The sequence below is a fragment of the Capricornis sumatraensis genome, chromosome 8, assembly GCF_032405125.1.
Source record: "Capricornis sumatraensis isolate serow.1 chromosome 8, serow.2, whole genome shotgun sequence".
Classification (NCBI taxonomy): domain Eukaryota; kingdom Metazoa; phylum Chordata; class Mammalia; order Artiodactyla; family Bovidae; genus Capricornis; species Capricornis sumatraensis.
The window spans coordinates 14843302-14915390 of NC_091076.1; positions in this window are offsets into that span (position 1 = coordinate 14843302).

Sequence of the window (72089 nt, forward strand, 5' to 3'; positions counted from 1 at the left end):
CTGAGATCAGGCTTTTACTTCAGTAATGGTTTCTTTTCCTCTAAGGCTATGTTGATAAAACAAATATTTAATGTCTTAGCTGTAGTCCCAGTGGGGGTAGAGATGCTTCTTAACATTGAAAACCTGGAACTAAGAAAATGACCTCTGCCTCAAATGATAATATCCAAGTGCCAGGACAAACTAGTTTTTACAAAACAAGTTTGGCTGATTTTAACTTGATCTGTGGAAACAGTATAAATCAAATAGCTTAAACAGTTAACAGAAGATAAATTACTAATATATCAACAACTATAAATTAATATAATAAGAGCAGCTAACAATTATTATAAAACTCTTTTAATATAAAAATGGAACATTCCCCTTAGCACTGCTTTTATAGTGTCCCACAGGTTTTGGGTTGTTGTGTTTTCATTTTCATTTGTTTCTATCCATAATTTGATTTCTTTTTTGATTTCTTCTGTGATTTGTTGGCTACTCAGAAGCGTGTTGTTCAGCCTCCATATGTTGGAATTTTTAATAGTTTTCTCTTGTAATTGAGATCTAATCTTACTGCATTATGGTCAGAAAAGATGGTTGGAATGATTTCAATTTTTTTGAATTTATCAAGGCTAGATTTATGGCCCAGGATGTGATCTATCCTGGAGAAGGTTCTGTGAGCACTTGAGAAAAAGGTGAAATTCATTGTTTTGGGGTGAAATATCCTGTAGATATCAATTAGGTCTAACTGGTCTATTGTATCATTTAAAGTTTGTGTTTCTTTGTTAATTTTGTTTAGTTGATCTATCCATAAGTCAAATAAATAACCTAACTCTACACCTAAAGCAACTAGAAAAGGAAGAAATGGAGAACACCAGGGTTACTAGAAGGAAAGAAATCTTAAAAATTAGGGCAGAAGTAAATGCAAAAGAAACAAAAGAGACCATAGCAAATATTAACAAAGCCAAAAGCTGGTTCTTTGAAAGGATAAATAAAATTGACAAACCATTAGCCAGACTCATCAAGAAACAAAGGGAGAAAAATCAAATCAATAAATTAGAAATGAAAATGGAGAGATCACAACAGACAACACAGAAATACAAAGGATAAGAGACTACTATCAGCAATTATATGCCAATAAAATGGACAACGTGGAAGAAATGGACAAATTCTTAGAAAAGTACAACTTTCCAAAACTGAACCAGGAAGAAATAAGAAAATCTTAACAGACCCATCACAAGCATGGAAATTGAAACTGTAATCAGAAATCTTCCAGCAAACAAAAGCCCAGGTCCAGACGGCTTCACAGCTGAATTCTACCAAAAATTTCAAGAAGAGCTAACACCTATCCTACTCAAACTCTTCCAGAAAATTGCAGAGGAAGGTAAACTTTCAAACTCATTCTATGAGGCCACCGTCACCCTAATACCAAAACCTGACAAATATCCCACAAAAAAAGAAAACTACAGGCCAATATCACTGATGAACATAGACGCAAAAATCCTTAACAAAATTCTAGCAATCAGAATCCAACAACACATTAAAAAGATCATACACCATGACCAAGTGGGCTTTATCCCAGGGATGCGAGGATTCTTCAATATCCACAAATCAATCAATGTAATTCACCACATTAACAAATTGAAAAATAAAAGCCATATGATTATCTCAATAGATGCAGAGAAGGCCTTTGACAAAATTCAACATCAATTTATGATAAAAAAAACTCTCCAGAAAGCAGGAATAGAAGGAACATACCTCAACATAATAAAAGCTATATATGACAAACCCACTGCAAACATTATGCTCAATGGTGAAAAATTGAAAGCATTTCCCCTAAAGTCAGGAACAAGACAAGGGTGCCCACTTTCACCGCTACTATTCAACATAGTTCTGGAAGTCTTGGCCACAGCAATCAGAGCATAAAAAGAAATAAAAGGAATCCAAATTGGAAAAGAAGAAGTAAAACTCTCACTGTTTGCAGATGACATGATCCTCTACATGGAAAACCCTAAAGACTCCACCAGAAAATTACTAGAGCTAATCAATGAATATAGTAAAGTTGCAGGATATAAAATCAACACACAGAAATCCCTTGCATTCCTATACACTAACAATGAGAAAGTAGAAAAAGAAATTAAGGAAACAATTCCATTCACCATTGCAATGAAAAGAATAAAATACTTAGGAATATATCTACCTAAAGAAACTAAAGATGTATATATACAAAACTATAAAACACTGGTGAAAGAAATTAAAGAGGACACTAATAGATGGAGAAATATACCATGTTCATGGATTGGAAGAATCAATATAGTGAAAATGAGTATTCTAGCCAAAGCAATCTACACATTCAATGCAATCCCTATCAAGCTACCAGCAGTATTTTTCACAGAGCTAGAACAAATAATTTTACAATTTGTTTGGAAACACAAAAAACCTCGAATAGCCAAAGCAGTCTTGAGAAAGAAGAATGGAACTGGAGGAATCAACCTGCCTGACTTCAGGCTCTACTACAAAGCCACAGTCATCAAGACAGTATGGTACTGGCACAATGACAGAAATATAGATCAATGGAACAAAATAGAGAGCCCAGAGATAAATCCACACACATATGGACACCTTATCTTTGACAAAGGAGGCAAGAATATACAATGGATTACAGACAGTCTCTTTAACAAGTGGTGCTGGGAAAACTGGTCAACCACTTGTAAAAGAATGAAACTAGATTACTTTCTAACACCATACACAAAAATAAGCTCAAAATGGATTAAAGATCTAAACGTAATACCAGAAACTATAAAACTCCTAGAGGAGAACATAGGCAAAACACTCTCCAACATAAATCACAGCAGGATCCTCTGTGACCCACCTCCCAGAATACTGGAAATAAAAGCAAAAATAAACAAATGAAACCTAATTAAACTTAAAAGCTTCTGCACAACAAAGGAAACTATAAGCAAGGTGAAAAGACAGCCTTTGGAATGGGATAAAATAATAGCAAATGAAGCAACTGACAAACAACTAATCTCAAAAATATACAAGCAACTCATGCAGCTCAATTCCAGAAAAATAAACGACCCAATCAAAAAATGGGCCAAAGAACTAAATAGACATTTCTCCAAAGAAGACATACAGATGGCTAACAAACACATGAAAAGATGCTCAACATTACTCATTATCAGAGAAATGAAAATCAAAACTACAATAAGGTACCATTTTACACCAGTCAGAATGGCTGCAATCCAAAAGTCTACAAGCAATAAATGCTGGAGAGGGTGTGGAGAAAAGGGAACCCTCTTACACTGTTGGTGGGAATGCAAACTAGTACAGCCACTATGGAGAACAGTGTGGAGATTCCTTAAAAAACTGGAAATAGAACTGCCTTATGACCCAGCAATTCCACTACTGGGCATACACACCGAGGAAACCAGAATTGAAAGAGACACGTGTACCCCAATGTTCATCGCAGCACTGTTTATAATAGCCAGGACATGGAAGCAACCTAGATGTCCATCAGCAGATGAATGGATAAGAAAGCTGTGGTACATATACACAATGGAGTATTACTCAGCCATCAAAAACAATACATTTGAGTCAGTTCTAATGAGGTGGATGAAACTGGAGCCGATTATACAGAGTGAAGTAAGCCAGAAAGAAAAACACCAATACAGTATACTAACACATATATATGGAATTTAGAAAGATGGCAATGATAACCCTGTATGTGAGACAGCAAAAGAGACACAGATGTACAGAACAGACTTTTTGACTCTGTGGGAGAGGGAGAGGGCGGGATGATTTGGGAGAATGGCATTGAAACATGTATAATATCATATAAGAAACTAATCGCCAGTCTAGGTTTGATGCAGGATACAGGATGCTTGGGGCTGGTGCACTGGGATAACCCAGAGGCATGGTATGGGGAGGGAGGTGGGAGGAGTGTTCAGGAGTGGGAACTTATGTACACCCGAGGCGGATTCATGTTGATGTATGGCAAAACCAATACAGTATTGTAAAGTTAAAAAAAAAAAAATTAAAAGAAAAAAAAAAAAAAAGGAATGGTTTAGGGACTTCCCTGGCAGTCCAGTGGTTAAGACTTTACCTTCAACGTAGTAGGTGAGGGTTCAACCCCTGATCAGGGAGTTAAAACCTCACATGCCTTGAGGTCAAAAAACCGAAACAGAAAACAGAAGCAATAGCTCTGTAATAATCTAGAGAGGTGGGAGGGGGATGGAAGTGGGAAGGAGGTTTAAGAGGTTGGAGACATATGTATGCCTATGGCAGATTTATGTTGATGTATGGCAGACCATTACCATATTGTAATTATCCTCCAATTAAAAATAAAATTTAAGAAAAGGAAAAAAAACCTAACTGCAATATAGAAAACAAGCAATATTTCATCAATTCAATAAAGACTTTAAAAATGGTCTACATCAAAAATGGAGCAAATTAGCATTTAGAAACAGATCAGTTGTAGGTTTGCCTAAATAAACATAAGGAGGGCATTTTAATTCAGTGGGAAATGGTTTATTTTATAAATATTGCAGACATAATTGACTGTTATATAAGTAATAGCTTTTGGAAGTTTTTGTTACCTGCAGCCAAATCTATAACCTAACTAATGTAGAACACATTCTTTCTTGCTTGATACCCTGAACAAGCAAAAAATTTAAATGTATTAAATAGGGACTTTCCTGGTGGTCCAGTGGTTAAGAATTTTCCTTCCAATGCTGGGGACTTGGGTTCCACCTCTGGTTGGGGAACTAAGATTCCACATGCCGTGGGGCAACTAAGCCTGAGTGCCACAACAAAAGATCCTCTGCATTGCAACTAAGACAACACACAGCCTAAAATAAATATTTTTTAAATGAATTAAATAAAGATCTAAATATACCATTTACCAATAATCACAGTTTGGAGGCTCTGCATAGAATTAATACATCATAAGAACCTTAACGGCTCCCAGGTGGCACAGTGGCAAAGAATCTACCTGTCAATGCAGGAGATACAAGAAACACAGGTTCAGTCCTTGGGTTGGGAGGATCCCCTGGAATAGGAAATGGCAACCCACTCCAGTATTCTTGCCTGGAAAATTCCAAGGACAGGGAAGCCTGGTGGGCTACAGTCCATGTGGTCACAAAGTCAGACATGATTGAGTGACTGACCACAAACACACACACACATACACGTGTATAGCATTAAAAAAAAAAAAAACCTTAAAGATTCTTACTGCAGAATTATTTATTATAGCAAATGTTTCTAAATATGGGAGTAGTTAAATATGGTGTAACATGCCCTTTCTATGATATGTTGTTGCTGTTAAGTCGCTCAGGTATGTCAAACTCTGTGTGACCCCATGGACTGCAGCACACCAGGCTTCCCTGTTTACCATTTCCCAGAGTTTGCTCAAACTCATGTGTATTGAGTCAGTGATACCATCCAACAATCTTGTCCTCTGTCTTCCCTTCTCTTCCGCCTTCCATCTTTCCCACTATCAGAGTCTTTTCCAATGAATTGGCTCTTCATATCAGGTGGCCAAAGTATTGGAGCTTCAGCTTCAACATATGTCCCTCCAATGAATATTCAGGAGTGATTTTCTTTAGGATTGACTGGTTTGATCTCCTTGCAGTCCAAGGGACTGTTAAGAATCTTCTCCAGGACCACAGTTCGAAAGCATCAATTTTTCGGCACTCAGTGTTGTTTATGGTCCAACTCTCACATCTGTTTCTGTACATGACTACCAGAAAAACCAGTAGCTTTGACTACATGGACCTTTGTCAGTAAAGTAATGTCTCTGCTTTTTAATACGCTTTCGAGGTTCATTATAGCTTTTTTCCCTAGGAGCAAGTGTCTTTTAACTTCATGGCTACAGTCACTGTTCGCAGTGGTTTTGGAGTGCAAGAAAATAAAGTCTATCACTGTTTTCCATTTGCTATGGAGTGATAGGACCTGATTCCATGATCTTAGTTTTCTGAATGTTGAGTTTTAAGCCATCCTTTTCACCTTCATCATGAGGGCCTTTAGTTCTTCTTCACTTTTGGCAGTTGGGGTGGTATCATCTGCATATCTGAGGTTATTGATATTTCTCCAGTCTTGACTCCAGCTTGTGCATCATCCAGCCTGGCATTTTGCATGATGTACTCTGCATATAAGTTAAAAAAGCAGGGTAACAATATACAGCCTTGATGCCCTCCTTTCCCAATTTTGAACCAGTCTGTTGTTCCATGTCTGATTCTAACTGTTGCTTCTTGACCTGCATACAAGTTTCTCTGGAGGCAGGTCAGGTGGTCTGGTATTCCCGTCTCTTGAAGGATTTTCCACAGTTTGTTGTGATCCACACAGTCAAAGGCTTTAGTGTAATTAATGAAGCAGAAGTAGATATTTTTCTGGAATTATCTTGCTTTTTCTATGGGCCAGTGGATGTTGGTAATTTGATCTCTGGTTCCTCTGCCTTTTCTAAATCAAGCTTGAAGAAGTTTTCTGTTCATGTACTGTTGCCGACTAGCTTGAAGAATTTTGAGCATTACTTTGCTAGCATGTGAAATGAGTGCAATTGTATGGTAGCTTGAACATTCTTTGGCATTGCCCTTCTTTTTTGGCATTACCCTTCTTTGGGATCAGAATGAAAACTGACCTTTTCCAGTTCTATGGCTACTGCTAAGTTTTCCAGTTTTGCAGGCATATTGATTGTAGCACTTTAACAGCGTCATCCTTTAGGATTTGAAATAGCTCAGGTGGAATTCCATCACCTCCACTAACTTGTTCGCAGTGACTTCACACTCCAGAATGTCTGGCTCTAGGTGAGTGATCACACCATTGTCAAGGTCAATAAGACCTTTTTTGTATAGTTTTCTGTGTATTCTTGCCACCTCTTCTTAATATCTTCTGCTTCTGTTAGGTCCATACTATTTCTGTCCTTTATCGTGCCCATATTTGCATGAAATGTTTCCTTGGTATCTCTAATTTTCTTGAAGAGATCGGTAGTCTTTCCCATTCTATTGTTTTCCTCTATTTCTTTGCGATTGCTGAGGAAGGCTTTCTTATCTCTCCTTGCTATTCTTTGGAACTCTGCATTCAGATGGATATATCTTTCCTTTTCTCCTTTGCCTTTCACTTCTCTTCTCAACTATTTATAGGGCCTCCTCAACCATTTTGTCTTTTTGCACTTTTTTTCCTTGGGGATGGTTTTGATCACTGCCTCCTGCACGGTGTTATGAACCTCTGTCCATAGTTCTTCAGGCATTCTGTCTATCAGATCTAATCCCTTGAATTTATTTGGCACTTCCACTGTATAATTGTAAGGGATTTGACTTAGGTCATACCTGAATGGTCTAGTGGTTTTCCCTACTTTCTTCAATTTAAGTCTGAATTTGGCAATAAGGAGTTCATGACCTGAGGCACAGTCAACTTCTGGTCTTGCTTTTGCTCACTGTAGAGAACTTCTCAATCTTTGGCTGCAAAGAATATAATCAGTCTGATTTCGGTATTGACTGTCTGGTGATGTCCATGTGTAGGAGTCTTCTCTTGTGTTGTTGGAAGAGGGTGTTTTCTATGACCTGTGCTTTCTTTTGGCAAAAGTCTTTTAGTCTTTGCCCTGCTTCATTTTGTACTCCAAGGCCAAACTTGCTTGTTATTCCAGGTATCTCTTGACTTTCTACTTTTGCATTCCAGGCCCCAATGATGAAAAGGACATCTTTTTAGAGTGTTAGTTCTAGAAGATCTTGTAGGTCTTCATAGAACCATTCAACTTCAACTTCAGCATTACTGGTCGGGGCAAAAAAAGCATCTTTTTTTGGTGTTATTTCTAGAAGGTCTTTATTTCTAGAATGATCAAACCAGTCAATCCTAAAGGAAATCAGCCCTGAATATTCATTGGAAGGACTGATGCTGACCCTGAAACTCCAATACTTTGGCCGCCTGATGTGAAGAACTGACTCACTGGAAAAGACCCTGATGCTTCACAAGCTTGAAAGCAGGAGGAGAAGGGGACAGAGGATGAGATAATTGGATGGCATCACTAACTCAATGGACATGAGTTTGAGCAAGCTCCAGGAGTCGGTGATGGACAGGGGAGCCTGCCGTGCTGCAGTTCATGGGGTGGCAAAGAGTCGGATGTGACTGAGCAACTGAACAACTGAACTGACTGAACTGACTAGAAGGTCTTGAAGGTCTTCGTAGAACCGTTCAACTTCAGCGTCTTCGGCATTAGTGGTTGGGGCATAGACTTGGATTACTGTTATTGAATGGTTTGCCTTGGGAATGAACAGAAATTAGAAAAGAAAAAAAAATCAGGAAGGCTACTTTTTCAGGTTTCTTCAGGGAGAAAAATGAAACGGTTAGAAGATGAAATACATGCAGTTTATGGGCTGAGTCACTAATTGTTTGCTGGAATTTTCTTATATATATTTTTTCAAGTGTGACCTTTCATTAATATGCTAAGAAATACAGAATTAGAAGAAACTAGTTTGAAATGATGGCTCGCTTCTACCTAGAAAATTGAATACAAAGGAACCAATGGGAACCACAAAGATCAGGGTGCCAAGGTTTTAAGAATATTTTAGGTTTGGAAATAATAGCTAGTATGCTTGTAATCTCAACAATACATTTTTCTCTGATAAAGAATATCCTTTTCCAGAAGGTTTGCAGTGTGGCCACCTCCTGCTGGAAGCCTGTGATGCTGGAATCAGGCCACTTTCTGTCTGTCTTTACAGGACACTGGGCTGTACTCTAAGAAATTCCTGGCTGTCCCCTGGATCCTGACCATCATGTGGGCAGAGAAATTGGTGACATTTTTCTTTTGCCTGTTGAAATGACACAGATTCTGTTTCCTGATGTGGGTAAAGTGTGGAACCCAGTGATGATTTCTTCTTGAAGAAATGTACATCCTAGTCGAAACGAGGGTGAGCCTCCTCCAACAGAGAGATTCTGCATGTGTGTGACCTGTGCCTCCTAGGAGAGCAGCTTTAAGCTAATTCAAACCTGACCAAGTTTAAATTAAATCTACAATTTATGTGGTAGATTTAGACTTCTCTACACAGATGATGTTTAGACATGACTGTGGACTTTCCACAATGAGAACATTTAGACCTGCCCCTGTTTGTGCGCTAGGACTGGAGACCTGGGTAGGACCTGGCCTGCCTCTGTCCTGGAAAACTCCACGCCTGCGTCTGAATGTCAGCGCTCAGATGTCTGGGGTCTGGAGCAGAGGTGGCTGCTCTGGGCAGCGTGCTCTTCTCTGAGGGGGCTCCGTGGCCCTCTCGGGGTTGGGGCTGTGGTGGGCTCTGAGTGTCTCCCCCTGCCAGGTTTCCCCTCCCTGGGGCATGGAGGCGCCTCAGGTGGGCTACCTGGTAATTATTCCAATTCACCAGAATGAACATGGCGAGAAGGGAGGCAGGCACCTGGTGGATTGACTGCAGGGCACATGGATCAGGCAAAAAGCCAATGGGCAGCAGGTGAGGTTGCTGCCGTGACCTCCTTCAGGTCGACCGTCCTACTCAGCAGAGACCAGACCTGCCCCTCATCTTCCAGGCCTGCGTCTGGTGTGTTTTCTCAGCTCCTCAGCAGGACAAGAAAGGACCGAGCCTGCCAGAACCAAGGTGGTGCGCGCAACATTATCATGACAGAAACCGTTAATATCACAGAACCAAAGGGAAAGGGGAGGACTTCTCTGGGGCAAATGTGGGGAGAGGAGACCAACCCTACCCTTCTTTCTACTGTCCCAGGAGGTTACAGGAACCCACTTATTTCCACCTTAGAGGTCCAACCAGCAGAAACTGGTGTCCTAAGCAAGGGTTGTGTGACCCCAAATGCAGTGTCTGGGAGGTGGAATCACCTTGGAGATTGTGGAAATGTGCTGGGTCTGGGGATTGTGTGGGTTTCATCCCATCCGCATGAGTCAGGAACCTGTACGTGGAGACCCTATGTCTGCTCTTTACCTGCTTCGTGTCTTGTCCCCTCTGAGATTCCCATCTCTGAACTGAGGGTGTTGCCCTGATTAACCTGTGGGTCCTTTTTCCTCTGTTCATCTAGTTGCATTCATATAAGGTCGGGCACCTTTGGGTGGGTTGCTGCTGTGTGTTCTGCTGGGTGAAAACCTTTGGTGGTGTCATATTAATGTCATAACATAGCTCATCTAATTCATAGGGTCACCGTGGTCTGGTTTCTTCTAGAATGAGTTCGTGTTATTTAATGTGTAATTTACTGTTATTTTATATTGGAATAGCATTGATTTCCAACATTGTGTTTGTTTTTGATGTACATGAACTTGACTCAGTTATACATGGATGTCTACCCTTCTGCTATTTTTTTCCTCATATAGGATATTACAGATTTTTTTTTCAGTAGAGTTCCCTATTTTATTCAGTAGGTCCTTTTTCATTATCAACTTGATATACATTAGTGTGTATATTTTTACCCCAAATGCTTAATTTGTTCTTCTCTTGTAACTTTCTTTTGATAGTCATAATTTGGTTTTCTCAGGCTGTGAGTCTGGTTTTGTTTTGTACATTAGTTCATTGGTATGAATTTATAGATTCCACCTGTATGTGATATCTTAGGGTATTTGTCTTTTGCTCTCTGACTTACCTCACTTAGTATGAAAGTCCATCAATGGCGCTGCCAGTATGGTTGTTTTGTTTCGTTCTATGGCTCAGTAATGTTCCAGTGTGGGGCTTTCCCGGTAGGTTAGTGGTGAAGAATCCCCCTGCAGTGCAGGGACGTGGGTTTGATCCCTGAGTTGGGAAGATCTCCTTGAGGAGGGCTTGGCAACCCACTCCAGTACTCTTGCCTGGGAAATCCCATGGACAGAGGAGCCTGGTGAGCTACAATCCATGGGGTGGCAGAGAGTCAGACATGACTGAGCAACTGGACAACAACAGCACTTGTTTTAAGGTGTATATTTTGACTGGAACAGAGCTAGTTACTCCTTGCCCTTTTCTTATTTGGGTAACCATAATTTTCTTTTCCAAGTCTGTGGATCTGTTTCTCTTTCTAATGAAGCTCCTTCACATCCATTTTTAGATTCCGCCAGAAGTGGCATTATATGATACTTGTCTTTGCCCATCTCACTTCACTTAGTATGATCGCCTATAGTTTCTTCCCTATAACTGGATGTGGCATTATTTCATCCTTCTCTATGTCTGAGTAATGCACCCCATCCTCTGTATCCATTCATCCATTCATGAACACTTCAGTTGCCTCTGCACCTTGGCTATTGTACCCAGTGGCACCATGATGTTTGGGTGCAGGTGTTTATAAATTTTGGTTTTCTCTGGATCTATGCGTTGGTATGAAATTGCTGCATCACTTGAGTTTTTTTAAGAACCTCCATAATGTTCTCCCTAGTGGATATACTGATTTACATTCCTACCAACAGTGCAGGAGGGCTCCCTTCTCTCCACACCCTCTTAAGAATTTATTCTTGTAGATTTTTTGAGATGGTCATTCTGATCGATCAATGTGAGGTGATACCTTATAGCATATTTGATTTGCCTTTCTCTAAGAACTAGTGATGCTGAGCATCTTTTCATGTGCTTTATGGCCATCTCTGACTTCTTTGGGGAAATGTGCGTTTAGATCTTTGGACGATTTTTTGTTAGAGTTGTTGTTGTTGACCTGTACGAGTTGCTTGTATGTGTTGGAGATAAATTCCCTGTGGGTATTTTCGGCTGCAAGAATTATTTCCATTCTGAGGCTTGTCTTTTTCTTTAACTGATGGTCTCCTTTGCTATGCAAATGCTTTTAATGTTTATTAGGTCCCATTTGTTTATTTTTCATGATCACAAATGCTGAATTTTATGTCAAAGTGTGTTCTGCTTTTTTCCTCAAGAGTTTCATAGTATCTCTCCTTTTATTTAGATCTTTGTCTGGAGTTTCTTTTTATGTATGGTGTTAGGGAGTATTCTAATTCCATTTTCATTTTCATTGCTAAGAAACCTGTCTGGTGTCCTCCACTGTGGCTGTTTTCTATTTCCATTTCCAGCATCTGGTGTAGGAGAGTTCCCTTGTCTCCATACCCTCTCCAGCATTTACTGCTTGTAGAGTTTCTGTCTGTGGCCATTCTGTCCTGGTGTGAGGTATTTGAAGTTTTGATTTGCATTTCTCTCATCTTTAGTGATATTAACATCATTTCATGTCATTTTTTTTTAAACAATGTGAGTTAACTTACTTATTCAAACCGGCTTTTTGAACACCTGTCCTGTTTTGAATATTTTTCCGATGACCTTCCCTAGGACATTTCTTGAGGGCAGGTGTTTTTTACTTACAGCCCCACAGGCCTTGTGAATATCAAGTGCCCATCAGCATTAGTTTCAGAGGTTTGTTGTGAGAAATGACCACAAGGTGGCAGCATGCCTTTATGCCCAACTCTGGCTATTGGCGAACCAGAGCCTTAGGGAAAGGCCTGTTCCTGGATTGTCAATTAGAATGGAATGTGCCAGAAGAAACACCCAAGGCTTGTGTCCCATTCCTTCTTCTTTCCTTACCCCTACCCCTGGACAAATCCTAATTCCGGCGATCCCACTCTGTGGAGGATGCTTTCATCCATAGATGGGGTGACCGTAAAGAAGGAGCCTGGAGGTGGGAACCCCAACACCAGGAGACATGGAGCCCACGAGGCTTTTCAAAGCTCTTCCAGCCCAGAGGCTCCACATCCTTTGGGTGCAGTAGGTGTAGTTTCATTGCAGGAGGACCCCCTGGATCTGGAGGTTGTGGGCCCATGCAGAGGGGAGCAGGCATGCCAGGTCCATGGGGGCAGGGCTCATTGGCTGGTATATCCTCCCCAGGTCCGTCAGCCCCATGATAGTCCATCCTTGGGAACCAAGCCTGCCCAGGCTTCAGGGATGTACCAGCAGCCCAGGGCACCAAGGCCTGAGGGGAATAGAGTCAGCATTCTCTTTTTATAATTTGTATTTTGTATTCGTGTAGAGGTGCCTTACGATGCGGTAGGGTGTGTTTGTTTTAGGTGTACACCAAACATGATTCCCTTTGCATAGATGTGGACGTGTCCTTTTTTTGGGTTTCCTTCCCATATAGTTTATTATGCAGTGTTGATTAAGGGTCCTTGTTGATTATTTTTTAAAAAGTGTGTGTATGTCCATCTCTGCCTGCTCATTTCTCACCACCCATCTCCTTTCCCTCTGAGGCCATTTCTCTTTGGTAAAGAAGTTGATGTGTATCCATTTTTAGACTCCACCACTAAGTGTTATCGTATGATCCTTGTCTTTCTTTGTCTCACTTGGTATGATCGTCTCTACGTCCTTCCTTGTTGCTGGGCATGGCATGATGTCACCCTTTTATGGCTGAGTGATATTGCTCTGCGTGCGTGTACCCCATCTGGTTTACCCAGTCATCTGTCCTTATCCACTTAGGCTTCATCCATGTCTTGGCTCTTGTAAATAGGGCTGCCATGAATGTTAAGGTGCACCTGTCTTTTAAAATTACGGTTTTCTCTGGATCTGTGCCCAGGAATGGGATTGCTAGGTCCTGTGGTACTTCTCAGTTTAGTTTTCGATGAAACTTCGTCCTGCTCTCCTTTGTGGATTTCCTGACTTTCATTCCCACCAAGAGGGAGGAGGGTTCTTTTCCTCCATCCCCTCTCCAGCACTTACTGTTGTAGATTTTCTATGCAGACCTTTCTGACGTGTGTGAGGTGATGCCATACCGTACTTCTGATTCGCAGTTCTCTAATCCTTATAGATCCTGAGCATCTTTTCATGTGCTTCAAGCCCATCTCTCTGTCTTCTGTGGAGAAAGGTCCATTTAAATCTTGTGCCCCTATTTGACTGGGTTGTTTCTTTGATATCAAGGTGCACAAGCTGTTTGTATGTTTTAGAGAGAAATTCCTCATGGGTGTTTTTGTTTGCAAATATAGTTCCATTTGGAGGGTTGTCACTTGTTATGTTTACGGTTTCCTCTGCTGTGCCAGGGCTTTTAAGAGGAATTAGGTCCCATTTATTTATTTTTGTTTTATTTTTCACGATTCTAAGAGGTGGGTCAAAAAAGAACTTGCTTCATTTTATGTCACAGAGTGTTCTGCTGTTTCCCTCAAGAGTTTTGTTATATATATATCCTTTTATTTAGATCTTTAATCTATTTGGAGTTTATTTTTGTATATGCTGTTAGGGAGTATTCTAATTGCATTTCATTATCATTTCTTAAAAAACCTGTACATTGCTCTCCATAGTGGCTGTTACTAATTTACCTTTTCACTGACAGTGTAGGAGCGTTCTCTTTTTTTCACTTTTTCCAGCATTTATGTTTGTTCACAATTGGACAGTAGTGGTTGTGAAATGGATGAGGAAATTATTGTTGTTCAGTCACTCAGCTGCGTCTAACTCTTTGTGACCCCATGGACTGCATCATACGTTGCTTCTCTGTCCTTCTCTTTGAATCAGGTGGCCAAAGTATTGGAGCTTCAGCATCAGTCCTTCCAGTGAAAATTCAGGGTTGATTTCCTTTAGGATTCACTGGTTTGATCTCCTTGCTGTCCAAGGGACTCTTAACAGTCTTCTCCAGCACCACAGTTTAAAAGCATCGATTCTTCATCACTCAGCCTTCTTTATCATCCAACTCTCACATCTGTACATGACTACTGGAAAACGATTTTGACTATACAGACTTTTGTTGCCAAATTAATGTCTCTGCTTTTTAATATGCTGTCTAGTTTTGTCATAGCTTTTGTTCCAAAGGGCAAGCATCTTTTAATTTCATGGCTGCAGTCACTGTCCTCAGTGATTTTGGAACCCCAGAAAATAAAGTCTGTCATTGTTTCCATTGTTTCCCCATCTATTTGCCATGAAGTAATGAGACTGGGTGCCATGATCTTAGTTTTTTGAATGTTGAGTTTTAAACCAGCTTTTTCACTCTCCTCTTTCACTTTCATCAAGAGGCTCTTTAGTTCCTTTTCATTTTCTGCCATTAGGGTGGTGTCATCTGCATATCTAAGTTTATTGCTATTTCTCCTAGGAATCTTGAATTCAGCTTGTCCTTCATCCAGCCCAGCATTTCACATGATGTACTCTGCATGTAAGTTAAATAAGCAGGGTGATAATATAAGTCCTGAAATACTCCTTTCCCAATTTGCAGCCAGTCCCAATTTCCATGTCTGGTTCTAACTGTTGCTTCTTGACTTGCATACAGATTTCTCAGGAGGCAGGTAAGGTGGTCTGGTATTCCTGTCTCCAGAATTTTCTGGTGTTTGTTGTGGTCCACACAGTCAAAGTCTTTAACATAGTCAATGAAGCAGAAGTAGATGTTTTTCTGGAGTTATCTTGCTTTTTCTATGATTCAACAAGGATGTTGGCAATTCCTTTGCCTTTTCTAATCCAGCTTGTACATCTGTAAGTTCTTCATTCATGTACTATTGATGCCTGGCTTGAAGAAGTTTGAGCATTACCTTGCTATCTTGTGAAATGAGTGCAATTCTGTGGTAGTTTGAACCTTCTTTGGCATTGACCTTCTTTGGGATTGAACTGAAAACAGTCATTTTCCAGTCCTGTGGTCACTGCTGAGTTTTCCAAATTTGCTGGCATATTGAATGCAGCACTTTCACAGCATCATCTTTTGGTGGATTTGAAATAGCTCAACTGGAATTCCTTCACTAGCTTTGTTCGCAGTGATACTTCCTGAGCCCCACTTGACTTCACATTCCAGGATGTCTGTCTTTAGGTGAGTGATCACACCATCATGATTATCTGGGTTATTAAGACCTTTTTTGTACAGTTTTCCATGTATTCCTGCCACCTCTTCTTAGTATCTTATGCTTTTGTTAGGTCCTTTCTATCCTTTATTGTGCCCATCTTTGCATGAAATGTTTCCTTGGTATCTCTAATTTTCTTGAAGAGATCGCTAGTCTTTCCCATTCTAGTGTTTCCCTCTATTTCTTTGCATTGATCACTGAGGAAGGCTTTCTTATCTCTCCTTGCTATTCTTTGGAACTCTGCATTCAGATGGATATAGCTTTCCTTTTCTCCTTTGCCTTTCACTTCTCTTCTTTTCTCAGCTATTTGTAAGGGCTCCTCAGATAATCATTTTGCCTTTTTGCATTTCTTTTTCTTGGGAATGGTTTTGATCACTGCCTCTTGTACAATGTTGTGAACCTCTGTCCATAGTTCTTCAGGCATTCTATCAGATCTAATCCCTTGAATTTATTTGCCACTTCCACTGTATAATTGTAAGGGATTTGATTTAGGTCATACCTGAATGGCCTAGTGGTTTTCCCTTCTGTTTTCAATTCAAGTCTGAATTTTGCAATAAGGAGTTCATAATCTGAGTTACAGTCAGCTCCAGCTCTTCTCTATCTTTGGTGGCAAAGAATATAATCAGTCTGATTTTGATATTGACCATCTGGTGATGTCCATGTGTAGAGTCTTCTCTTGTGTTGTTGGAAGAGGGTGTTTGCTATGACCAGTGCATTCTCTTGGCAAAAGTCCTATTTAGCCTTTGCCCTGCTTCATTTTGTTCTCCAAGGCCAAACTTGTCCATTACTCCAAGTATCTCTTGACTTCCTAGTTTTGCATTTACACATAGTGGTAAATGTGTACCTTGCTCACCTTGCCCCCTCTCACCACTGGTAACCATCAGTACTCTATATCAGTGGGTCTGCTTCAGAGATAAATTCATTTCATGTGAATTCATTCATATATTAAATGCCACACAAAATGATATCATGGCATTTTTCATTGTCTTCCTGACCTACTTCACTTGGTAGGATAATCTCTAGGTTCATGTTACTGAAAATGACATTGTTTTAATATTTTCTCTATTTCACATATGAAAATGGAGATGCATATTTCATATGTGAAAAGTGGTAACTTTTTCTATATTTTCTGTTTGAAAGGAGAGGTGCATATTTCATATATGAAAGTGGTAGAATTTCCTTTATTTAGATAGGAATGTAGAGCGAGTGAACAAAGTCCTGTCTACCTGATGACGTGTAGACATGACCGGGTGCCTCTACAATAAGAACATTTAGACCTGACCTGACCCTCTGTCTACACCAGGACTGGGGACCTGGGTGGGACCTGGCCTGCCTCTGTCCTGGTAAACTCCACGCCTCTGTCTGAATGTCAGCGCTCAGATGTCTGGGGTCTAGAGCTGAGGTGGCTGCTCTGGGCAGCGTGCTCTTCTCTGACGGGGCTCCGTGGCCCTCCTGGGGTCAGGGCTGCGATGGGCTCTGAGTGTCTTCCCCTGCCAGGTTCCCCCTCCCTGGGGCATGGAGGTGCCTCAGGTGGCTACCTGGTAATTATTCCAATTTTCCAGCACATTCAGGTTGAGTAGGGAGGCAGGTTCACCTGCTGAACTGATTCCAGGGATCGGGCAAGAAGTCAGTGGGCAGCAGGTGAGGTTGCCGCTGTGATCTCCTTCCGGTCGACTCTCCTCAGAAGAGAACAGGGCTGCCCCCCGGCCTTCAGCCCAGCTCTCCTGTTTTCTCACCACCTCAGCAGGACAGGAACGACAGAGGCTGCCAGAACCAAGGTCAGTGTTCAACGTGATCATGACAGCTGTAGAAACCGTTAATATCACACAGAACCAAAGAGAAAAGAGGAGGACTTCTCCGGGACAAGTGTGGGGAGGGGAGACCGACCCTGCACTTCTTTCTACTGTCCCAGGAGGTTACAGGAATGTAACGTTACGGGTCCAACCAGCGGAGACCTGGTGTCCCAAGCAAGGGTCATGTGACCCCAGGTGCTGGGTCTGGGGATGGTGTGGGCCTCACCCCATCTGCATGGGTCAGGAACCTGGAGACCCCACATCTGCTCTTTACTTGCAGCGTGTCTTGTCTCCTCTGAGATTCCCAACCTCTGAACTGAGGCTGTTGCCCTGGTTAATGCATGGTCCTTTTTCTTCTCTCTTCTTGTCACTTTCATTTGAGGTCAGGACCTTTGAGTGAGTTGCTGCTCTGTTCTCCTGAGTGAAAACCTTTGCTGGTGTCTTATTCATATCATGACATATCATATATCTAATTCATACGGTGACCTCATGTAATTTAATTTTTATTTTGTATTGTAGTAGAGTTGATTTTCAATGTTTTGTTTTAGGTGTACATGAAATTGATTCAGTTAGACATGTGTGAACATCACTCAGTCGTGTCCAACTCTTTGTGACCCCATGGACTATACAGTGCATGGAATTCTCCAGGCCAGAATATTGGAGTGGATAGCCTTTCCCTTCTCCCAGGGATCTTCCCAATCTAGGGATCGAACACAGGTCTCCCGCATTGCAGGCAGATTCTTTACCAGCTGAGCCACAAGGGACGCCCTCAGTTATACATAGACACCTATCTATTCCTTTTCTGTTTTTTTCTCATATAGGTTATTACAGTTTATTCAGTAAAGTTCCTGGTTCTATTCAGTTGCTCCTTTTTCATTATCAAATTAATATATATTAGTGTATATATTTTCTTCTCAAACTCTTAATTTATCCTTCTCTTCTACTTCTCTTTTAGTAAACATAATTTGGTTTTCTCAAGCTGTGAATCTATTTCTTTTTTGTACATGAGCTCATTGGTATGGTTTTATAGATCCCACCTGTATGTGACATCTTAGGATATTGTCTTTTTCTGATTTACATCACTTAGATGAAACTGATCAGTTCATCCATGCTGCTGCCAGTCTAATTATTTTGTTCTAAGGCTGAATAGTATTCCTGGGAAAAAATGGAGGCAATGTAGTCTTCGTTTCTCTGTCAATGGTTGTTTTGGTGGATTCTATGTCTTGGCTATGATAATAGTGCTGCGGTGAACATCGAGGTGCACGTATCATTATCTTCTCTGGATTTGAGCCCAGGAATAGGATCATAGGATCATATGTCGCTGCTATGTTTAGCATTTCAAGGGATCTCCATGCTGTCTACATCGTGGCTTCATCACTTATATTCCCTCCAGAAGGTAGGAGGATTCCATTTTCTGTACATGCTCTGAAGTATTTATTCTCTGGAGATCCCTTCGATGATGGCGATGGGTACCAACGTAAGGTGAAACCTTACTGTAGTTCTGATGCACAAAATTTATCCCTGACCCTTTGCGTTTGTTTTTAAAGAAATGCTTGGTTGCGTTTGAATTCTAATGGGTTTAGTTTGTGTTTAAATTACTTCCCCTGTAAAGTCTTAAGGTTTTCCTATAAGGGATATCACTTCCTTTTGTCTTCCTCCCTCTGGCCGTCATCACTTAGTGGGTGATCCTCCAAGGACCACCTTTGTGTCGACCAATGGTAAGACTGTATCACCTCAGTGGTGGCTTGTCCTGGCTGAGTAATTGCCATTGTATATTGTAGCATATTTTCCTGAAGCTTAAATTTGTCAGTTGCAATGTTCTTGGGACTCTGGCTCTGGTACTGAGGTGGTGCTGCAGTGAATGTGGGGGTCACATGTCTTTTTGAATGATGGCTTTCTCGGGATATGAGCCCAGGTGTGGGTATGCCAGATCCTAGGCTTAGGTCTCTTGAAAGGGTTTTTTTTCCCCCTGGTATGCAGAGGCTATGTTTTCTAGGGGGTTTTTGGTTTTGTCCGTTTCCAACCACCCTGTGGTGGGGTTCCATCATCTTCTGCCTCTCTCCTGCATTTACCGTTTGTAGACCTGTGAGGATGTCCATTCTCCATGGTGGGATTTGATGTCTTGGTGTTGTTTTGACAGTCTTCGTTTCATAATTAGAGATGCTGAACATCTTTCCTGTGGCCGTTTGTTTTTGTTTTCCTCTTATTTTTTTTCCGTTAGGGGTTTGAGGAATATAACTGTTGCAGTTGGCTTGTGTACACTTGGTTGTGTTTGGAATAGATCTCCACAATACCAGCCCCTGGACATTTCCTGAGGGCAGCTGTCATAAACAGGCCCACAAGCCTTGTGAATTGAAAGGTGTCAGTCAGCCCAGGTGATCAAGTTGTAGTTACAGGAAATGTCCATTAGGCGGCAGCACTTCTTTATTCTCAACTCTGGGCCTCCTGCAAACGAGAGCCTTAAGGAGCGTCAGCTTCCTGGGCTGGCAATTCAAGTGGAATGGGCCTGAGCAAAAACATTCAAGGGGTTTTATCTCACTACTACTTCTCCCTAAAGCTACTCCCCTCCCGCCCCTCCAGACTCATCCCAGCCTGGGCCACAACCCCTGCTGAGGTGCCTGGGAGACTGGACTCTCAGGATGGAGACTTGAATTGGGGACCCCATCACCAGGACCCCTGATGACTAGGTGAGCTCTCCACGGTCCTCGAAGGCAGAGGGTGTGCCCCATCCTTCGGGTGCACGAGGGAGTGTGGCCCCAGACAGAGCAAACCAGACCGTGCAGGTGTACTCGGGCTCTAAATTAAGGGCCCCTCTCCTGTGCCACGCCCCCACCCCAGTCACGGGAACCAAGCCTCTCAGGTTCCAGGGAAGGGGTAGCAGCCCATCAGGGAGGCTGGAAGGAATGAAACAGATATTGCTGTTATTTCTGCTTTCTTTAGTCTCATGCCAGTGCTACATTTGAATAGAGCTGATTTGTGGTTTTGAGCTTGTCTTGAGTGTACAGATGCTTGATTCATCTTCTCTGGGTTCTTTTTCCATAGAGGTGATTGCAGAAGGTAGAGAAAAATTCCCTGGGCTGATCATCAGATCCTTGTGCAGGATCTATCAGAGATACTGATTTTATGTGAATGTCAAAGGCAGGAGGAATGAATTCTTGCGGATTATCTATACATATACAGATTTTGGTGTATATGTTGGAGTGATGGATTTCTTTGTGTATGTTAATCCCAATCTCCTGCATATCATACTGACCTTTTAAAAAAATAATTCTTTGTGTTTGGTTTTTCAAAGGCTCCTTTTGTGTTGTAAATTAGTTCCTTTTTTTATCTCGTTTTAATTTTGCCTGGAATGTTATCTGCTAGTTTCTTTCTTTGTCTAGCGGATTTCACTTAGCATGTGATCCTTCAAGGTCCAACCTTGTAGAGAAGAGTGGAAAGTACCATACTTTCAGTAACGCTTTCTATGGCTGAGTACTAGTCCACTGTATATATGTACCACATCTTGTTTAAGCTTTAGCTGTGGGCGGAAATTTTGTGGTTCCTGCCTTGCTTATTGAAGTTGTGCTACAGTGAACAGTGCGGTGCATGTCTCTCTATGAATGGTGGTTTTCTTGGGGTTTAGAACTGCTTATGTTGCACCTTGAAGCTTCCAGGCATATGCTCACTTCGTGTACAAATATGAGGCCTCTAGTTAGAGGTTCAGCTCATTTATAGCTACGAGGCCTGTAGGTAGACTCTCAGCTCATGTATAACAATGATGCTCTATTCAGACTGTCAGGTCATGTATGAGTTTGAGGCCTCTAGGCACACCCTCAGAGCATCTGTCCAATGAGGCTTCTAGGCAGAATTTCAGCTCGGGTATTACTATGAGGCCACTAAGCATATCCTCAGTTCAGTTCAGTTCAGTCGCTCAGTCGTGTCTGACTCTTTGTGACCCCATGAACTACAGCACGCCAGGCCTCCCTGTCCATCACCAACTCCCGGAGTTCACTCAAAACTCACGTCCATCAAGTTGGTGATGCCATCCAGCCATCTCATCCTCTGTCATCCCCTTCTCCTCCTGCCCCCAATCCTTCCCAACATCAGAGTCTTTTCCAATGAGTCAACTCTTTGCATGAGGTGGCCAAAGCACTGGCGTTTCAGCTTTAGCATCAGTCCTTCCAAAGAACACCCATTCTCCTTTAGAATGGACTGGTTGGATCTCCTTGCAGTCCAAGGGACTCTCAAGAGTCTTCTCCAACACCACAGTTCAAAAGCATCAGTTCTTCAGTGCTCAGCTTTCTTCAGCTCATGTATAAATATGAGGCCACAAAGAAGATGCTAAGATGGTGTATAACTAGGAGACCTCAAGCCAGATGCTCAGCTTGTATGTAACTATGAGGACTCAGGCTGGTGCTCAGATCCTGTGTAACTATGGGGACTCTATGAAGATGCTCAGCTCTTGTATAACTATGAGGCCTCTGGGGAGACACTCAGCCAATGTATAACTCAGAGGCCTCAAAAAGGTGCTCAGCTTGAGTATAACTATGAGTTCTCTAGGCAGAAGCTTAGCTCCTGTGAGGCCTCTAGGCAGACTCTCAGATCCTGTGGGCCAATGAGGCTTCTAGGCAGATGTTTAGCATGTGTATACCCATCAGGCCTCTAGTAGGTGCTCAGCTTGTGTATAACTGTGAGGCCTCTAGACAGGTGCTCAGATCCTGTGGGCCTATGAGGCCTTTAGGCAGATGCTCAGTTCATGTGTGTCTGTCTGCTCAGCTTGTGTATATGAGGACTCGGGTCAGACACTCAGCTCCTGTGTTTCTGTGAGGCAGATGCTCAGCTCATGTCTGTCTAGAGGCCTCAGACAGACTCTCACTTGTGAATAAAATGGGGTGTCTAGGCAGACGCTCATCTCTTGTGGGCTTATGAGGCCTCCAGAAGCTCTCATGTGCCTGTTTGGAGCTTCAAGCAAGATGCTCAGCTCCCGTATCGCTATGAGGCCTGAGGGCAGACTCTCAGCTGGTGTGTAACTTTGAGGCCTCTAGGGAGACGCTCATCCGTGTTCCTATGAGGCCTCTAGACTGGTGTGCACCTCATGACTGTCAGGAGGCCTCAAGGCAGACTCCCAGGTTGTGTCTGTCTAGAGGCCTCAAGGCAGATCTCCACACAATAGTGCTTATGAGGACTCGAGGCAGACGCTCAACTCCTGTGGGCTTATGAGGCTTCTAGGCAGATCTCAGCTCCTGTGGGCCTATAAGGCCTCTAGGCAGAAACTCAGCTCCTCTTTCCTGTGAGGCCTCTAGACAGATACTCAGCTCCTGTGTTCCTATGAGGCCTCTAGCCAGATGCTTAGCTCTTGTAGGCCAAGAGACCTCTAGGCAGACGCTCACTCAGCTTGTGTATAACTATGAGGCCTCTAGACAGCTGCTCAGCTCCTGTGGGGCTGTGAGTCCTCTAGGAAGATACTCAGCTCCTGTCGGCCTAGAGGCGTCTAGGCAGATGCTCAACTCCTGTTTTCCTATGAGGCCTCTAGACAGAGGCTCAGCTTGTGTCTGTCTAGAGACCTCAGGCAGATGCTCAGCTTGTGTATAATATGAGTCCTTTAGGCTGATGGTCAGATCCTGTGGGCCTCTGAGGCCTCTAGGCAGACACTCTGCTCCTGTGGTCCCCCGCAGCCTGTAGGCAGATCTCAGCTTTAGTATGTCTAAAGACCTCAAGGCAGACGCTCAGCTTGTGTATAACTCTGAGGCCTCTAGGCAGACCCTCAGCTTGTGTCTGTCTAGAGACTTCAAAGGCAGACACACAGCTTGAGTATAATATGAGGCCTCTAAACTGACACTCAGCTCCTGTTTTCCTGTGAGGCCTTTAGGCAGACGCTCAGCTTGTGTATAACTCTGAGGCCTCTAGAGAGACGTTCAGTTTGTGTCTGTCTAGAGACCTCAGTCAGATACTCAGCTTGTGTATAATATGAGTCCTCTCGGCAGATGCTCAGATCCTGGGAGCCTCAGAGGCCTCTAGAGGGACTCTCAGCTCCTGTTCCCTGTGAAGACTCTAGGCTGACGCTCCTGTGGGCCTACGAGGCCTCTAGCCAGATGTTCAGCTTGTGCTTGTCTAGAGACCTCAAGGCAGATGCCCAGCTCCTGTTGTCCTGTAAGGCCTCCAGGCAGATGCTCAGCTCCTGTGGAACCATGAGGGCTCTAGGCAGAAGCGCAGCTCTGTCTTACTAGGAGGCCTTTAGGCAGAAGCTGAGCTTGTTTATAGCTATACAGCTAAGACTAGTAAGACTCTTGTGTGTGCCTATGGGGCCTCTAGGCTTTCACTCACTGGTGTTCCAAGGAAGCCCTAGGCAGACGCTCACCTTGTGTATAGCTATGAGGCCCTGTGCAGACACTCAGCTCCTGTGGTCTGTGAGCCTCTTGGTGACTCTCCAGTTGTGTATGTTATGAAGCCTCTCATAGTCTCTCAGCTCCTTTATGTCCAGTGTCCTATTAAATTGATTATCAGTTAACATCTAGGTATACTATGTATGGTCTATCTATATTCTGTAGTAATAAATTACTCAAAATACCTGATTGTGAATCTGTATGTGTATATTTAAAATTAAATAACCAGTTATACACTATAACCCATATCAACTTGTCTGTCAGTGTTACTTCAATTATAGCTAAAGGCATATTTAATAATAAAAAGTGAGACACAAGCTTTCAGCAATTGCTCTGGTATGCTCCACTCTGAATTATAACCCCAAATCAGGACCTTCCCTTAGGCTCTCAGAGCCTGTGTGGCCACAGTTAACACGAGGAACTTCTGCCATCTTGTGGCACTTCCCGCTGTTGCAACCTGACAATTATGGGTCATGAGCAATTAATATTCACAAGATTTTTCATGCCCTAATGACCCCACCCTTAAAAAATTATATAAGGGCTAATGAATTAAAAAAGTAAAATAGGGAATCTATCAGAGAAAATTTCAAAAAGTAAATACAACTGCAATGTTTAAAAAAATAACACGTATAAAAGTTTCCCGCATTGGAGGCAGACGCTTTACCCTCTGAGCCACTAGGGAAGCCCATAAAAGTTCACCATAATGCAACTCATTCAGTTCAGTTCAGCCGCTCAGTTGTGTCCGACTCTTTGCGACCCCATGAATCACAGCACACCAGGCCTCCCTGTCCATCACCAACTCCCGGAGTTCATCCAAACTCACGTCCATCGAGTCAGTGATGCCATCCAGCCATCTCATCCTCTGTCGTCCCCTTCTCCTCCTTCCCCCAATCCCTCTCAGCATCAGGGTCTTTTCGAATGAGTCAGCTGTTTGCATGAGGTGGCCAAAGTATTGGAGTTTCAGCTTTAGCATCAGTCCTTCCAATGAACACCCAGGACTGGTCTCCTTTAGAATGGACTGGTTGGATCTCCTTGCAGTCCAAGGGACTCTCAAGAGTCTTCTCTAACACCACAGTTCAAAAGCATCAGTTCTTCGGTGCTCAGCTTTCTTCACAGTCCAACTCTCACATCCATACATGACCACTGGAAAAACCATAGCCTTGACTAGATGGACATTTGTTGGTAAAGTAATGTCTCTGCTTTTGAATATGCTATCTAGGTTGGTCATAACTTTCCTTCCAAGGAGTAAGCGTCTTTTAATTTCATGGCTGCAATCACCATCTGCAGTGATTTTGGAGTCCAAAAAAATAAAGTTTGACATGGTTTCCCCATCTATTTCCCATGAAGTGATGGGACCAGATGCCATGCAACTCATTAGGGACAGTAAAATCAAAAAACAACAAGATCGAGACAGAGAAATCAGAAGGCCAGTATCTATAAATCTACACCGAGGAAATGATACAGTGGGGATAGTTAAAGTGGTCCCTTTAGGATGCTTGTGGGATATAACTGGCAAATCCATTATAAAGACCAATGTGGAAGTGTGTAGTAACTATAAAAACACAGGGCACTATGATCTGACAGTCTAACTCATACAGATAGGTGTAGAGGAAAACAGATTTTGATAAATAAATGTACCCAAAAGTGCGCTGCCACAGGATGTACACTTACATCAGACATGAAAGAAAATACACGTGCAGAGATGAGAAGCAAGGTAGACATCTACACGATGGAATGTGACTCTGCTGTGAAAAATGAGGAACACAGATCCAGAGATACATAGTAAAAGAAGTCAGTCAGAGAGAAAATAGAAATGTCATATTCTATCACTCACAGGTGGGATTGAGAAATTGTTCCCAAGAAGCATATTTACTTTTGAAATAACCATACATCATAGGAAATGAATTGGTAATTACAAAAAGAAATGGTGGGTTTAAATTTATATTAGGAGATTGGGATTAATGTACACAACGAAGGATATAAAATATATAACATGGACCTTCATTACCAAGGGAGGAATATTAAACACTCTGAAATAATCTATATGTGAAAAAATACCAACAATGAATACATACTCGTGTGGTAAGATGTGAACAAAGTTTGGGAACTTTGGAGGAAAAAACAACATTGTAATCAAATTTACTCTAATAAAAAGATAGAGATTAAAAGGTTGATAAGGAGTCCAGGGCCCTTGAGAAGGAGAAAGGGGTCTGGGGCTCTCAAGGAGAAGCAAAGGACAAATGTTTTTTTCTACATTGCTCATTAAAACAATGCATATTAAAAAGCACATACATTACTTTGCCGACAGAGGTCCATCTGGTCAAATCTATGGTTTTTCCAGTAGTCATGTATGGATGTGAGAGCTGGACCATAAAGAAAGCTGAGCACTGAAAAATCGATGCTTTTGAACTGTGGTATTGGAGAAGACTCTTGAGAGTCTCTTGGACTGCAAGGAGATCCAACCAGTCCATCCTAAACGAGATCAGTCTTGAATATTCATTGGAAGGACTGATGCTGAAGCGGAAACTCCGATATTTTGGCCACCTGGTGTGAAGAACTGACTCATTGGAAAAGACCCTGAATGCTGGGAAAGACTGAAGGCAGGAGGAGAGGGGACACACGCTTTTGGTGGCTTCCACTCTCACATTTCAAACTCATCTGCAGCAGGAGCCAGTACTAAGTCTAAGACTCCCATTAACACAGTACCAAGTAGGGCAGGAAGAAATTCTGCCACCTTGTGGACATTCCCCCAAAAGCGCCATTTAATCTATTGCTCATGGTCAGCTCATATTCACAAAAACTGCTGGGCTCTTAATGATGCCTGCACTTGAAAAAAAGTAAAGGAAACAAATGGAAAATAATAAAAAAGGACAATCAAGGGCTTCCTTGATGGCTCAGTGGGTAAAGAATCCTCCTGCAACGCAGGAGACACAGGAGACGCAGATTTGATCCCTGAGTCAGGAAGATCCCCTGGAAGACGAAATGGCAACCCACTCCAGTATTCTTGCCTGAAAAATCTCTTGCACAGAGGAGCCTGGCAGGCTACAGTCCACAGGGTCACAAAGAGTAGGACAGGCCTGAGCACTAAGCATGCACGACACTCAAGATGAAAATACATGAAGTACATCAACTCACACTGTTTCATGAAAAGCTGTTGAACGTCACGAGTTATGACAGACATGCAAATCGTAACTCCAGTGAGGCATCACCCAGTGCCACTGTGAAAGGCCATCACGAAAAATCTGCAAAGAATAAGTAACACAGAAATGGTAAAGGTCACTACAGAGAGAAGCAAGGAACTGCCTTCAAGAGATAAAAATAGACCTACTATAAAATCCTGCAGAAATACACCCAAGAGTGCTTGAGGAGAAAATAAGATTTTGAGAAGTGTACACTGTGTACATTTTTGAAAAGAGCACCCAAGTGTACACGGGCCTAAATTTACAACCGACAATGAATGAAGGCAAAAAAAAATTTTTTGGAAAGGTGAACGGATAAAGAAGACGGAACACATGTACACAATGCAAAATGACTCAGTAGGAAAAAGAAATAATGAAATTTTCAGTAACACAGACAAAACTGGGGACAATCAAACTAAGAGACGAAGTCAGAATCAGACAAAGACAAACAGGTTACTTACAGTTAGACTCTAAAAATACATTCCAATGAATTAATTGAGAAAACACAAGCAGACTCAAAGACTTAAAAAAAACAAACTCATGCTTACTAAAGGGGTGAGGAATGGAGCCAGGAATAAATTTAAAACTTTAGATGTAGTAATAATCATTCCATATAAAATAATTAACAAGGACCTAGGTATACCAAGGGAGTTCTATCAACAATCTCTAATAACCAATATGGGGAAAAGTGTGAATGTGAATAGATATGGGTATATTTAAAATTAAAGACCATATTTTGAACAACTATAATTCAAAGAAACTTGCACTGGAGAATGAGAAATTAGAGTATATTTAATGATAATTACAGAGAAGGCAATGACATCCCACTCCAGTACTCTTGCCTAGAAAATACCACTGATGGAGGAGCCTGGTAGGCTGCAGTCCATGGGGTTGCTGAGAGTCGGACACGACTGAGCGACTTCACTTTCACTTTTCACTTTCATGCATGGGAGAAGAAAATGGCAACCTACTCCAGTGTTCTTGCCTTGAGAATCCCAGGGACAGGGGAGCCTGATGGGCTGCTGTCTATGGGGTCGCACAGGGTTGGACACAACTGAAGTGACTTAGTAGCAGTAGCAGTAGCAGCAGCAATGATAATTACAATAAGGACTTAAGGTATATTTATTAAAAAGCTGAAAGAAACACACAACTTTGAGTTTGTTATGATTGGCTCCCCTCTAATGTAAAACCCCAATTCAGTACTTAGATAAGGCTCTCATTGCCTCAGTAACCACACTTGGACAAGAGGAACCTCTGTTGCCTTTTGACCATGCTCTGCAACAGCCACCTAAAAACTTTTCCCTATAGGCAGCTGCTGCTGCTGCTAAGTCGCTTCAGTCGTGTCCAACTCTGTGCGACCCCATAGACGGCAGCCCACCAGGCTCCTCTGTCTCTGGGATTCTCCAGGCAAGAACACTGGAGTGGGGTGCCATTTCCTTCTCCAATGCATGAAAGTGAAAAGTGAAAGTGAAGTCGCTCAGTCGTGTCTGACTCTTAGCGACCCCATGGACTGCAGCCTACTAGGCTCCTCCGTCCATGGGATTTTCCAGGCAAGAGTACTGGAGGGGGGTGCCATTGCCTTCTCCAAAATTCGCAAAATTTGATGGACTCTAAATGTTAACTACCATCAAAAAAAAAAAAAAAATCAAGGGAAACTAATAAAAAATGTAAAACAAGGCAAATTATCAGAACAAAATATCAAAAAGTAAATAAATTGACAATGCTTAAAGAAAGAGTACATTAAAATTACGCAATGTAGCAAATCAGAGAGGATGAAAATTAAAATGACAACAAAGAATCACCTCAGAGAAGTCAAAAAGACCCCTATCAAGAAATCTACGTTCAAGAAATGCTGGTGTCAGGTTTAAAAAGGGGACTTTTTTTTTTTTTTTTCCATTGGTGGGAGGTAACTGGTCACTGTCATTATACAAACTAATAGGGAAGTGGCTCTTAAAGTCAAAAATAGAGCTGCCACATGATCTGGCAGTCCATTCCTGAGAATAAATGCAGAGACATCAGAATTTACAGAACTAAAGCACCCAAAAGCACACTGGAGCAGGATGTCTATTAGCCAAGAGAAGGAAGGAAACAGGATGTACGCGGACACATGAACAGATAAACAAGTCATAACGTACACCACAGAATACGGCTCTGCCATGACAGAAATGAACCAGTGCCATTTGCAGTAAGATAGAGCAGTCTAGACGTAATCACAGCAGCTCAGTAAATCAGAGCAAGCAAAGTAATATCCTACGATATCTATTGTGTGCGGAAAGGAGCAATTGTTCTCAATGAACCCATGTACATATGAAATGACCATATTGTCTGAGTAAATAAAGTTATAATTGCCAAAAGGAAATGGTAGGTTGAAGGACTAAATTGAGAGATTGTGATAAAATTATACCAAATACTAACGTAAAATATATTATCGACATAGTCTGACAGTACTGTCTGTTGTACTGAACACTCTGCACCTAGTTGTGAAAAAGAAAGCAAACAAACATGGAAAGACACACACCTCGCTATAAGTAAACAAGATTCTGCACCACTAGAGCAAACACAACGCTGTAAGTCAACTTTACTCCGATAAAAAAACACATTATTTAAGAAAACAAAGAAGAAATAATCAGACCCGAGCTTTGGTGGCTAATAATCTCACATTCCACTCTAATCTATGATCAGGAAGCAGGACTACCCCTAAAACTCTGATTACCGTAGTACCCACACAACGTCATGAAGTAATTTCGGTGCCCTGTGCCATTTCCTACACAAAAGACAAAAAACTATTGTTCATGGGCACTTCATATTCGTATAGAGCCCAGGAATAGCTGGGCTCTAAAAGATTTCTGCACTTAAAACATGTTCATGGGAAACAAATCAAAAATAGTAAAAAAAAAAAAAAAAGAAAAAAAAGACTGTCACGAACAAAATTTCTTCAGCAAATTATACACACAGTATTTAAAGAGCTTAGGTAAACCTGCTGAATTATAACAGACGTAAAATCAAAACAACAAAAGGAGGTCTCTCTGGACATGTGTGAAGAGGCATCAGAAAAATTCAAAAAGGGTAACGGTAGAAAAGACATGGAGAAAAGGGAACTCTGTTATGCCCTAGTGGCATGTGCATGTTAAGAGTCACTATAGAGAGGGGTATGGAACTGCTTTATGAGAAGAAAACAGATCCTGCAGAAACCTGTCATAGAGTATTTTAAGGAAAATCAAGATTTGGAAAAGGTTCATGCGGCCAGTGTGCCCTGGCCTACAACTTGCAGTATGTAACAAATGGAAGCATTCAAAACATTTATGGAGCGACGAACGTGTAAAGAAGAAAGGACACATGGGCACAGTGTGATGTGATGCAGCCAGGAAAAGAAAAGGAGACGATGCAATTTTCAGGGACATATACAAACTTGGGATAATCAAACTATGTAGAGATCAGAAGGAGAAAAATACAATTATCACAGGATAAATGATCTCACTTATAGGTGGAATGTAAAATGATATACCAATGAATTAACTGAGTAAAAGACTCAGAGGTTTAAAAACCAAACTTAGGCTTACTGAAGGAAAATGAAGGGGCAAGATATATATATTTAAAAGGTTAGACATAACTAATATAACCATTCCTTATGAAACAGATAATACACAAGGACCTAGGTATACCAAGGGAGTTTTATCAACATTTGGTAATAAATTAGATAGGAAAGAAATCCAATGTGAATATATATATATATATATTTAAAATTTAAAAGCAGATTTTGCACACCTGCAACCTATATCAACACACACACACATATATATGTGGTGGCTCAGATGGTAAAGAATCTGCATGCAATGCAGGAAACCCGGGTTCAATCCCTGAGTTGGGAAGATCCCTGGAGAAGGAAATGACAACCCAGTCCAGTATTCTTGCTTGGAAAATTCCGTGGACAGAGAAGCCTGGCAGGCTACAGTCCATGGGGTCGCAAAGGGTCTGACATGACTGAACAGCTAACACTTACTTACTTACAACAAGAAATAAAATTGTATTTAATGAAAAAAATAGGAAGGAGACACAAGACTTTGGGTGTCTGTTCTGGTACACTCCATTCTAATTTACAATCCCAAAGCAGATATTTCACTTAGGTTCTCATATCATGAGTAACATCAGTTGGACATGAGGGAATCTTGCCCCCACAGAGCAACCTATAAATAATTGCTTTGCTGTTCAGTTGCTAAACTGTTTTTTTTTGTTTAAAATATAGCACATGAAAAGTTACACAATAAGGCAAATCATGAGACACTGAAAATCTGAATGACAATGACGTGCCGCCTTATTGAAGGCAAAAAGGCCACTATCAAAACGTCTACATTAGCGAAATGCTGCAGTGGGCTTAAGAAAAGAGGGGCCCCTTTCTCATGCTGCTGGGATGTCATTGGTAACAGCCTTAGAAAAACCAACATGGAAGTGCACTTTTAAGGTAAAAATGAAAGGGCATTAAGACGCCACAGTCCCACTCCTATGAACATACACCGAGAAAGCCTGATCTGAAAAACCCGGGCACCAAGGAGTGCACTGCACGAGGACACACAATCAGAAAGACCGGGAACGAGAGAAACCGCACAGGCACCGACGGGTGGATACAGGAGAACCAGGCACCTCCACAGTGGAGTGTGACTCAGCATGAAAAAACGGAAATAATGTCATTTGCAGACATATGTCATTTGCAGAGACATAATCTTAGTAAGAGAAGTCATTCACTAGGAAAATAGAAATATCATATGATATCACTCGCAGGTAGGATTGGGAAATTGTTCCCAATAAGCTCATTTATATTCCAAATAACCACACATCTTAGGAAATCATAATTATCCACCAGAAAACAAAAATGGTGGTAGAAGGGTTAAATTAGGAGGTTGGGATCAACTTACACCAAAGAAGCATGTAAAATATATAAATATATAAATATATATAAATATATAACCCACATGGACCTACATTACCAAGAGCAGTGTATTAAATACTTTGAAATAACTTATATGTGGAAAAAAAAGAAAATAAACACGAATAGATACATGCACCAGTGTAAAAGAACAAAGTTTCCAACCTCTAGAGGAAAAACAACAATGTAAGTCGAATTTAATAAAAATACACATTATCTCTACTGAAAAAAAAAGGTGAAGTAATGACAACAAGCTGTCACATTCCAAACTGATTTTTAACCAGGAACCAGGACTAAACTTAAGTCTCCAGTTACCATAGTAACACGTGTAGGGCAAGAAGAAATTCTGCCACGAGTGGTCCTTTCCGCAAAATCAACATTCTAACTTGTTGTTCATGGTTACTTCATATTCACAAGGACTGCTGGGCATTAACTGATACTTGCACTTGAAACATTTTTAAGGGGAACCAACTGAAAATAATAAAAACTGGGCAAGCAATCAAGAAGAAAATTTCTAAAGTAAATTCAATTCATAGGCTGTTTAAAAAAATAATCCATGAAAAGCTGCTGAACCTGGTGACTTAGGACAGACATGCAAATCCTAACTACAAGGAGGGATCTCTCCAAGTCAACCTGAAAGGCCGTCGTGAAAAATCCACAAAGAATCAATGGTGGAAAAGGCATGGAGAAAATGGTATCCTGTAAAGCAATGCAGACCTGTATGCAGGTTGGGAAGCAATAGTTAGAACTGGACATGAAACAACAGACTGGTTATGTCAAGGCTGTACATTGTCACCCTGCTAATTTAACTTATATGCAGAGTACATCATGAGAAACGCTGGGCTGGAAGAAGCACAAACTGGAATCAAGATTGCCGGGAGAAATATCAATAACCTCAGATATGCAGATGACACCACCCTTATGCCAGAAAGTGAAGAGGAACTAAAAAGCCTCTTGAAGAAAGTAAAAGAGGAGAGTGAAAAAGTTGGTTTAAAGCTCAACATTCAGAAAACGAAGATCATGGCATCTGGTCCCATCACTTCATGGGAAACAGATGGGAAAACAGCGGAAACAGTGTCAGACTTTATTTTGGAGCTCCAAAATCACTGCAGATGATGATTACAGCCATGAAATTAAAAGACGCTTACTCCTTGGAAGGAAAGTTATGACCAACCTAGATAGCATATTCAAAAGCAGAGACATTACTTTGCCAACAAAGGTCCATGTAGTCAAGGCTATGGTTTTTCCTGTGGTCATGTATGGATGTGAGAGTTGGACTGTGAACAAAGCTGAGCACCAAAGAATTGATGCTTTTGAACTGTGGTGTTGGAGAAGACTCTTGAGAGTCCCTTGGACTGCAAGGAGATCCAGCTAGTCCATCCTAAAGGATATCAGTCCTGGGTGTTCATTGGAAGGACTGATGCTGAGGCTGAAACTCCAATACTTTGGCCACCTCATGCGAAGAGTTGACTCATTGGAAAAGACCCTGATGCTAGGAGGGATTGGGAGCAGGAGGAGAAGGGGACGACCGAGGATGAGATGGCTGGATGGCATCACTGACTCGATGGACATGAGTTTGGGTAAACTCTGGGAGTTGGTGATGGACAGGGAGGCCTGGCATGCTGCGATTCATGGGGTCACAAAGAGTTGGACACGACTAAGCAACTGAACTGAACTGAAAGCAATGCAGGAGACCCAGGGCTCGATCCCTGGATTGGTAATAGCTACCCACTCCAGTGTTCTTGCCTGGAGGATCCCACGGACAGAGGAGCCTGGCGGGCTCCGCCCATGGAGTTGCAAAGAGTCAGACACAACAGAGCAATTAACACAAAGGTCCTCGTTGCATGTAATCGGTAAAGGTCACTGTAGAGAGAAGCATAGACCTGCCTGCAGGAGATAAAAGAGGCCCACCAGAAAATCCCGCAGAACCACGACAGAGAGTGCTTGAGGAGAAAGCAAAATTTTCAAAAAATTCATGCCACTAAGTTTCATGGGACTAGATTTATAATATCCAACAAATGGAGGCAAACACAGTATTTTGGGAGAAGTGAATAGATAATGAGTATGTGACACCAGTACACAATGCAATGTGCTCAGTCAAGAAAGAATGAAACAGTGAGATCTGAAGACACAGACAAAACTAGGGGTAACTAGTGAAGAAGTCAGCCACAGAAAGAAAAAGCTCATATCACTTACGTTAGAATCTAAATATACACACCAATGAACTAACATAGAATCGATTCAGAGACTTAAAAAGCAAACTTCCTCTTAGTAAAGGAGATAGAGTGGTGCACGAATAAATTCAAAGCCTTAGATGCAACAAATATATTCATTCCATATAAAGAGGAAAATCAATAAGGACCTAGATATACCAAAAGATTTCTATTGACAATATCACAGATAATATGGGGAAAGTCCAAATGTGAATACATATATGTGTCTTTAAAACTGAAGAGCACATTTTGGACACTTAGAACTACACAGCCTTTGACTGTGTGGATCACAACAAACTGTGGAAAATTCTTCAAGAGATGGGAATACCAGACCACCTGACCTGCCTCCTGAGAAACCTGTATGCAGCTCAAGAAGCAACAGTTAGAACTGGACATGAAACAGCAGACTGGTTCCAAACTGGGAAAGCAATACATCAAGACTGTATATTGTCAAGGCTTATTTAACTTATATGCAGGGTACGGGCTGGATGAAGCACAAGCTGGAATCAAGATTACTGGGAGAAATATCAATAACCTCAGATATGCAGATAACACCACCCAAGTGAAGAGGAACTGAAGAGCCTCTTGATGAAAGTGAAAGAGGAGAGTGAAAAAGCTGGTTTTAAACTCAACATTCAAAAAACTAAGATCATGGGATCCGGTCTTATCACTTCATGGCAAATAGATGGGGAAAAAATGGAACCAGTGTCATAGTTTATATTTTGGGGCTCTAAAATCACTGCAGGTGGTGACTGCAACCATGAAATTGAAAGATGCTTGCTCCTTGGAGGAAAAGCTATGACAAACCTAGACAGTGTATTAAAAAGCAGAAACATCACTTTTCCAACAAAGGTCTGTATAGTCAAAACTATGGTTTTTCCAGTAGTCATATGTGGGTGTGAGAGTTGGACTGTAAACAAAGCTGAGCCCTGAAGAATTGATGCTTTTGAACTGTGGTGTTGGAGAAGACTCTTGATGCTGAAGCTGAAACTCCAATACTTTGGCCACCTGGTGCAAAGAACTGATTCCTTGGAGAAGACCCTGATGCTGGGAAAGATTGAAGGCAGGAGGAGAAGGGGACGACAGAGGATGAGATGGTTGGATGGCACCACCGACTCAATGGACATGAGTTTGAGCAAGCTGTGGGAGTTGGTAATGGACAGAGAGGCCTGGCATGCTGCAGCCCATGGGGTCACAAAGAGTCGGAAACAACTGAGTGACTGAACTGACTCACAGCACCTTGCATTGTAGAATGAGACGTTAAAGTATATTTAATGCAAATTACAATGAGGATTTAAGTATATTTATTAAAAAAATGAAAAAAACACACAACTTTGATTGATTGTTCTAACAGACTGCACTCTAATATACAACCCCAAACCAGTACTTTCTGTGGCTCTCACTGCCCCAGTAAACACACTTGGGCACGAGGAACCTCTGCTGCCTTCTGGCCATTCTGTGCAATAGCAACCTCAACATTCTTTCTTAAGGGCACTTAAGACACAAAATTTGCTGGGCTTTAAATGATAACTGCCTTCAGGAAAAACAGGAATACATAATAAAAATATGAATAGGGCAAACTCTCAGAACAAAATATGAAAAAGGTCAATAAATTTATAATGTTTTTAAAAAGAGTATCTGAAAAGGTACTCAATGAGGCAGATCAATCGAGATCATGGCAATCAAGATGACAATAAGGTATCGTCAGATACTCCACCTCAGAGGAGTCAAGCGACCACTATCAAAAAATCTACGTTCAAAAAAAAAGTCTGCATTCAAGAAACACTGGAGTCAGCTTAAAAGAAGAGGATCCTATTTTGATGTTGGTGGGATGTAATTGGTAACAGCCATTTAAAAAAGCAATAGGCAAGTGCCTTTTAAAGGGAAAAATGGAACTGTCATAAGATCCAGTAATCCCACTCCTGTGAAGAGAGAGAGAAAACCTGAATTTGAAAAACACATGCGCTTCAGCAGAATGTAGTCTAGGCAAGACTTGGGAGGAAACCAAATGTACGTGTTCAGGAGAAAGGAACAGGCCGAGCTGACTCCATCTTGCTCTTTCAGTGAACTTTGGACCATGTGCCTGGTAGCCATGGGGATAACATACATACGGCCGAACTGGCCTCCCAGACTGATAAACACCAGACTCCATACCAAGATTTCCTGTCGCCAAAAAGAATGTAATAATCCTTTATGAAGTCAATCACCTTTGTAATCTTTATGGCAGCCATTGGTGTAGGCTACAGTGTATAACCAGCTGACCCTTCTGGTTATGAATCATGGCTGTAACCCGGCTGTATCTCCCTTTAACACTTTCCAGGCTAGGTTTAAGGAATGTGGGGATGTGGGCTTGAGAAGTACACTTAAGGTATAAAAGTTTTCACAAAAGTCGGTTGGGGTCCCTGGCTAAAGAGGAAACTGCCTCGGACCCGCCAGTGTAATAAATTGCACTCCACGATCCATGCTGTCCTCCGGAGTGAGTTTGTTTCCTGGAGCATTTATAATACATGCACAGATGAATGAAGAACAAATCACATATCTACACAATGGAAGATGACTCTGCCATGATAAAAATGAAATAATGCCATTTGCAGCAACATAGAGCAATTGAGAGCTAATCATAGTAATTGTCACCCTGCTTATTTAACTTCTATGCAGAGTACATCATGAGAAACGCTGGGCTGGAAGAAGCACAAGCTGGAATCAAGATTGCCAGGAGAAATATCAATAACCTCAGATATGCAGATGACACCACCCTTATGCCAGAAAGTGAAGAGGAACTAAAAAGCCTCTTGATGAAAGTGAAAGTGGAGAGTGAAAAAGTTGGCTTAAAGTTCAACATTCAGAAAACGAAGATCATGGCATCCGGTCCCATCACTTCATGGGAAATAGATGGGGAAACAATGGAAACAGTGACAGACTTTATTTTGGGGGGGCTCCAAAATCACTGCAGATGGTGACTGCAGCCATGAAATTAAAAGACGCTTACTCCTTGGAAGAAAAGTTATGACCAACCTAGATAGCATATTCAAAAGCAGGGACATTACTTTGCCAACTAAGGTCCATGTAGTCAAGGCTATGGTTTTTCCTGTGGTCATGTATGGATGTGAGAGTTGGACTGTGAAGAAAGCTGAGTGACGAAGAATTGATGCTTTTGAACTGTGGTGTTGGAGAAGACTCTTGAGAGTCCCTTGGACTGCAAGGAAAATCCAACCAGTCCATTCTGAAGGAGATCAGCCCTGGGATTTCTTTGGAAGGAATGATGCTAAAGCTGAAACTCCAGTACTCTGGCTACCTCATGCGAAGAGTTGACTCATTGGAAAAGATTCTGATGCTGGGAGGGATTGGAGGCAGGAGGAGAAGGGGACGACAGAGGATGAGATGGCTGGATGGCATCACTGACTCGATGGACGTGAGTCTGAGTGAACTCGGAGTTGGTGTTGGACAGGGAGGCCTGGTGTGTTGCAGCTCATGGGGTCACAAAGAGTCAGACATGACTGAGCGACTGAACTGAACTGATAGTGCTTCTTCATCTTTGCCTGCAAAGAATATAATCAGTCTGATTTTGGTGTTGACCATCTGGTGATATCTGTGTGTAGTCTTCTCTTGTGTTGTTGGAAAAGGGTATTTGCGATGACCAGTGCATTCTCTTGCAAAACTCTTTTAACATTTGCCCTCCTTCATTTTGTACTCCAAGGCCAATTTTGCCTGTTACTCCAGGTATCTCTTGACTTCCTACTTTTGCATCCCAGTCCCCTGTGTTGAAAAGGACATCTTTTTTTGGTGTTAGTTCTAGAAGGTCTTGTACATCTTCATAGAACCATTCAACTTCAGCTTCTTCAGCGTTACTGGTTGGAGCATAGACTTGGATTACTGTGATATTGAGTGGTTTGCCTTGGAAATGAACAGAGATCATTCTGTCATTTTTGAGATTGCACCCAAGTATTCCATTTCAGACTCTTTTGTTGACTATGAGGGCTACTCCATTTCTTCTAAGGAATTCTTGCCCATAGTAGTACATATAATGGTCATCTGAATTAAATTTGCCCACTCCAGTCCATTTTAGTTCACTAATTCCTGGAATGTCAATGTTCACTCTTGCTGTCTCCTGTTTGACCACTAATTTACCTTGTTTCATGGGCCTAACATTCCAGGTTCCTATGCAATATTGTTCTTTACAGCATTGGACTTTACTTTCATCATGAGTCATGTTCACAACTGGGCATCGTTTCACTTTGGGTCCGTCTCTTCATTCTTTCTGGAGTTATTTCTCCATTCTTCTCCGGTAGATTATTGGGCACCTACTGACCTGGGGAGTTCATCTTTCAGTGTCATATCTTTTTGCCTTTTCATACTACTCATTGAGTTCTCAAGACACGAATACTGAAGTGGCTTGCCATTCCCTTCTGCACTGGATCAGGTTTTGTCAGACCTCTCCACCATGACCCATCTGTCTTGGGTGGCCCTACATGGCACGGCTCATAGTTTCTTTGAGTTAGACAAGGCTGTGGTCCCAGTGATCAATTTGATTAGTTTTTCTTTGATTGTGGTTTTCACTCTGTCTGTTCTCTGATGGATAAGGATAAGAGCCTTAAGGAAGCTTCCTGATGGGAGAGACTGACTGGGTCTTGTTCTGATGGGTGGGGCCATGCTCAGCAAATCTTTAATCCAATTTTCTGTTGATGGGCGGGGCTGTGTCCCCTTCCTGTTGTTTGGCCTGAGACAAACTATGGTGGAGGTAATGAAGATAATGGCGACCTCCTTCAGAAGGTCCCATGCAAGCACTGCTGCGCTCAGTGCCCCCAATCCTGCAGCAGGCCACCGCTGACCCACGCCTCCGCCGGAGACTCCTGGACACTCACGGGCAAGTCTGGGTCAGTGTCTGTGGGGTCCCTGCCCCTTTCTCCTGGGTCCTAGTTGCACAAGGTTTTGTTTGTTCCCTCCAAGAGCCTGTTTCCCCAGGCCTGTGTAAGTTCTGTAATCAAATCCCACTGGCCTCCAAAATCAAATTCCCTGGGGGTTCTCAGTCTCTTTGCCAGATCCCCAGGTTGGGAAATCTGTTGTGGGTCCTAGAACTTTCTTAACAGTGCAGGAATTTCTTTGGTATAATTGTTCTGTGATTTTCGGGTCATCTGCTCATTGGCTTTATGGTTGGATCAATGGCGACCTCCTCCAAGAGGGCTTATGCCACAGGCTGTGTGACCCAGGTGATTAAGACCCAGGTGTGTGGCCCAGCATGAGATTAAAGAAAAACAAAAGGAAGGAAAGTATTGCCTAGTTTATTCCCTCAGATGTCCCTGGAACCAGAGTAGGTTTCAGTCCCAAGGCTGGACTGGGTTGGGGTTGACACACCTAGTAGGGTGCCCAGCTTTGAGACCCCTCTTAAACCTGAACTGTCTCGTTTGCCCTGTGCACTCTGATGGTGACACGACCGTCTGGTCTCAAGAACCAGGGTCAATTCACCAAATATCCGGATCCGCGGGGCCGGGGTCCCCAGCTGAAGCCTCCTTCCTGAGAGTGCAGCCTCCTAGGCACCTCAGCAGGGAGGGGTGTCCCAGCTATGCATGATTCTGGAGGGGAGAGGTGAAGCTTGGGGGAAGAAAGAGTGAGACACAAGCCCTTGGGTGTTTGCTCAGCACATTCCACACTCATTCATATCCTAGGAAGCTGCCTTTCCCTGAGGCTGCAGTTATAGGTGACTACTGGAAAAACCATAGCCTTGACTAGCTGGACCTTTGTTGGCAAAGTAATGTCTCCGCTTTTTAATATGCTATCTCGGTTGGTCATAGCTTTTCTTCCAAGGAGCAGGCATCTTTTAATTTCATGGTTTCAGTCACCATCTGTAGTGATTTTGGAGCCCCCAAAATAAAGTCTCTCATTGTTTCCATTGTTTCCCCATCTATTTGGCATGAAGTGATGGGACCCTGTGCCATGATCTTCGTTTTCTGAATTTTGAGCTTTAAGCCAACTTTTCCACTCTCCTCTTTCACTTTCATCAAGAGGCTCTTCAGTTCCTCTGCACTTTCTGCCATAAGGGTGGTGTCATCTGCATATCTGAGGTTATTGATATTTCTCCCGGCAATCTTGATTCCAGCTTGTGCTTCATCCAGCTTGGTATTTTGCATGATGTACTCTGAATATAAGTTAAATAAGCAGTGTTTTCAGTAGTCATGTATGGATTTGAGAGTTGGATCATAAAGAAAGCTGAGTGCTGAAGAACTGATGCTTTTGAACTGTGGTGTTGGAGAACACTCTTGAGAGTCCCTTGGACTGCAAGGAGATCCAACCACTCCATCCTAAAGGAAATCAGTCTTGAATATTCATTGGAAGGACTGATGCTGAAGGTGAAGCTCCAATACTTTGGCCACCTGATGCGAAGAAGTGACTCATTGGAAAAGACCTTGATGCTAGGAAAGATTGAAGGCGGGAGAAGGGGATGACAGGATGCGATGGTTGGATGGCATCACCGACTCGATGGACATGGATTTGAGTAAACTTCGGGAGTTGGTGATGGACAGGGAAGCCTGGCGTGCTGCAGTCCATGGGGTCGCCAAAAGAGTTGGACACGACTGAGCTACTGAACAGAACTGAACTGTTTATAGGTGGAAGCAGAGATGAGCATGGAGACGTGCTGCCACCTTGTGGACATTTCCTATAATGACAAGTTGAGCACCTGTGCTTACTGACACCTCCAAGTCCCAAAGCCTGCGGAGCTGTTAATGACAGCTGCCCTCAGGAAAGGACCTGGGGTGAGTACTGCAGAAATCAGTTCCAAACACAACCAACTTCCAAGAAGTCAATAGCAAACATAAAATTTCCCCACACCCTGTCAGGAAAAAAACCCCTAAGCAGTCTCAGGACAAGATGTTCAGTATTGCTAATTATTATAGGAGGAATACTAATTAAATTGACAACAAGAAACCACATTCCATCTGATAGAATGGCCATCCTGACTTCTGCAAACCCTACATTGTGGAGAGCGCCAGGAGATGATTCAAGCTTCCTGCAAGTTCCATGGGAATGGAAATTGGCAACAACCCCTGAAAGAATAGCCTCTACTGGCCAGAGCAAAAAAATTCAAGGGAGCAAAGCCTAGGATTTTAATACTCACTCCTGGGCCAATGCAATGAAAAACCATCATTCAAAATGACACATACACCCCAACACTCACTGCACTGCTACTTCCAAAAACCAGAACACAGACCCAAGAGAAGGTTCATCAAGAGAGCAAATGGCCAATAAATGTGGTACTTATATACAATAGGCTATTACTCAGACATGAAAAATGGCCACTGAAATTACAAAATTATGATACTTCTCCCCACAAGAATGAACCCTGGAGGATTATACAAAAGTGAACTCAGCAGCAGAGGAAGAAAAAGCATATGATGTCTCTTCCAGGCATTATTTTAAAAAAAGATGCATGGGAGGTAATTAAAAACACACAATGAGGCTCTTAGATTAAAACACAAATCAAGAATTTAAAAAAAATATGGCAGGGGAATGGCCACAAATGGTTTAGAAGTTGGTCCAATGTATACACAGAACTCTGTATCTATGTCCAACTCGATGGACATGAGTTTGAGCGAGCTCCAGCAGTTGGTGAAGGACAGGGAAGCCTGGCATGCTGCAGTCCATGGGGTCACAGAGTTGGACATGACTGAGCGACTGAACTGAATCCATAAGGATTACCTCCTTCCTTCCTTCCTCCTTCCATGCAAATAGACACAGAAATATTTATCACTAACAAACACATAGAACTCTGTTTCTGGAATCCGTAATCCACAAAGACCAGCCTTTGTTCCTTCCACGATTCAAACAAGCTATACCTCTAACAGTTACTCCACAGGAACCTGATGTTCAGCACAGAGAACTTTACTCCACTTTGTTCAATCACTTCTATGGCAAAAGAATCAAAGGTACAAATATGCTTTATTTATATATAATAACTGAATCCGTCTGTTGTACTCTGAGGACATGCAAAATTTGCAAATTTACTATCCTTCAGTGTGGCATCAGCGTGAGATAAAAGAACAGAGCGGGAAGAAAAGTAATGCCTGTGTATTCTCTCCACCCTCCCTGACTTGCGATACCACCTGATCACTGGAACTGGAGTAGGCCTGATTCCCAGGGGTGGACAGGGATGGGTTCGACACAGCCTGGCAAGGTGCCCTTCACTGAAACCTTCCCTTCATCGACGTCCCTTTCAGGCAATATTAAGAAACAAAGAGATACAGGGGTAGTAATTTAAAACACAAAGACACTGAGGTGTTGTTTTTTAACTGCATGCATGCTCAGTTGTATCCAACTCTTTGTGACCTCATGGACTACACAGCCTGCCAGGCTCCTCTGTCTATGGGTTCTCCAGGCACGGATACTGGAGTGGGTTGCCATTTCCTCCTCCAGAGGATTGTCCTGACCTAGGGATCAAACCCACGTCTCCTGCACTGGTAGGCGGAACCATTACCACTGAGCCACCTGGGAATCTCTAGAGACTCTATATTCAAACACAGATCAAACTTAAGAAAAAAAGGAACAACCAGGCATGAATTTAAGTCAGAACGAATCTGTGTACATAAATCTGTATGAGTAACAAGAGGAACCACAGCAGCTATTTCCTTCCTTCCTCTACAGATGCACTGAAGTCTGTATCTCTATTAGATCATCCGCAAGGATTTTCTCCTTCCTTCCTTTCTTTCGTGCACACTTACACAGGATTATTTATCTCTAACTTGTACAAGGAAATCTATCGCTGTTACAGGTAATCCACAAGGACTATCTCCTTCTTTCCTTGCACCTGTACAAAAGATTTGCTTCTCTAACTGTTACTTCCCAGGGACTTCATGTTCACCACAGAGAACTTACTCCACCTTGTTCCATAACCTCTATGGCAAAAGAATAAAAAAATACAAGTCTGTGGATGTATATTTCATAACTGAATCAGTCTGTTGTACACTGAGGACAAGCACAAAACACACTGGTCTATGCGTTAGCATAGCATCGGCATGACATTAAAGGAAACTAAAAGGAAGTAATGCCCAGTGTACTCCCTCCAGCCTCCCTGACTTGAGATGCTCTCCAATCCCAGGAACCAGAGTAGATCCGAGTCCCAAGGCTGGACTCGCAGTGTCGGCCAGGCCGACACTCTGCCCTGCACTGAGACCCTCTCACACCTGACCTTCTGGTTTGCCCTGTGCACCCTAATGACGGTGACACGACCGTCTGGCCAAGAGGACCAGGGTAATGTCACCAAGTACCCAGATCCTCGGGGCCGGGGTCCCCAGCTGAAGCTTCCTTCCTGAGAGTGCAGCCTCCTAGGCACCTCAGCAGGGAGGGGTGTCCCAGGTACGCATGATTCTGGAGGGGAGAGGTGAAGCTGCAGAGGGAAGAAATAGTGAGACAAGCCCTTGGGTGTCGGTTCAGGCACGTTCCACACTGATTCGTATCCCAGGAAGCTGACTTTCCCTAAGGCTCTGGTTACAGGTGGAAGCAGAGATGGGCTTGAAGAAGTGCTGCCTCCTTGTGGACATTTCCTGTAACTACAACGTTAGAGCCCGCACTTACTGGAACCTCCCACGTCAAAAGGCCTGTGTGGGCTGTTAATGACAGCTGCCCTCAGAAAGCGACCTGGGGCGATTATTGCAGAAATCAGTTGCAAACACAACCGGCTTTGAAGAGGCCAATTGCAAGGTAAATTCTCCATAAACCCTTCAAGGTAAAGAAAAAAGGATAAAAATCCCCAAATGGCCAGAGAACAAGATGCTCTATATCCCTAAATGCTGCAAAGTCACTTCAGTGGTGTCTGACTCTGTGTGACCCCATAGACTGAAGCCCACCAGGCTCCCCCATCCCTGGGATTCTCCAGGCAAGAACACTGGAGTGGGTTGCCATTGCCTTCTCCAATGCCTGAAAGTGAAAAGTGAAAGTGAAGTCGCTCAGTCGTGTTTGACTCTTAGCGGCCCCATGGACTGCAGCCTACCAGGCTCCTTCGTCCATAGGATTTTCCAGGCAAGAGTACTGGAGTGGGTTGCCATTGCCTTCTAATATGACAGGGTAAATGCCAATCAAAGTGACAAGAGATCAAATCTCACTTGTCAGAATGGCCAACTCACAATTCTACAAACAATAAATGCGGGCAACAGCTAGAAGAGTGAACCCCCCTAACACGGCCATTGGAATGGACATTAGCAACAGCCGCTAGAAAGCTTGTTTGTCCGCACGCCAGAAAATAAGATTTCAAGAGAGGGCAGCCCGTGATCTGACATACCCACACCTGGACCTATATCCCGAGAAAACCATCATTCAAAAAGACACGTGCACCCCACATTCACAGCAGCACTACTTACAACAGCTGAGACACAGAACCTGCAAGATATCTCTGAACAGATTAAAAGTTAAAGAAGAAGTGGTGCATATATACAATGGAGTATTACTCAGCCATGAAAAACGGCCACTGAAATTATGAAATTATCCCAGTGCTAATCACAAGGATGGACCTTGGAGGAATATAGTCTAGGCGAACTTGGCCAGACAGAGAAAGAAAAAAACATATGATGTCCCTTCTAGGCAAAATAAAAAAAGAGATACAAAGGAACAAATTTACACCACAAAAGCGACTCAGAATTCAAACAGAAACAGAAGGTTCCAAGAAAACGTGAACGAACAAGGCTGAATTAGTAGGTCAGGGCTAACATATACCCAGTAATCTGTACCTGTAACAACAAATCTCTGTCCTTTCTTTCTTCCAAATAGACAGAAATTTGTACCTCTAACAATACAGAGAAATCTCTATCTGTAATGGATAATGCAAAATCATTATTTCCTTCCTTCCCACCACATATACACAGAAATCTGTATCTTTAATAGATTCTCAGGAAGAACCTGATATTCAACACAGGGTACTTTGCTCAACCTTCTGCAATAACCTCTATGGGAAAAGAATCCAAAAAAGAACAGATAAGCTGTATGTATATGTCATTAGTTAATCACGTGGCTGTACCCTGAAGACAAGCACAAAACTGCAAATTGACTCTACTCCAACACAGCACAGGCATGAGACTAGAGAAAATAAGGAGAAGAGCAGCGCCGAGCTCATTCCCCACAGCCTCCCAGACTTGGGCTGCTCTCCCATTCCGGGAGCCTGAGCAGGCTTGGGTCTCATGTCCCGACTCATCTGGGTTCGAGACAGAAGGGTTGAGACACCAAAATTCTAACAGAGATGGACAACCCTCCAATTTTGGCTCCACTATGTACATCAGCCAAGACAGAAAAGCCAGTTAACTACAGACGCACAGGTGAAGGGATGCACAGTGGGGCAGGGTACACGTACACAACGGGACATTTCTCAAGCATAAAGAAGTAGGAAGAAGTGCCAAGTCCGGCGCCAGGAAAGAAAGCAGAGATGATCATTCCAAGTGAAGTAAGAGAGACAGGGAGAGACTAATACCACACTATATCATACTATTCTAGGTGTAATCTAAGGATGGATGCAAGTGAACTTAATGCCTGGAGACACGGGCTCACCGGCTTAGAAAATAAACTGCTGGTTATCAAAATATAAAGATGTGAGACAGGGAGAAAAGAGCTGCTTCAGACTAATATATGCACACTACTATTGATAAAACAAGGGACCAGGACCCACCATGTAACAGAAGGAAACATCCTCCACACTCTGGATTAACCTATAAAGAAAAAACCCCAACAAATCATATACACAACCATGTAGAAGTGAAACAATTTGTGGTAGAAGGAAAAGGAAAAATCAAAACCCTCACGAGATTGTAATTCACCTGTATACTCCAGTTCAAATGATGGGTGAAAATAGATAAAATGGAAAGGATATTCCGACTCTACTCCCCTCAGGCATAGTGACTTGCGGTGTCACACCCCTGGGGCCCGACTGGTTTGGGTGCCAAGGCTGGAGGGTCCTGGGGCAGAGCGAGCTGGGAGCATGTAGCAGGGGGTGCGTCCCCAAAATGAACCTGGAGTTCCTGTTTCCCTCTGGAGAGACCCCACCTCCAGATACAGCAGAATAAACTAAGAGATTGGAAGTAACATATACACATTTATATACATAGCAAATAGAGGATTAAAAAGTACCTACTGAACAGCAGAGGGAAGTTTACTGAACATACTATAATCGCCTATACGCAAAAAAGAACCCTAAAGAGAATAAACGTCTATGAATAACTGAATCAAGTTCCTGTACGCCCGAAACAAACAACATCGGAAATCCACTCTATTCCAACAGAAAATAATAAAGAATTTACAGGGGGAAAAAAAAAAAAAGAAAAAGCATCCGGCAGGAAGAAGTGCTGCCGCCTTGTGGCCATTTTCTCTAATAACACCATGAAGAGCCGAGCCGTTGGGCGTTTAACACTCACAAGGATACAGGGACGGTAAGTAAAACACAGCTGCCCTCGAAATATGTCCTAGGGGTTGTCATCGAAAAAGAATCCAAAGGATGGCAGGCGTTAAACCAATTTCAAGATGGAAGTTTAATTCACAGTCTTTAAAAAAATCATATGAAAAAATGTCAACATCACAAAACATTAGAGAAATGCAAATCCAAGCTACAGCGAAATATCCCATCACACTGGTCAGAATGGCCGTGGCCAAGCACTCTATAAACAAATGATGCCGGAGAGGGTGTGGAGAGAAGGGGACCCTCCTGCAGCGTTCTTCACAATCACATAGTATGTCCAGCAGGAAGAATAGTATGGATGTTCACTTGAAAAATAACACAGAAGTACCTTCAGTTCAGTTCAGTCGCTCAGTCGTGTCCGACTCTTTGCGACCCCACGAATCGCAGCACACCAGGCCTCCCTGTCCATCACCATCTCCCGGAGTTCACTCAAACTCCTGTCCATCGAGTCGGTGATGCCATCCAGCCATCTCATCCTCTGTCGTTCCCTTCTCCTCCTGCCCCCAATCCCTCCCAGCATCAGAGTCTTTTCCAATGAGTCAACTCTTCGCATGAGGTGGCCAAAGTACTGGAGTTTCAGCTTTAGCATCATTCCTTCCAAAGAAACCCCAGGGCTGATCTCCTTCAGAATGGACTGGTTGGATCTCCTTGCAGTCCCAGGGACGCTCAAGAGTCTTCTCCAACACCACAGTCCAAAAGCATCAATTCTTTGGCGCTCAGCCTTCTTCACAGTCTAACTCTCACATCCATACATGACCAGTGGAAAAACCATAGCCTTGACTAGACGGACCTTTATTGGCAAAGTAATGTCTCTGCTTTTGAATATGCTATCTAGGTTGGTCATAACTTTTCTTCCAAGGAGTAAGCGTCTTTTAATTTCATGGCTGCAGTCACCATCTGCAGTGATTTTGGAGCCCCCAAAATAAAGTCTGTCACTGTTTTCACTGTTTCCCCATCTATTTCCCGTTAAGTGATGGGACGGGATGCCATGATCTTCGTTTTCTGAATGTTGAGCTTTAAGCCAACTTTTTCACTCTTCACTTTCACTTTCATCAAGAGGCTTTTTAGTTCCTCTTCACTTTCTGCCATAAAGGTGGTGTCATCTGCATATGTGAGGTTATTGATATTTCTCCCGGCAATCTTGATTCCAGCTTGTGTTTCTTCCAGTCCAGCGTTTCTCATGATGTACTCCGCATATAAGTTAAATAAGCAGGGTGACAGTATATAGCCTTGACGTACTCCTTTTCCTATTTGGAACCAGTGTGCTTAGGACCCAGCAATCCAATACCTGGAAATAAATCCAGAGACAACCTAAAATTTAAAAGCATGGGTAACCATCAATCTCAGTCCCACTAGCCAAGACAAGAAAGCAGGCTAATCAGAGAAGGACAGATGAGTGGATACAGAAGATCGAGTGCACACACAAGGCAATATCCCTCAGCCATAAAAAGGATGACATCATGCCATGTCCAGCAACAAAGAAGTAGAGAGGATCATAAAAACCGAAGTCAGAGGAAGCAGGGCAACTATCATATGGTATCACTTAGAGGTGGCGTCTAAAAATGGATACAAATGAACTTTACCAAATAGAAAGGGCCTCAGGATATAGCAAAGCACCTATGGTTAAGGAAAGGTGGTGGGGTGAGAAATGAGCAGGTGTAAATGGGTTTCCCTCATAGCTCAGTTGGTAAAGAATCCACCTGCAGTGCAGGAGACACTGGTTCAATTCCTGGGTTGGGAAGATCCCCTCGGAAAGGGAAAGGCTACCCACTTCAGTATTTGGGCCTGGAGAATTCCACAGGCTGTATAGTTCATGGGGTCGCAAAGAGTCAGACACGACTGAGCGACTTTCACTTTCTAATGAACACACACACACTACTCTTTATTAAATAGTCAGTGAGGACCCTTAATCAACACCGCATAATAATCTATATGGGAAGGAAACCCAGAAAAGGACATGTCCACATCTATGCAAAGGGAATCATGTTGCTGTACACCTAAAACAAAGATTAAAAACAGCCACATCCTACAACACTGTAAGCCACCTATACACCAATATGAAATGCAAATCACAGAAAGAGAATGCCGACTCTATTCCCCTCGGGCCTTGGTGCCCTGGGCTGCTGCTGCATCCCTGAAGCCTGGGCAGACTCGGTTCCCAAGGATGGACTGTCATGGGGCTGACGGAGCTGGGGAGGATGTGCCAGGCAAGGAGGATGTGCCAGGCAATGAGCCCTGCCCCATGGACCTGGCGTGCCTGCTCCTCTCTGCAGGGGCCCACAACCTCCAGATCCAGGGGGTCCTCCTTCAGTGGAACTACGCCTACTGCACCCAAAGGATGTGGGGCCTCTGGGCTGGAAGAGCTTCGAAAAGCCCCGCGGACTCCATGTCTCCTGGTGTTGGGGTTCCCACCTCCAGTCCCTTCCTTGGGGTCGCCCCACCTATGGATGAAAGCACCCTCCATAGAGTGGGGTTGCAGGAATTGGGATATGTCCAGGGGATGGGGAAGGAAGAAGGAACCGGACACAGGCCTTGGGTGTTTCTGCTGGCACTTTCCCCTCCGACAGTCCAGGAACAGGCCTTTCCCTGAGGCTCTGGTGCCCCCAGTAACCAAAGTCGGGCACAAAGACACGCTGCCCTGTGCCCATTTCCCATGGCAGCAACTCTGAAGCCATTGCTGATGGGCACTTACAGGGCCTGCAGGGCTGTAAGTAAAAAAGATCTGCCCTCAAGAAATGTCTTAGGGGAGGTCATTGGAAAGATATTCAAAACAGGGCAGGATTTCAAGAAGCCATTTCAATAAGTAAGTTTAACTCACACAGTTTCAAAAAATCACATGAAAAGATGTCAACATTGCTAAATATGAGAGAAATGCAAATCAAAACTTCAACGTGTTATCACCTCACACTGGCCAGAATGGCCCCAGACAGATACTCTACAAACAATAAATGCTGCAGAGGGTGTCAGTGTTCAGAAATCTGTGGATCAAATCATGGCTTCATGCCTTCATGCCTATTGAAGAAGGCATTAAAGAGAAGAGAGTCCTCTTACACTGATGCTGGGAGGGGAAAATGGGAGCAGCCACTGTGGAGGACACTGGGCAGAAGAAAATGAGAATGAAATTAGAATACTCCTGATGCCGCGCACAAAAATAAACTGCAAACAGATTAAGGGCCCAAATAAATGCACAGATACAACGAAACTCTTAAGGAAAAAAGCAGAACACACATTGACATAAAATGCAGCAAGTTCTTTTTTGATCCACCTCTTAGAATCAGGATAAATAAAACAGAAATAAACAAATGGAATCTAATAAACATTTAAAGCATTTGCACAACAAAGGACACTTGCAGTGAGAAAAAAAGACAATCCTCAGAATGGAAAAAATTCTTGCAAATGAAGATACCAAGGGGAATTTGTCTCCAACACATACAAACAACTCCTACAGAGCAATACAAGAAACAAACAATCCAGTAAAAAATCAAAGATCTATACGCATCTCTCTCCAAAGAAGGCAGAGATGGCCATAAAACACACAAAAAGGTGCTTAGAATCACTAATTCTTAGAGAAAGACAAATCTATAGTCCAATGAGGTATCACCTCATCAGTCAGAATGACTGTCTCAAAAAATCCACAGCAATAAACTCTGCAGAAGGTGTGGAGAGAAGAAATCCCTCCCACTGTAGGTGGGAATGTAAATGGATTCATCCCCTAGGGAGAACATTATGGAGGTTCTTTAAAAACCTGAGCATTGAAGTACCAAGTGACCCAGCAATCCTATACCTAGGCATCAGTTCGGTTCAGTCGCTCAGTTGTGTCTGACTCTTTGCAACCCCACAGACTGCAGCACGCCAGGCCTCCCTGTCCATCACCAACTCCCGGAGTTTACTCAGACTCGTGTCCATTGAGTCAGTGATGCCATCCAACCATCTCATTCTCTGTTGTCCCCTTCTCCTCCTGCCTTCAATCTTTCCCAGCAGCAGGGTCTTTTCAAATGCATCAGTTCTTTGCATCAGGTGGCCAAAGTATTGGAGTTTCAGCTTCAGCATCAGTCCTTCCAATGAATATTCAGGACTGATCTCCTTCAGGATGAACTTGTTGGCTCTCCCTGCAGTCCAAGGGACTCTCAAAAGTCTTCTCCAACACCAGAGTTCAAAAGCATCAATTCTTCGGTGCTCAGCTTTCTTTATAGTTCAACTCTCACATCCAAACATGACCAATGGAAAAACCATAGCCTTGACTAGATGGACCTTTGTTGGCAAAGTAATGTCTCTGCTTTTTAATATGCTGTCTAGGTTGGTCATAACTTTTTTTCCAAGGAGCAGGCATCTTTTAATTTCATAGGCATTAACATAATTTACCTAGGCATAGATCCAGAAAAAAAACAAAAATTTAAAAGATATCTTCACCCCAACAATTATGGCAGCACTAGGTACGATAGCCAAGACAGGGAAGCAAATTAAGTGTACAAGGACAGATGAATGGATACAAAGATGGGGTTATACATAAAATAATATTACTCAAAAATAAACAAGGATGAAATAATGCCGTATCCAGTTCCTGGGAAGAAACTAGAGGTGATCACACTATGTGAAGTAAATGAGAAAGGGAAAGCATCATAGGATATCATTTCTGATGGAATCTAAAAATGGATAGAAAGAACGTCATTACAAAAGAGAAACAGTCTCACAGACTTGGAAAAGAATCTCATGGTTACCAAAAAAGAAAGTTGAGAGGGGCCAGGGGGCAATTAGCAGTGTCACATGTATATACATGTCTCTAAACAGGTGCTGAAGGGCTTCTAATAGTAACAAGTCCGACAGGGCTGTAAATGACACCTGCCCTCAAGAAATGTCCTGGGGCAAATCATCAGAAAAGAATTCCAAATTTCAGAAAGGGCCAAGTTCTGAGAAGTCACATTCAAGAGGTAAATTAGAAGGTTTAAAAGCTGTAAAATAATAAAAGCACATGGAAAGATACTCCACATCGATAATGATCAAATCAATGCCAATCAAACGACAATGAGGTATCACCTCACGCTGGTCACAATGGCCATCATCATGGAAAAAGATCTACAGAAAATAAACACTGCAGAGGACGTACAGGAAAGGGAATCCTCGCACAATCTTGGTGGGAAAGTAAATGGTAAATATCATAAGATATCACACACAAGTGGAATCATCAGTTCACACCAATGAACTAATTTACAAACCAGAAAAAGACTCTCACACTGAGAAAACCAAATTATGGTTATCAAAAGAAAAGTTAAAAGGGAGAGATAAGTTAAGAGTTTTGAATTAAAACATACACACTAATATCAAATTGATAATCAACTAGGACCTACAGAATAGAACAGGGAACTCTCCTGAACAAGCTGTAATAACCTATATGAGGGCGAAAACAGAGAAGAAATAAAAACACCCCCAGGTAAAATATAATCAAGTTCCTGTACACTTGAAACTAACAAAACAATGGAAATTAACTCTGTTCCAATAAAAAATAAAAATTAAATTACATAGCTTGGTGTAGGGGAAGCCAGACAGGGGTGGCCCCAGTGATTAGATGTGTGATGCGTTATGATAGTAAATGACACCCCAAGATGCCCTCACTCAGCAGAACACAGAGCAGGAACCCACTGGAAGCTGCCTGACCTCATGTGAATGCGACAAGATGAAGACAAGAAAAGGGACCACAGGTTCATGAGGGCAACACCCTCAGTTCAGAGGATGGGAATCTCAGAGGGGACGAGCCGCGCTGCAGGCAAAGAGCAGCCAGGGGGTCTCCAGGTACAGGATCCTGACCCATGTGGGTGGGGTGAGCTCACACAATCCCCAGGGCTGAACCGGGGACACAGGTCCTCAGTCTCCAAGGCGACACCTCCTCCCCAGTCCCTGCACCTGGGACCCCACAACCCTTGGTTAGAACACCAGGCCTCTGCTGGTTGGACCCCTAAGGCAGAAACGAGGGGGTTCCTGTAACCTCCTGGGACGGTAGAAGGAAGGGTAGGGTCGGTCTCCTCTCCCCACATTTGCCCCAGAGAAGTCCTCCCCTTTCCCTTTGGTTCTGTGATATTAACTGTTTCTACGGCTGTCATGATAATGTTGCACGCACCACCTTGGTTCTGGCAGGCTCGGTCCTTTCTTGTCCTGCTGAGGAGCTGAGAAAACACACCAGACGCAGGCCTGGAAGATGAGGGGCAGGTCTGGTCTCTGCTGAGTAGGACGGTCGACCTGAAGGAGGTCACGGCAGCAACCTCACCTGATCCCATTGGCTTTTTGCCTGATCCATGTGCCCTGCAGTCAATCCACAGGGTGAACCTGCCTCCCTGCTCAACCCAAATATGCTGGTAAATTGGAATGATTGCCAGGTAGCCACCTGAGGAGCCTCCATGCCCCAGGGAGGGGGAACCTGGCAGGGGGAGACACTCAGAGCCCACTGCAGCCCCGACCCCGGGAGGGCCACGGAGCCCCCTCAGAGAAGAGCACGCTGCCCAGAGCAGCCACTTCAGCTCCAGACCCCAGATATCTGAGCGCTGACATTCAGACGCAGGCGCGGAGTTTTCCAGGACAGAGGCAGGCCAGGTCCTACCCAGGTCTCCAGTCCTAGCGCACAAACAGGGGCAGGTGTAAATGTTCTCACTGTAGAAAGTACACAGTCATGTGTAAACATCATCAGTGTAGACAGGACTTGGAGTCGTCTAAATCTACCATGTAGACTGACCTTCAGTTCAGTCGCTCAGTCGTGTCCGACTCTTTGCGACCCCATGAATTGCAGCACGCCAGGCCTCCCTGTCCATCACCAACTCCCGGAGTTTACTCAAACTCATGTCCATTGAGTCAGGGATGCCATCCAGCCATCTCATCCTCTGCTGTCCCCTTTTCCTCCTGCCCTCAATCTTTCCCACCATCAGGGTCTTTTCACATGAGTCAGCTCTTCACATCAGGTGGCCAAAATATTGGAGTTTCAGCTTCAACATCAGTCCTTCCAATGAACACCCAGGACTGATCCCTTTAGGATGGACTGGCTGGATCTCCTTGCAGTCCAAGGGACACTCAAGAGTCTTCTCCAGCACCTCAGTTCAAAAGCATCAATTCTTCTGCGTTCAGCTTTCTTTATACTCCAACTCTCACACCCACACATGACTATTGGAAAACCATAGCCCTGACTAGATGGATCTTTGTTGACAAAGTAATGTCTCTGCTTTTTAACATGCTGTCTAGGTTGGTCATAACTCCTTCCAAGGAGTAAGCATCTTTTAATTTCATGGCTGCAATCACCATCTGCAGTGATTTTGGAGCACCCCCTCCCCCCCCCCCACACACAAAAAAGCCAGCCACTGTTTCCACTGTTTCCCCATCTATTTGCCACGAAGAGATGGGACCAGATGCCATGATCTTAGTTTTCTGAATGTTGAGCTTTAAGCCAACTTTTTCACAGACCTTGGTCAGGTTTAAACTAGCTTAAAGCTTCTCTGCCAGGAAGCACAGGTCACACACATGCAGCGTCTCTCATATTTGGACAGGGAGCCTCCCCTTGGGTAGGAACTAGGCACATTTCTTGAAGAGGAAATAATCAGCGAGCTCACCCTTCACTCACATCAGGGCAGGGTGAAACTGAAAGAATCTGCGTCATTTATCATTCCGACAGGCAAAACAAAGTGTTACCAATTACTTTGGCCACGTGATGGTCAATGTCTCACAGTATCTCACTGTTAGTTGAACCCAAGGTAGGCAAGGCGCGAGCAAGCTGGAAGAAAACTTGGGGAGCCGTAGGAACTGCAATCTCTCCTGACGGGCGCAGCGGCTGTAACAGCAGACTCGCGGTGTTCTCTGGTCTCGGGGTGATCCAGCGGACGCAGCCATAACACAGCCGCAAGGGCTCTTCTGGTGGACCTTACTGACGTTTACAGAGCAAAAGTGGTCTCCGGCCAAGCCCGTACCTCGTGAAGCGCATGCGCTGTACTGTAAGTGCGCTCAGCTGATACGTAACCATGTATTTACAGAACATGGGGCCGGAGCGAGAGGCTGTGGGGCGAGAGAGCCTGACATCGCCATCCTGGCTCATTTGTTTTTTCCCTACATTCAGGATCCATGGGAGAGGCAGGAATTTTTTATAGTGCAGCCCAGTGTCGTGTAAAGACACACAGGATGTGGCATGATTCCAGTATCCCAGGCTTCCAGCAGGAGGCGGCCACACTGCAAACCTTTTGGAAAAGGATATTTTTATCAGAATTAAGATGTATTGCTGAAATTTCAACCATACTAGTAATTATTTGCAACCTAAAATATTCTTAAAAGCTTGGCACCCTGATCTTTGTGGTTTCTGTTGGTTCAGAATTTCTAGCCAGAAAAAAGCCATCATTTCAAACTAATTTCTTTTAATTCTGTTATTTGTTATTATATGAATCAAAGCTCACACTTGAAAAAATAATAAAAGGAAATTCCTGCAAACAGTGAGTGACTCAAAGAGCGCATGAGCCACAAGTACTTTTTCTTCTGACAGTTTCATTTTTCTCCATGAAGAAAACATAAAAAATAGGCCCCTCCCCTGATTTTTGCTTCCTTCACACTGAGCTAAAGTGAAATTGATATTCATATCAACAAGTAACAGTTTTTGAGGTTTGAAATGTCATACCAAGGAAACAGGGCCTGGAGAAAAGGGAATGATCCTATGCGGCTGGAGGGAAACTACATCCTCAAATTAAGGCTAAAATTAAAATTGGATTTAATTATGACAGTGTGTGGTTACATGGAGTATGAATCAAGGGTCTACATATAGCAGGCAACCTGTGAAGGCAAATTTGATATCTCACAAGTGAGAGTAAAGCTTTCTTGTCAGATCTGCAGCTGGTATATACAGTTTTGTTTCATTTTTAAAAATACTGCATGTATCTTTTTGAATTACAGCTTTGTCTTAATGCATGGCTAGGCGTGGGATTGCTGGATCAGATGGTAACTCTATTTTAGTTTTTTGAGGAACCACCATGCTGTTCTCTGTTCTCAATTTACATTCCTACTAACAATGTCCGAGGGTTCCCTTTTCTCCACACCCTCTCCAATACTTGTTATTTCAGAGATTTTTTAATGATGGCCATTCTGACCAGTGTGAGGTGGTACCTCATTGTAGATTTGATTTGCATTTCTCTGATAATTAACAATGAGGAGCATTATAGGATGATCCTTTAAATTTCAGATGTGTAAACTAAGTTTAACATGCTAACTTGACAATTTTTTCACAGATAAGGATTTATAAAATATTTATTTCCTTTCTTCCTAGTTAACTATAGGGACATACATTATTATGTGATTCAAGGTGATGAGCTTGTTATGCGTCTTTGAGCAGTTTTAAAGACATGCATTGCTCCCTTCAAAGGGAAGGCTTGTGCTGGGACCAAGGTCCACCTCCCAATGAAAGCTGTTCCTTGAGCAAATTCAGTCACTGCCTAGGGGGCACATGGTAAGACCACCATGTCACCTGACACTTCCCACATCTCAGGCCTCAGTTTGACCATTCCATCTGAGGTGGAACAGTTTGCCTGGTGATATAGCTTGACCTCTTTCTGTATGTCTAGGTCAATTGTTAATAACTTTTTCAGATTCTGTAGGATTACCAGCACTCGTGGCACAGATCATGAGCTCCTTATTGCCAAATTCAGACTTAAATTGAAGAAAGTAGGGAAAACCACTAGACCATTCAGGTATGACCTAAATAAAATCCCTTATGATTATACAGTGGGAGTGAGAAATAGATTTAAGGGACTAGATCTGATAGATAGAGTGCCTGATGAACTATGGACGGAGGTTCGTGACATTGTATAGGAGACAGGGATCAAGACCATCACCATGGAAAAGAAATACAAAAAAGCAAAATGGCTGTCTGGGGAGGCCTTACAAATAGCTGTGGAAAGAAGAGAAGTGAAAAGCAAAGGAGAAACAGAAAGATATAAGCATCTGAATGCAGAGTTCCAAAGAATAGCAAGGAGAGATAAGAAAACCTTCCTCAGCAATCAATGCAAAGAAATAGAGGAAAACAACAGAATGGGAAAGACTAGAGATCTCTTCAGGAAAATCAGAGATATCAAGGGAATATTTCATGCAAAGATGGGCTCGATAAAGGACAGAAATGGTATGGACCTAACAGAAGCAGAAGATATTAAGAGAAGGTGGCAAGAATACACAGAACTGTACAAAAAAGAGCTTCATGACCAAGATCGTCACGATGGTGTGATCACTCACCTAGAGCCAGACATCCTGGAATGTGAAGTCAAATGGGCCTTAGAAAGCATCACTACGAACAAAGCTAGTGGAGGTGATGGAATTCCAGTTGAGCTGTTCCAAATCCTGAAAGATGATGCTGTGAAAGTGCTGCACTCAATATGCCAGCAAATTTGGAAAACTCAGCAGTGGCCACAGGACTGCAAAAGGTCAGTTTTCCTTCCAATCCCAAAGAAAGGCAATGCCAAAGAATGCTCAAACTACCACACAATTGCGCTCATCTCACACGCTAGTAAAGTAATGCTCAAAATTCTCCAAGCCAGGCTTCAGCAATATGTGAACCGTGAACTTCCACATGTTCAAGCTGGTTTTAGAAAAGGCAGAGGAAGCAGAGATCAAATTGCCAACATCTGCTGGATCATGGAAAAAGCAAGAGAGTTCCAGAAAACCATCTATTTCTGCTTTATTGACTATGCCAAAGCCTTTGACTGTGTGGATCACAATAAACTGTGGAAAATTGTGAAAGAGATGGGAATACCAGACCACCTGACCAGCCTCTTGAGAAACCTATATGCAGGTCAGGAAGCAACAGTGAGAATTGGATATGGAACAACAGACTCGTTCCAAACAGGAAAAGGAGTATGTCAAGGCTGTATATTGTCACCCTGCTTATTTAACTTCTATGCAGAGTACATCATGAGAAACACTGGACTGGAAGAAGCACAAGCTGGAATCAAGATTGCCGGGAGAAATATCTATCACCTCAGAAATGCAGATGACACCACCCTTATGCCAGAAAGTGAAGAGGAACTAAAAAGCCTCTTGATGAAAGTGAAAGAGGAGAGTGAAAAAGTTGGTTTAAAGCTCAACATTCAGAAAACAAAGATCATGCCATCTGGTCCCATCACTTTTTGGCAAATAGATGGGGAAACAGTGTCAGACTTTGTGTTTTTTGGGCTCCAAAATCACTGCAGATGGTGACTGCAGCCATGAAATTAAAAGATGCTTACTCCTTGGAAGAAAAGTTATGACCAACCTAGATAGCATATTCAAAAGCAGAGACATTACTTTGCCAACAAAGGTCTGTCTAGTCAAGGCTACGGTTTTTCCAGTGGTCATGTATGGATGTGAGGGTTGGACTGTGAAGAAAGCTGAGCACCGAAGAATTGATGCTGGGAAAGATTGAGGGCAGGAGAAGGGGACGATAGAGGATGAGATGGTTGGATGGTGTCACTGACTCAATGGACATGAGTGTTGGTAGGCTCTGGGAGTTGGTGATGGACAGGGAGGCCAGGAGTGCTGCAGTTCATGGGGTTGCAAAGAGTTGGACACGACTGAGCGACTGAACAGAACTGAACTGAACACATTATATATGAGATATTTCTAATTCTAAAAAATAGCAAAAATTAAGACCATGGAAAGAGAAAAAACAGTGTGGCCACAATATCCTTTAGACTCCAGAGAAAATTGGCTAAGACAAAATTTCTTTTAAAATTAAAAGACCAGTTATTTTTGCATATGCAATTAAGAATTGCTAGCTTGTTAAAATCATGCCTAGAAAAAAACCTGAAATTAACTCTTATCATGTCATTGAGATACACAGCCCATCTTGCCTGATTTTTAAAGTAAAAAAAGAAAAAAAAGGAAGTACGTCTGGCTTACAGGTGACTGTTTCTGAATGGAAAAAGACACAGAAAGTAAAAAGAAGTCTTGTGGAAAGTGGAACCCAAATAAAGAATTCTGTCCATGGTACAAGTTTTCTTAAGATTTTGAGCTGCCTCTGAAATCTTTCACTGTTCCCTTGGCTAAATGAATAACCATTGTTTAAATCAAACAGTCAGGGTTATGGGAAACCCAAGATGAGTGCTTGGCTTTTCCCTGTCTCCCGATACACCTCATTTTATTTGATGGGATAAAGTATTCCCTGGCTGTGAGGTTAATGGTCTCACAGACACACAATTTTTTTGTTTGTTTCACTAAATATTAAATTCTAGTTTTGTTAGTTAGGATCTGTGTTTGCCAAGGCTCACTTCCCAGTTAGTTCCTTGCTGTTGTGTTATATTGCTAAAAAGCTTAATTGAACTGTTAAGGGACACTCTAAGTTTGTTCCTAAAGTTTATTTCACTAACCTATCTTTGGATAATGATCAGGTGCCTTGTGACCTGCAATTGGAGGATTACATATTCTGGAAAAGACATAATTCAAAGGACTATCACTAACCTGGACAGAAGGACCCTTATCAGGCACTCTTAACATAGCTCATGCACAGTAGAACTGAAGAGAATTAACTCTTGGATTAATGTCCACTCACAAAGTTTCCCTGCACTGGACTGGCCTATAGAGAGGACTGCTGATCTCAAAATCACCTTCCAACAATGCTCAGAGGAAAACCTATGTTCACATGAGAATAAAAAAATGACATCAGTAGTAGATGACTTGCCCGAGATCCTTGACCTGGTTCGTATGATCCTTTATAATGTTTTCTTGACTTCTTGGACCTTTGCATATGAATCAAATGTTTTTCTCTCGTAGACTTGATCCTATGCTGTTTTTAAAAATCAGTCCAGCTGTAGGGTTTGTGCCAGCTCCCTGTGTCTGGCACTTCTGCGTCACTTCGGTGGGTTTCTCCACTCTATGGCTCTGTTTGGTTGACTCTTAGGAAACTTATCTTAAAAGAAGAAATTTCAGGCCACTATTGATATCATAAGATCCCCTCACCTTGTCAATCAACGGAATATTTTCCTGGGCCCCAAGAGATTAGGAAGTACAAGTAATCTAGAGAATTTTGAATGCCATTTTGTTTTATGGCCTAGTCTAGTAACAGCACGTTGAGTGGCCTGTCAATGAAAACTTCACCAGACCTGGGAATGAGCATTCCTAGCACTGTGGGACAAGACAGTCCTATAATGTCCCCAAACCACGGTCAGATTCATGACCCTGAAGGGGCTCTGCCAGCTGGAAATTGGCACTTGCCATTTATCTCCATAAAGATTAAATCATGGCCACTGAAGCCGCTGAACTTCAACACCCCCTGAAGCTGCTGAACTTCAACACCCCCTGAAATCAGGAATGAGGTACTCTGTGCTCTGGAAAAACTGGCAGAAGAGGACTTCAGATAGTTAGACACTTTAAGAAAAAGATTTTTATGACCCCTAATTCTTTTTCTTTTTTAATATCTGGTTTCCTTTAATTCACAAAAATATTTTCAACATTCAGACTACCTGCCTTTTTGCAGTGTAACTTCTATATAACCCATCTCCTCCCCCAGCCTCCTCAAACCATTTCTTTCAGGGTTACTTGAGATGCTGTCTCCCTGCTTAAGTCCAGAAAGTTCCTGCTGAATAAAGCATAACTCTCAACTCTTGGGTTATGAACATATTTTCAAAATTTAATTTCTATTGAAGGATAATTGCTTAACAACATTGTGTTGCTTTCTGCCATACGTCAACATGGATCAGCCCTAGGAGCACATATGTGAATGGATGCCCCCTCCCTCTGGAACCTCCCTCCCACCTCCACCCCACCCCAGCCCTCTAGGTGGCCGCAGAGCAATGGCCTGAGCTCCCTGGCTCATACAGCAAATCCCCGCTGGCGGTCTATGTCACACATGACGGTGCACGTGTTTCCTCGCTGCTCTCTCCATTTGTCCTGCCCTCTCCTTCCTCTGCCTTGCCCACAAGTCTGTTCTCTATGTCTGCATCTCTATTGCTGCCCTGCAAATAGCTTCATCATTGCAATCTCTCTAGATTCCATAAATATGCATTAAGATATGATATTTGTTTCTTTTTATTTATTATTAAAAATTAATTTATTAATTTTAATTGAAAGCTAATTAGTTTACAATATTGTAGTGGTTTTTGCCAAATATCAGCATGAATCAGACATGGGTGCACAGGTGTTCCCCGTCCAGAACCCTCCTCCCACCTCCCTCCTCATCCCATCCCCCAGGGTCATCCCAGTGCACCAGCCCTGAGCACCCTGTCTCATGCATCAAACCTGGACTGGTGATCCGCATCACATATGGTAATATACACGTTTCAACACTACCCTCTCTAATCATCCCACCCTCGCCTTCTCCCACAGAGTCCAAAAGACTGTTCTTTACATCTGTGTCTCTTTTGCTGTCTCTCATATAGGGTCATCGTTACCATCTTTCTAAATTCCATATATATGTGTTAGTATACTGTATTGGTATTTTTCTTTCTGACTTACTTCACTCTGTATAATAGGCTCCAGTTTCATCCACCTCATTAGAACAGATTCAAATGAATTCTTTTTAACGGCTGAGTAACACTCCATTGTGTATATGTACCACAGCTTTCTTATCCATTCATCTGCTGATGGACATCTAGGTTGCTTCCATGTTCTGGATATTGTAAACAGTGCTGTCATGAACACTGGGGTACATGTGTCTCTTTCAATTCTGGTTTGCTCAGTGTGTATGCCCAGCAGTGGGATTGCTGGGTCATAAGGCAGTTCTATTTCCAGTTTTTTAAGGAATCTCCACACTGTTCTCCATAGTGGCTGTACTAGTTTGCATTCGCACCAACACTGTAAGAGGGTTTCTTTTTCTCCATACCCTCTCCAGCATTTATTGTAGACTTTTGGATCACAGCCATTCTGACTGGTGTGAGATGGTACCTCATTGTGGTTTTTGATTTGCTTTTCTCTGATAATGAGTGATGTTGAGCATCTTTTCATGTATTTGTTAGCCTGTATGTCTTCTTTGGAGAAATGTCTGTTTAGTTCTTTGGCCCATTTTTTTAATTGGGTTGTTTATTTTCCTGGAATTGAGCTGCATGAATTGCTTGTATATTTTTGAGATTAATTCTTTGTCAGTTGCTTCATTTGCTATTATTTTCTCCCATTCTGAAGGCTGTCTTTTCACCTTGCTTATAGTTTCCTTCATTGTGCAAAAGCTTTTAAGTTTAATTAGGTCCCATTTGTTTATTTTTATGACCCCTGATTCTCACATCTATCTTCTCATATCTAGAGAAACACTAACATAATTGATAGTGACAGTTGCTTGGCTATAAAGACAAATTGCAATTAAAGTCAAAATAGAGTAGCTATGGAAATAACTAGGTGACACTATGGTATGATTTCAGACAGGTCTTGGCATTGTTAAGTCTGAGGTTCGTCAGACTTCGGATGCCATCAGCCATTCTAAAAACAAAATCTGCCAGCAGCAGATGACTGCAACCATATATTTTTAGAATATCTCTTCTCATAACTTATATGTTTAGACAATGAAATTGCTCTGGATCATATGTTGGAAAAAACCCCACATGTGTAATGACCAATAAGCATATTAAAGGTTAAGATCTACTTAGATAAACCTGGACAACTGGCTACCTGACTACAAGTCTCCTTGAAGTGTTAAATCTAATTTAGGATTCAGACTTAATCTCAGCCTTAGCTTTTTCTATTTTGTCAATTAATGTTCAGGTTGTCATTCCTTCAATTACCTCTGAGTCTAAATGACTCCATTACTTTGGACAGGAAGACCCAAGCATCGACCCTACTTGGAATGCAATCAAAATTGTCTTAAAACATAACTTGGTTCTTACTCCTTCTTTGACCCCTGAAAATGAAAGTCTGTCAGTTATGTCTGACTCTTTGCAACCCCATGGACAAAGGGTTGGCAGGCTCCTGACAGGGCTCCTGACAGGCTCCTCTGTCCGTGGGATTTTCTAGGCAAGAACACTGAAGTGGGTAGCCATTTCCTTCTCCAGGGGACCTTCCCAACCCAGGGATTGAACCCAGGTCTCCCATATTGCAGGCTCATTCTTCATCATCTGAGCCACCAGTAACTCTTTTACGATCTATGGCCTCCTTTTTTTTTCAATATCTGTTAAGTTTTGTCTCCTCCAGATGACAACAGATTTACATCAAGATAATGGTGATGTGGAAAGAAACCCCACGCCCCCAAAGAGACCACAGCTACTCCTCTGAACAGATCCCGTGGGAACACCACAAAAATAACCCTGGGTCCCCTTAATAAAACAGGACAAGAGCTCCATGACCCCAGCTAGGTCGGGTCTATGAGTCCTGTGTCAGCATTGAAGAAGTTACAGAAGACTGATCATCTGTCCCTCATCACCCCAATAAAGATTTCTTGGGGTTCACATCTCTCAAGGAAAATTTAAAGTAGGAGATAGATGGGCCCCTGGGCTGAACAGCTGGTGATTGTCAGAGAAAACCTGAGGTTTTGTCCTCAGGCAGACAAGGAAGATACCTAACTCCCTTCCTCCATTGATATGGAAGGAGTACCCTAACAGGGGGGAATTTGTTGCAGTGAAAAGGGAAAAAGAGGAATGAGTATTTTTTTCTTTCCCTTTTCTGAGAACAAAGGAGATAAAGAGAACAGTGAACAGTTTTGTTTAAAAAATTCCTAGTTTTACTGTAACTGCTCTTAACTTTGCATGCCTGTAACTAAGTTTGTTTTTCTGCCCCCAGCTCTGCAGGAGCTACACTTCAAATTTATTTCCCTTTGACTCTATGCTAAATACACCCCCTAACTAGTGTTTACCCGTACAACACCCTTCCTCTTGCAGTTACATATCAGAAAGCAGGCTGCAGAGCCACCGAACTGTCAGACTCAATCATTGGGCTACTGACACCAGCCTGCGATTGTCTTTGAAACAATCTGAGAGGAAAAAATCAATATCTTATCACCTTTGTTCCTCATCACTGACTCCTGACTAGGAGCCCATGCCATATACAAGTCTCTGGACTCCTCATGGAGCGGGGGGCACAGTTCTTGAGGCAAGAGCCTACGGTATTTCCCTCTCTGCTGGCTGAGAATAAAAGCCACCTTTCCGTTTCTTCCAAACTCTCACTCCGTGTATTTTATTCAGCTTCAGTGGGCAGAGAAGTCCAAGATTTTGGCCAGCAACAATTTAGATGAACATACACCCCCTACTATTTATATAGTAACCCACAGGGACCCCTAGATAGCACAAAGAACCCTACTCAGTACTCTGTAATGATTTCTAGAGGAAAAGACGCCAAGAAAGAACATATATACATTTATGTATGTGTGAATCAAATTGCTGTTCATCTAACAGAAACCCACCCCAACCCCCCACAATATTCTAATTTGCCTATATGCTCATTTGCCAACAAAGGTCCATCTAGTCAAAGCTATGGTTTTTCCAGTAGTCATGTATGGATGTGAGAGTTGGACCATAAAGAAAGCTGAGCACCGAAGAATTGATGCTTTTGAACTGTGATGTTGCAGAAGACTCTTGAGAGTCCTTTGGGCAGCAAGGAGATCCAACCAGTCAATCCTAAAGGAAATCAATCCTGAATAGTCATTGGAAGGACTGATGCTGAAGCTCCAATACTTTGGCCATCTGATGTGAAGAACAGACTTGTTGGAAAAGACCCTGATGCTGGGAAAGATTGAAGGTGGGAGGAGAAGGGGATGACAGAGGATGAGATGGTTAGATGGCATCACCAACTCAATGGGCATTCGTTTGAGCAAGCTGAATTGATGATGGACAGGGAAGTCTGGTGTGCTGCAGTCCATGGGGTCGCAAAGAGTTGGACATGACTGAGTGACTGAACTGAACTGATATAATCAATTGATGTTAAAATTAAAAAAGAAAAAGAAAAAAGAAATGCTGACTCTATGTCCCTCAGGCCTTGATGACCTCTGCTGATGTCACATCCCTGGAGCCTGAGTAGGCTGCAGTCCCAGGGATGGAGTGTCTGGGGCTAAGGGAGCTGGAGAATATTTGCCAGCCACGGAGCGCCCTGTGGGCCTGGAGTGCGTGCTGAACCCCGCCCTGGCCCTCCAACGCGGAAAGCAAGCCTCCAGCAGGCAAAGGATGATCGAGCCTCCGGGTGGAAGAGCTCTCAATGGGCCCCTGGGCTCCATCTTTCCTGGGGGTGGGGTTCCCAGCTCCAACCTCCTTCCTTAGGGTCACCCCACCTGCAGATGACAGCACCCTCCCACAGGTGCTGTGGGGACTGGGATGTGTCCGGGGATGCTGGGGAACAGGGGAGAAGTCAGGAGACCAAGCCTTGGCTGTCTCTTCTGCCACATTCCTCTGGAGTTGACAATCCAGGAACAAGACTCCCTCAGGGTGTGGTTGCTGCCTAAGGAACCAGAGTTGGGCAGGAAGAAATGCTGCTGCCTTATTGCCCTTTGCATAACAAGTTTAAAACCAGTGCTAGTGGGCTCTGGGAGTCGGTGATGGACAGGGAGGCCTGGCGTGTTCTGGTTCATGGGGTCACAGAGAGTCGGACACGACTGAGCGACTGAACGGAACTGAATGGGCTCTTAATACTCACAAGGCCCTGAGGGCTTTAAATGACACCTGCCCTCAAGTAACTTCCTGGGGTAAATAAAAAAAGAATTCAAATCAGGGCCAATGTTCAAGAAGCCAATTTCAAGAGGTAAATTGTACTCACAAGATCTAAAAGACACTCCACCTCACAAATGATTAAACTAATGCAAATCAAAACCCCACTGATGAAGTACCTCACACCGGTGAAAATGGTCATCAACAGAAAGATGTACAAAGAACAGATGCTGTGGAGGGCATAGGGAAAATGTGACTCCTCCTGCACTCTGGGTAGAAATGTAAATGCGTAAATGCATGCAGCCTTGATGGGAACCAGCATGGACCTTCCTTAAGAAACTAAACAGACCCTATATTCTGGCGATTCCACTCCCAGCTCAGATCCTGAGAAAATTATTATCACATGAAGTAAATCACTGAGAAAAAGACAAAAATCATGAGATACAGGTGGAATCGATAAATTCTTAAAAATGAACTATTATACAAAAGATAAACAGACTCACAAACTTTGAAGAGCAACTAATGATAATAAAAAAAATTAAGAAGAGGGATAAACTTTTTGGATCTAGCGTCTGTCACTAAAATACATCAAATAGACAGTTAAAACTGTCCTACTGAGTTGTACACAGGACTACTGAAAGAAATCGCAATAACCTATATGACCAAAAGAAACCCAGGACAAGAATAGCTTTATGTCCTTGTATAACTGAATGGGGTTCTTGGACATTTAAACACAACATCGGAAAGCAACTCTGCTGCTGCTAAGTTGCTTCAGTCGTGTCCGACTCTGTGCGACTGCATAGACGGCAGCCCACCAGGCTCCCCCGTCCCTGGGATTCTCAAGCAATAACACTGGAGTGGGTAGCCATTTCCTTTTCCAATGCATTAAAGTGAAAAGTGAAAGTCGCTCAGTCCTGTCCGACTCTTAGCGACCCCATGGACTGCAGCCTACCAGGCTCCTCCGACCCCAATATAATTTAAAAATGAAATTACAACAAAAAATGTGTGGAGTAAAGAAATGCTGCCGCCTTGTGGCTATTTTCTGTAACAACAACTTGACAACTGTGCTGATGAACACAGAAGGCCTGGAGGGCTGTCACTAAAAAACACCTGCTCTGAAGAAATGTCCTGCAGGCGCGCGGGGTGCGGGGGGGCGGTTCATGGAAATAGAATTCAAAACAGAGCAGACGTTCAAGAAGCCAATTTCAAGAGCCAAGTTTAACTCACACCGTTTGAAAAATATATCCCATAAACTGATGTTAACATTGCTAAATACTGCTGCTGCTGCTGCTAAGTCGCGGCAGTCGTGTTCGACTCTGTGCGACCCCATAGACGGCAGCCCACCCGGCTCCCCCGTCCCTGGGATTCTCCAGGCAAGAACACTGGAGTGGGTTGCCATTTCCTTCTCCAATGCAAGAAAGTGAAAAGTGAAAGTGAAGTCACTCAGTCGCAACCCCATGGACTGCAGCCCACCAGGCTCCTCCGTCCATGGGATTTTCCAGGCAAGAGTACTGGAGTGGGGTGCCATTGCTAAATACTGCAGAAATGCAAATCAGAACTACCATGAGGTATCATCGTGTGAGGTGCTAGAATGCCCACTGTCAAAATCTCTACAAAGAGTCAACGCTGGAGAGGGGATGGAGAAAAGGGAACCCTCCTCCAGTGACGCTGGCGATGGAAATTGGGACGAGCCACTGTGGAGGACAGCGTGCAGCTTCTTGAAACAATGAAAAGGAGAATAAAATGAGGGTGCTCCCTAACACCATGCAGAAAAATAATCCCAAAGAGTTTAGACATCTGAACGGAAGTTAGGGCAGCATGAAACTCTTGAGGAAAATATAGCAAGCACACGCTTTGACATAAATCACAGCAAGCTCTTTTTGGACCCATCTCTTACAAGAATGAAAAATAATACAAAAGTAACCAAATGTAACCTAATTAATGGTTTTCCTCATAGCTCAATTGGTACCTAATTAACATTAAAAGCATTGGCACAGCCAAGGAAACCATGAATGACCAAAAAAGACTATGTGCCAAATGCAAAAAAAATATTTGCAAATGAAAATACCTACAAGGAATTCATCTCCAAAACATGAAAGCAGTTCCTGAAGCTCAATATCAAAAAAACAAACAATGCAATAAAGACAGTGGGCCAAAGATCTAATGGACAGTTCTCCAAAGAAGGCATACACGTGGCCATAAAGCGTCTTACAAGATGCTCACCATCCAGGGTCAGCTGAATGGATAAAGGAAAACTGCAACATGGACACAGTTGAAGATGACTCAGGCTTGAAATGAATCAAATAATGTGAATTTCAGGAACACAGATAAAATTACAGGTAACTACAGTAAGTGAGCTTTAAGCCAGCTTTTTCACTCTCCTCTTTTACTTTCATCAAGAGGCTTTTTAGTTCCTCTTCACTTTCTGCCATAAGGGTGGTGTCATCTGCATATCTGAGGTTATTGGTATTTCTCCCGGCAATCTTGATTCCAGCTTGTGTTTCTTCCAGTCCAGCGTTTCTCATGATGTACTCGGCATATGCTGCAATTCATGGGGTCGCAAAGAGTCGGACACGACTCAGCGACTGGACTGAACTGAACTGATAGTAAGTGAAGTAAGTTGGAAGAGAAAGACAAATACTATGTGGTACAGTTATAGGTGGAATGGAAAAACTGATACTGTTACCGAGTCCAAGTTCGCTTTGCTTGCTGCAAGACAGGCCAATAAATCCGAGAGATGAGGTGTTGGGGCAAGGAATATGACTTTATTCAGAAAGCCAGCTGACCGAGAAGATGGCAGACCAGCGTCTCCAAATAACCATCTTGCTGGAGCCTGGATGACATGTTCTTTTATGGATCAGAGATGGGGGAAGTGAGGAAACAAAGTAAAAAGACCATTTAATTCTTGCAAATATCTCCTAGAATGGCAGGCGGAGGCAGAGGGATTCCTTAGTATCACTTTGTTACAGTCCTTCACAGATGGGCAGGCTCAGCTTATCTCCCTGTTGTTGCTGTTTAGTCGCTAAGTTGTGTCCGACTCTTTGCGACTCCGTGGACTGTGCACGCCACCTGATCTGAAGAAACGACTCGTTGGAAAAGACCCTGATGTATATTTTCTTTACTGGAAAAACCTCTACTGTTCGTGGAGAGTTTATGAATGTATGATTTGAATTTCAAGAGCAGGTGAAGAACCAGAGGTGCTCTTTCCTCTTAACCCTAGGAGTGAACATGAATTGTAATTAATTATTAGTATCAGTAATGAGAAAAGACTCTGAGGCTGGGAAAGATTGAGGACAGGAGGAGAAGAGGGCGACAGAAGATGAGATGATTGAATGACATCACTGACTCAATGGACATGAGTTTGAGCAAACTCCAGGAGATGGTGGACAGGGAAGCCTGGCGTGCTGCAGTCCACGGGGTCGCAAAGAGTTGGACATGATTGATGCAGCTTAGCATGCCCACATATAGATCTAGGAGCAAAAATAAGTCATCCTGGGGTGGGGGGCATGCAGCCAAGGGGAACCAGCAACACCTTGCAGGGCATTTACTCAGGACGGGTCATTACAGCTTACTCGGGCAAAACTGGGCCACCCTCTTCAGACAGGGGAGGGGGGCTGCTTCCCCTGGCAGAGAAGATGGGCATTTAAGGGTTCAGTACCTGCCAGCTTCATCAGTCTCCTTTCCAGTATTCAGGATCCCCCTTCCTTCCCAGACAGTGCTCTAGGTTTAACAGAACATAGGCTGTGACGTGGAGAATTCAGTTTGCTTTGTAAGTCAGCTGCTTGTAGGATGAGGCTCTGGGTTAGGTCTTTGGAAATCTCAGTTCTGCAACTCTAGGAGATGCAGTGTTCTTTCAGGGATGACAGACACTTTGAGATAATTGATGCTGAGTTTGATCTGGGAACTCGAGGCCCTGAACTCTTATTTTTAATTTTCTGCTTTCTCCAGTGCACTGAGGAGCAGCTTGTCAATCTCATTATCCTTGTTCTTTTAACTAATGAATGCATGTTCAGTCGTGTGCGACTCTTTGCGACCCTGTGAACTGTAGCTGGCCAGGCTCCTCCTTCCATGGGATTCTCCAGGCAAGAATACTGGAGTGGGTTGCCATTTCCTTCTCCAGGGGATCTTCCAGACCCAGGGATCGAACCCGGGTCTCCTGCGTCTCCTGCTCTGCAGGTGGATTCTTTACCACCGAGCCACTGGGGAAGCCCCTCTTTTAACTAAACTAGATGTCAGATACACGGTCAGCCAGAAACTTGCCTTTCATAAGTATTTGATTAGAGTATCCAAAGAAGATAATTGTGTGTCTCTTGCCACATCACACCTGCATCATATCAGTGCTTCTTTACTGCTGGAAATAGAGTCATTAATGCCTTTAAATATAGTCTGGTTACAGAAGCAATTCCAGAGGTTCTGAACCAATTCATAAAACTTATACTTAAGATTCTGTTTCTCTCTTTATATATATACATATATATATATATATACATCCTACATATATAGAGAATTTAAATAACAAGTACATATTTATTATTATAGATAATATTTATTATGAATATATTGGGCTTTCCTGGTGACTCAGATGGTAAAGAATCTGCCTGCAATGCAGGAGACCCAGGTTCATTTCCTGGGTAGGGAAGATCCCCTGGAGGAGGGAATGGCTACCCACTCCAGTATTCCTGCCTGGAAAATTCCATGCACAGAGGAGCCTGGTGGACTATAGTCCATGGGGTCGCAAAGAGTTGGACAGGACTGAATGACTGCCACTTTCACTTGAATATATTATCTAAATAATAAATGTATATTTTAATGTATAAATGATCTATCTATAGATTTATTTCAAGGAATTGCCACCTGCAGCTGTAACAGCTGGCATATCCATAATCTATTGGGCAAATCCCAGGCAGAAACTTATTCTGCAGTGTTGAGACAGAAGTTCTCATCTGAAAAATCTCAGTGTTTGGTCTGAAGACCTTTCAACTGTTGGGATGAAGCTCACCCACATTATCAAGGGCAAGCTCCTTTACTTAAAGTCAGTTGATTGTAGATGTTGACCACACCTACAAAACACTTTCACAGCTACACCTAGATTGGTGTTGATTAAATAACTGGATACCATGCCTAACCAAGGCAATGCATTAAAACTAACATTCACATCATCTAATAATTTTTCTGTATCTATTGAGATAAACATATGGTCTGTTAATATGATAAGTTTCTTTGACTAATGTTCTAATGCTAATCCAACCTTAGATTCCTGGGATAAGCCCCTTTTGGTCATAATATATTATTCTTTTAAAACACTGGAGTGGGTAGCCTATCCCTTCTCCAGGTGATCTTCCCAATCAAGGAATCAAACTGGGGTCGCCTGCATTTCAGGTGGATTCTGTACGATCTGAGCTATGAGGGAAGCCCGTTTGAAAATATTATTAGATTAGATTGGTTAAAATTTTGTGAAGAATTTTTGCAACTTTATTTTTGAGGGATGTGTATAGCTGTACTTCTCTTTTCTTAAAGTCTCTTAGGTTCGGCTATAGGGGAATGGTGATCTTAAAGAATGAATTGGGAAGAAGTCCCTCATTTTCCATTTTTCTGCCGTTATTCTTTTTTTATGCTCTGCTACAAATTTGGCTAACAAGATCTTTCAAGCTGTCATCTAGTGTTCTTTTGATTAGTGCTAAAATGATTATGTAGTTTTTGTGCATTTATTTCTAACACATTTGTGTTTTGTTTAAAGTGGGTTTCTTGAAGGCATGTAGTTATTTCTTGCTTTTTAAAAATCTATGTGGCTGTTCGGACATTCTGTATTTAATATGCCAATTTATATTTGAGTTTCAGTCTACCATCTTGTTATTTATTTTTCGTTTGTCCCATCTATTCTTTTTTTTTTTTTTCTGTTTGTCTTCCCTCTTTTGGATTAAATGAACATTTTAATGATACTCTACTTTCTTCTTTATTACTTCATTTGCTATAATTTTTTAAGTGTTTCATTTAAGGCTTAGAAGATACATAGTTAATGTAAGGCAGTCTATTTTCAGGTAATATTATACCACTTTACGTGTGACTTAAGGATATTGCAACAATCTACTTCCATTTTTCTCTTCCTGACCCTGGTGATAGTGCTGTCATGCATTTAACTTCAGCACACTTTGTAAGTCCCAAAATATATTTTGTTATTTTTGCTTTAACGAGTGGACTGCGTTTTAAAGAGACTTAAGTAATGAAAACATTTTTTAACATTTACAGATGTAGCTACCATCTCTGGGGCCATTTCTCTGGCAGAGACATATTTCCTTCAGGAATCATTTTCTTTCTGCCTGAAAGATTCCTTAACGTTCTTTGTGGTGTAATTCTGCTGGTGATAAAAATGTCCACAATTTTTTATGCCTGAAAATATCTTTATTTCACCTTTGAAAGGTGTATTCTCTGGAAACGGATTTCAAAGTTGTTGACAGCTACTTTTTTCCCCTCCGTTCTTTAAAGATATTTCTTCTGGATTCCATAATTTCTGATGAGAAATCTACTTTCATTTTTACCTTTGTTCCTCTATATAAAACACAACTTTTATCTCTGACTGCTTTGAACTTTTCTCTTAAACTCTGTTTTTTTTTTTTCTTTTACTGATTTGATTATGGTGCTCCTTGTGTTTTTCATGTTTGGATCTGTGGAAGTATAGTTTTTATCAGTTGTGGGAAAACTTTGGTTACTATTTTTCACTTGTATTTCTGCAATATATCCTCTTCTTTCAGACTCCAAAAATACATCTTGAAACTGCCAAACAGCTCACTGAGGCTCTGTTCGGTTTTTATTGTTATTTTTTGTCTTTTTCTTTTCCATGTTTTGTGGTGGTTAGTTTCTATTGCTATGTCTTCAAATTCACTAACACTTTCTTTTGCAATACCTAATATACTATTAATATATGTACTGTATTTTCTGTCTCAGAAATTGTAGTTATCGCCTCTTGGAGTCCAGTTTGGGAACTGAAAAAGATGTT